The following is a 72089-nucleotide window of genomic DNA, read 5'->3' as shown; positions in this document are numbered from 1 at the left end:
AATTATCTTAGTTGCAGCAGAAGCCAAAATGAATAGCAAGTTATCCCTGTAACTGCAGTTTGCAGAACCAGTTCAAAGCTATGCCCAGGAAATGGCCCAGGGATGCCAGGTAGGCAAAAATATCAACCTAAGCCATAGAATTTAATAATAAATTCACCACCAGCTAATCCATTCCACTGGGCTTACACCAGTGCTCCATGGTCTATTGGGAAATCCTGCTTTCCCTTAGCTTCCTGAGGCAGGGTGAACCCAAGCCTTGCTGCCTGCCAGGACCCCTTGTAAGCTGCCAGCAGTTACATTCCCACCTCCCTCCAGCTTCCTAACCGGATTTACTCTCGTCCTGTAGGGGCTGAGGCTCCACCTAGACTGGAGAGTGAGGGCCCTTTCCCTTCTCCCTCTCCATCTCTCTGGCACCTTTTCCTGCCCCTGGCACTTGATCAAGTTCATCCCAGTTTTCTTTTCCCTGTGCTCACTTGGCGGGGACTGGAGCTTGGAGCTCAGCCTTTACTGCTTTTGCCTGAGAAGAGGTCACCCCAAGGTTATTGTGGTCTTACACAGATCTTATTTTCTTTAAATCATGTCATTTACTAAGAACAATATTTCTCCTAACTGCAGGGTTTGGACAGGGGCCTGAGAGAGGCCAATAGAAGGGTCATGGAGAACATCAAATCAGGACTTGTCCTTAAGAAATATGGACTGTGAAAGGGGGGCTTGGAAAATCACAAGTGATCACCTTCTTCCAACTGGGGATTGGAAGGCCATGAGGGCCTGACTAGAGGGGACTTTGGCTTTGTTTGCTAGACAGTGAAGAAAAGGGAAAAGATCTAACTGTATGTTGTTATTATAGCTTAGCATGCTGCGAAGATGCCCTAGTCCCTACCCCAGTAGGTAGTATTGGGACAAAGCAGCAGTGCATGAAAAATAAGTTGAGAGAGAGAGAAAGAGGTGGAGAAAGAGAGAGAGAGAGAGAGAGAGAGAGAGAGAGAGAGAGAGAGATCGGGTTTAAACAGTTTTAAGCCTGCAATCTAGAGGTGAGTTGGGCATGCCATGGAGTCCTGCCCAACTGGATGTGGCATCCACCCAAAAGTTATCCCTAAAAGTGCCAGGCAGCCCACTTATCATGTGTGACTTCAGGTGCTCGAAACTGGGGCATCTTGGAGAGAAGAGAGCCTCCAACACGGCAATGCGAAAATTGATTTCACTTTGGAGCCAGCTGTAGTGCTGGGTCAGAGTATCCTTTTGGTCCATCCCTGCCGACCTGGGAGAAGAGCGCCCAAACCAAACTTGGGCCACCCAAGAGCCAGAAGTAGAAGGGCAAATCCACTGTCTTGAACAAGTGACAATGTTGTCACCCACAAATTTCTCAGATCAGGAAGTACAGTGAAAAAAAAAAGCAGGAAAGAGCGGAGGCAGAAGAAGCAACACTAGTAGTGTGGGCAGTAGGAAGGTGAGGAAAGTGGCCCTGTGTATGGAGGGACCTAGCAGCCAGGCTCAGGGTCCACCACCATTCATCACAGGAGAGCATGCTGGAAAACCCCAGGTGCAATGCAGGAGAGCAGTCCATCTGAAAGGGCAGCAGAGTCAGCACCCTGACCAGCAACCTTAGGGAGTTAAAGGGGCGTGGCTAGGTTTCCTGCACGAGCTACCAGAAAGCTACATGAGATGGTGTTGCCTAGGCTGGTGATGGCGGTGGTAAAAGAATTTACCAAGACCAGAGTAAGGAAAGAGAAGATTTGTTGAATATTATAAAAGGAGGAGATCTCTAGAGGCACAGTAATGAAAGGGAAAAGTGTGGGCTGGAAAAAGGGAATGGTTCACTCTTACACATGCCTCATAAAAGCAAGGGTCTCTTCTAAGAGCAGTTTGACAACTGGTGGTCAGCTCGTAACCCCCAGCGGAGCTGAAGCAGCATGGTGCTGAGTGTGGAGGGCCCACTTGGGGGTGTTGCCAACAGCATGAACAGGAGAAATGGAAAGGAAGAAAGGTGTTGTTTTTCTGGTGCTGTTGGATCTCCTGGAGGAGCTTGTGGAGCTTCTTTCCTGAAGTGAACTTGACTGTTCTCATCATCAGAGGAGCTCAGGACCTTGGACATTTGTGCAGTTATCTTCCTTGTGACAAGGTTTGGTGTCAGAGGCCCAAGGAAAGGAGTGTTAATGATTGTTTGTGTAGGTCACTGAAATAGCTCATTTTGAACCAAGATACACCCCCGAATGTCCTCTTTCTGATTCTGTAGCACTTACAGTTTGACAACAGACACAGCAGCCTTAGAAAATTAAGAGGCACAGGGCAGTCATCTACTACATGGAGCCCAGGCTACAAGCACACTTCAGGTGACAGACAACAGTGCTGGTGACCCCATGACAGTTTACTGCTGATCTTAATGTGGAGTTGGGTTAAGAACTCACACAGAGCCATCGCCCCTCCTTGGGTGATATTATGGTTTGTGTATAGATGTCACCCCAAAGCCTCAGGTACTCATAGTGGGAGAAGGGTTTTTGGAAGAGGCTGAATCTAGAATTTGTGATTGGTGATGGTCTAATGGTGAGATTGGGAGTGTGAATGCTGCACCCCCTAGGGTAGGCAGCCTACATACACTATAAGGGGTGGAAAGGGGCTCCCTCTCCCTTTTGCTCTTGTTGCTTTGGTATCTTCCACCTCCATGAACAGTTGCCCCTCTACGTTGGAGCCTACTGATAATGGACCAAAGCCTCTAGAAAAATGTGAGCTAAATAAACTTTTCACCCTTGAACCTTGTATGTTGGGTATGTTGGTATGTTGCAGCAACAGGAAAAATGACTTGTTAAGCCCGTGGGTTGGCCCTTCTCTGTTTTCACCTGCAACAAAAGAACACAGTGCAGGTATTGCTGCCTTGCCATCCCCGACACTTATGGGGAAGACCTAGATTAAAATGTGATGAATACAGACAACTTCCTGTCTGCAGAACTGGAGTCTGGCAACCTGAGAGACAGGGTGTCTCAAACATGGGCAGAGTCTTTTCCATCTTCCTGTATGGTCAGTGTGACTTTGCTGATGCACTGGGACAGGAAGCTTTTACCATAAATTCCTGCATCCAATTTTCTATCTAATATTTTCAATAAAAGCTGCAGTGTCCCACAAGCTGACGAGTTAGGATGAAGCAAGGGAACAGACCTCACCGGAGCATCTGTCAGCCTGGCTTGCAGCTTTCTTTTTCCTTTTTTTATTTTTTAGGATATAAAACTTTTATGATTGTCTTGTGTTCATTTCATTCTCAAGTGGGTAAATCTGAACAAATTCAGATTAGGACTGCTGACGGACGACAGTGCCACTGTGAACTCCTAGGAAGTACTGTCTCCTTTTATTCTGATGGAGACATTAAAAACAGTGTGAAACTTACACAACTCCCAAGCAAAATCTATTTTATTTCAGTTCTGTCTCTTGGACATGATTTTGCTGTGCAGTACAAGTTGGCCTTGAACTCACTTTATATCCCAACTCATTCCTGGCACCTCCGAAGCGCTGGGGTCATAGGTGGTTTGCAGCTTTCACACAAGCATCTCGTTGGTCGCTCCTGTCAATATCCTGTGGATGAAGAGGAAGCCAAACTCATCTTCCTGTCTGCTCTCTGTACAGGCTTTAACTCTGTGATTCTCCAACTACCTGGTCCCAGTGACAGGACATTCTTATTACCCCCGGTCCTGTACATCAGATTTCAAAATCTGACAGCCACTTCCTGCACTTTGTCTTCTCTGGAAGGCAAATAATTTTCTGTGGAATTTTGAACATTTGCCTGTATCACTGTGGGCATAAGAACCTCAGTCAGCACAGAGGCCTCTGAGAGTCCACGGCAAGAGGTTAAACACCCTGCTTTGACTTAAAATACAGGGGATCCAGGGAGCAATTTAAATGGGGTGCACTCTATAAAGACCTTGGATCGAGCTTTTCACAGCACTTTTAAAAGCAGTTCACATCAATTTCCCGGACTCAGAGTATTCCAAGATCTTACAACTCAAAGTTCTTCTTTTCTTTATTCACTATGACACCGAAATCCCAACCTCAGGTAAGTATTCTCTGAGTTGAATGCTGTCCATATCCAAGGTTTATTTGAGATATAAGAAGTAACACTAGGTCTGAAGCAGTAAGAACAACACAGGTGTCACTGGTCGGTAGATATTACCCTTTCCATGGAACCACATCAACCCTTTGTTAATGTCTGAAATGGCTCCTTTTATAAATTGGAGTAACTTGTTCTGTTTAACCATCCAGTGACTAACAGATCCCAAACAGGGTCAGTAATGGAATGAGGAGTAACAGTAGAAATCAGTTCCGCGACTTGAGACAGTGCTCACATGAAAAGGACTAGTTAACTGCTCCAACCAGAGAAGAGTGAAGACACAGAAGCATGTATGCTAAAGTTAAAAATACATCCCCAGACTGTCCTTCCTTTTTCTTGACTTGACTTAGTTTCTTGAGCCAGTTCAAGAAGAATTATAATGTGAGTTAAACATGTTTTTGGAGTCCAATACATGACTCAAACGACAAATTTTTCACTTTCAAGGTATGTGACTTTGGAAAAATTACTTAATCTGGCTGAAAGCTCTGGGTCATTGTGTATAAAATAGAGGCTTCTCTGAGAATAAAATGATTGGAGAAAGACCAATAAGATGAGCATAAACATTTTATTTGGAGCACTTGGAGAAACTAGAAACTAATATCATAGTACTAAGCTGCCTCGGTTCCCGAGCTCAATTCTTTCCACAATCCTGGTTATGAATTGCATCCAAATTCCACATAAGGTCAACACTGAAACCTAAGCATTGAAGTTGATTCTGTTCACGACCAATTTGCTTTGTGTCCAGAACTGTGGGAGGAATTTAAATTTCTGAACCGAGATAACAAGGTAATTGTAACCAACAGTAATCTCAGCAGTAATGAAAGAAGCCCTCAGAAAAAAGCTGTCTCCCAGCTCTTCCCTGTCCCAATAGATTTACAGAACATGACCCGAGGACCCGACATCACATGAAGACACTGATAATCATCCTAAGTTTCGGATTTGTCTGCATTCTCTGTTTTATAGACATTTCACAGGATACAATCTGAAGGGATGTCAGGACTCACGCAGTCTTTGTCATTAGAAGACTGACCCCTCTGCATCCTGATCAAAGAGCTAGGTCCTGCATCCCAGCTGGGTCCCATCTGCCACCTCGGATCGCTAACAGCTGCACTATGTGCCCCCGACAGAAACTTGGCCCCGACAGCTAGTGCCACTATTTGCTGACCCAGCAGTGATTTGGTGACAAGCATCCCTTGTGCCTGGGGACTCTCGAGTTAGGGTCTGGATCACAAGATCTTCAGGGGTCCATGATGAGTCTTTCCTTGGAGAGCTTCTGGGCACCCAGCAGATCATGACAAGGAGCAGGACACAGCAGAGTAAATGCTGGTTCCAGAAACTGGGAAAGAGCAAGAGAAGGATGAGGTGGAGATGAACCCTAATCCTGTACCTGGCTGAATGTGCAGAAGAAGCTCGGCGGGAGATGTCTGCACACGTCTGTGGGGCATGGCGAGGTGGGCGCAGGGCTCTGGGCACAGTGAGAAAGCAGGCAGGTTTCACCAGGTGTCCCACCTCGAGGGCCAGGGCTCTTCTGGCCTTCCTGGATCTTTGTCTCCCCCTCTGCCCCTCAGGCTCTCTCGACCTTCAATGCTTCAATCTGTCTCCCCTGGCCAGGGCGTCCACAATGTGCCGCCCTTTTCCTACGTGAGATAGCATTGCCTTTCTCCTACCTAACAGAAAGAAAGGGCTCCTGGCTATTGTTGCAGTTTAGATTTCTTGTGAGACATGTAAGAACTTCACAGCCTAGAAGTCACCCGACTGGCAGCACTACCCTGTCATCCCCTTCGGCCCGGTCATACAGAAACACAGGCCTCCCTGGGGAAAGGCAGAGGACCATACCATTGTTAAGCAGTCTGCTCTCCCCACTGAACTAAAAATGCCATATTTACCTAATATCACACGTCCTGGATACTGGGCACTAGCTCAGGATTTCACTTTGTTAGATTTAATTGGTTTACTATTTGGTCAAACTAATCTGTTTATCCACCCTCGTGCCAATGCCATTTTGAGGGAACTCCAGTGGCTTTTTAGTATTTGCTGACATCTGCTAAGTGGGTTTTAAAAAGTGTTCTTGGCTTTTCCAAAATTTTGCATTTTATATAAATTGGAAAATGCATCCAATTTTGTCAGAATTTTAATTAAGAAAGAAGCAACTGTTGAGGTATAAATAATGCTTCTCATTGTAATTGGCCTTTTGAAAATGCCAGATGCATATGAATTGTATTATTAAAGACCTCAGTAATTCTTCCCCACTAAGGACATGTTAAATCATAGTAGCCATTTTGAATATTCCATGCTGTTTCTTTTTCTATATGTTTGGAGATTAAGAAAGGAAAGCTGAATGTTAAAAAGAAATACTGATGGGGAATTTCTGGGGAGCAGAGGTAAGTAAGACCTGAATCTAAATCACTTCATATATCCCCCAAAACACTGTAGACACCAGGAGGAAGGATGAATAAAACCTCACATTATGCATCAATACCATGATAGTGGGAATGGGTTCCCAAGGATGGGTCCTCGGTACAAGGGTGAGTGTAACCTCTTCCTTCTGTCGCACTGGAGCCCCCATCTTATGATGCTTTTCAGCAGATGAGGACCCAAAAAGAAGGTCCTGCCACACGCGCCCTTTGATCTTGGTTTTCCAGTATCCATAACCATGAGCAAATAAGCACCTATTCACTATAAGTTACTCGGCCTGTGGTATTTTGTCACAGCCATACAAAGCAGAGTAAGCCTCATGGAATCCTAGAGGGATCCTGGCACCAAAGAGGCATTGTCCCCTGTCAATCTAGAACTATTCTTAAAAACAAGTCTACCCAGAAGTGATTTGGAACACTCAAGTGTTCAGATTCCAACGCGTTATTCCCCAGTTCCCGCTAAGGTATTTTTTCAGATTTGTTGCTAAGTGTGCTTGGGTTTTTCGCTCCAGAAAATTTTTTGCTTTTGTTCATTAATGAAGGGGCAGGTGGTATTTTTCAAAACAAATGAAGTGTTTTCACTTATTCAGTAAGGCTGGCCTCATGTGAGATCATATCCTAAATAAAAGTTTGTTACTGTTGGTATATGGAGACTTTGATTACTGATAGCCACTGGGTAACTTGGGGATTTAAAATAAAAATAAATAGCTGGATGGAAAGTCAGTTTTGTTAGCATCTCATCCTTGATCAGGCGGCCAAGCGCCATCCCCCTGACTCATCTATGAAGAGCAGTTCAATGGATGGAATGTAGAGACACGCTCTCAGGCTGCCTCCATCCTCTCCACCTTCCCTGGTGGGTGGGCTCACTGGACCCAGGGAAAGCTCTCTACCTCCCCTTCCTCATCTTCCACACCGCCACCATCCAGTTCTCCTTGAGGGTTAAATTGGCTCTCACCGAGGCATCACGACCTGCTCATAGCTGATGCATGCCAGGAATATTTGTGCTCCTCTTAATCACTCTCCATAGCTCCTGTTTGTACGTCTGAAAAACCACCAAGAAATGGCCAGGCTCTAAAGTGACCACTGGGATGTGGAGGAAGGTTTCTTCCACTGTGCTCACCGTGGAACCAGTGGAGAAGCCGTGTAAGGGCAGAAACAAGGCCAGGGTTTAAGGAGGACAGGGCGCTGCTGCTGCTGCCCCAGCCCCCATGAGGAGCCACCCCTTAAACCGCCCACTTTGCCTTCTAGTACACACTACGGGGAGGAAAGGCACGGTAGGTCTCCATCTGTGCTGTCCTCCTGCGGCTGCTGCTCTGGAGCCCGACAGCCTGTGCCTGATCCAAGTTCAAAGTAGAAGGTCCCTGACCTTGACTGAGGCTCCTGTTTCCCCTCTCACACAGGGAACCACCTCCTGTGGTGATGCCTGTGTAATCTACCAGTAAAACCAATAATATCACATTCTTCAAAATAAATCATCGTTTGATTTCCATTGCCCCCAAGAGGAGGGCTACACTCCTTCACATATTACAGCAGAAGTGTCTTTATCATCTCCAGGCAGATGTGAAGCTCCTTTTGCTTTATGCCTTGCCTCTTCCCATCTCAACACTTAATCCCTTTTAAGGTCTCACTGCATTGGACAATAAATCTCCTTCATGAGGAATTTGAAAACTCCACAAGTTAGGGGCTGAAGTGGGTGTTAAGAGTGGTCATTTAAACTTATGCAAAGAAAGGTTGGCCATGCTAATCTGTGAGCACTTGAAAAACTTTAGAAATGTACATACCATAGGAAGAGAATGACCTCAGCAGAGATATGTAACAAACTCTAAGTGTGTATGGTCTGTTGTGGTGCTCACTGGGATGAGAGTCTTTAAAACTGTTAGACCTCCGCTCTTATGGAGCTCGCAGGAGTCTCACTGGGCAGACTGTTACATAAGTAATTTCACATCAAAATGAAGTAAATAACCACATAATGCAGATATCTAAAACTATCAGAGCCTTGGTGATGGTCCAATATGAAAGCATTTTATAGATTTTATTTCATTTAATCTTCACTATTATTAAAGATATCTGTTGTTATTTACCCAGTGTTAAGACATGTGAGCCAATTTTGAGACTCTAAGTAAATTTTCAAGGTCATAAGCTACAACATTCAGGACCAGGGTCATCCCAAAACCGATTGATTACAAAGAATTGATTGATTGATTATGAAAAAAGAATATGCAGCACACTTTGAACTTGACTCTATAGGCTTTGTAAACACTGCCAGAAGCACATAAGAAGGAAGGGCATGTAGCATCTGTGCATTGTTATGGCTTAGATCTGAAACATCCCCTCAAAGTTTAACATGATTGGAAGGTGATGGATCACAGCAGTGGGCTGGTCCATAGATGAACTCATGGATGAGCATGTTGTCAGAAGGTGGAACCTGGTTGGAGACGATCACTGGAACCATGACATGGGATGAAATCTTCTTGCCCCCAGCTCTTTCCTTCTCTCTCTACTTCCTAGCAGTGATGAGCTGAACTGTGTCCACCAGTTCTTCCACCAAGGATTCTGCTTTGTAGCCAGCTGACCATGGTCTGGAACCATGTAAATCTCTGAGCCAAATAAACCCTTCTTCAAGTTGTGGGTGTCAAGTGTTTTGTCCTAGGGATGGGAAAGTCAGGAACACAGGCATGAATGTAGAATACATGCTGTTCGATTACGGTGGGTGTCAACAAAGGGGGTCATGTAAGATTATCTGTTTCCATCACAGAACATTCTTAGCCACTTCCGTCTTGTTCCTTATATTATAGTATCAGTCTACAATGTGTCCCAGAAGTTTTATGTGTTCAGAGGTAGAGGTTGGCCGGAAGCAGTATGTTACCAAGGCTGTGACCTATGTCCCTGGACCCTCCCTTCTCTCTTTACTTCTTGGCTTCCAGGGGGGTGAGCAGATTTTGTCAGCCATGCCCTCTCACTGTGCCATTTCTCTCTTGGAGCCAGCCAACCTGGACTGACCCATTGAAAATGTGACCTAAAATAAACCCTTCTTACTGGAAATTGTTGGCAATCAGAAAGTAACTAATATACCTTGTATTTAGAGGGGCTGGTAGTCTGAAAGGTACATTTCCTGGATTTTCAGTGGGGTTCTAACCTAGAACTTCTCACTGGGAGGCCACTCACAGGAATACTGGAAGCTAAGAGCTAAGTAGTGGCTCGGTGGCTCCACCAACAGCCAGTGGACTTGTGAGCCTCACCAGGAAGCTGTAGCTTTCAAAACCTGTTTTTGGCAGTTCTATGAGTTGGTCCTCTGGGTAACAGAACAAAAGCCAAGTTTGATGACAATTATTATGTTCTTGGGGGAGACAAAATTCAACCCATAAATGACTCCAAATAATAGTGACTTGTAGAAGACAGAAATTGGTTCTTTCTCTTATAATCCAGAAATAAAATGCCACACCCACTTCACTGCTGAGCAGTATGGTCAGGGAACCAAGCTTTTGCTTTTCAAGTGGGCATAATTGTTGTCCATCCAAATTCACCTTCTGGATCAAAACTGACCCCAGCCAGAGCTGTGTGGGAGCTGAAAAAGAGGAGGTTTGGGCAAAGCAGACAGGAGACAGGAGTGGAAGCTTTCACCTCCCCTACACATGTCCTTCACACTTTTCATGGGGCTTCTGCTTCCTGTGTAGCCGAAATTATGCCAGGTAACAACACTGACTTATTGGGCTGGGGGCTAAGTGATGTGCTCTTCACTCAGAGAAGAAATGAGCTGAGCAAGAACTTCTGCCAATACAAAAGAAAACCAGAACATCTGGTTTGGGATGGGAGGGGACCCTCCCATCTGGGATGGGAGGGGACCCGGCAGAATGTGCCACCCTGAAAACTTTACAGAACTAAGGGCTGTGGTTTCCATGACTTGTTTGGAGATAATTATGAAAAGACTCAGAAGAGACGTTGCTTTAAAAGGCCAATGGGAAAACTGTCACCTATGGATTAGGTAGCCAGCCAAGTGCTATTTTTGAAGCAAGACTGCTTCTCTTATCAAACATCTTTGTAGCCCTTGGTTGATAATGTTGTCAAAGAAGACCTGGAACAGGCAGCTGGCCACTGGCCACCCAGAAACACAGAGCAGCAAAGCAGGAGATGAGTGCTGAAATGACCATTTTTCTCCTTTTAAAGAGGCGGTTTATAATGAGAAGAGTGTTTGAGATCACAGTCTTGGATGTCCCTGAGAAGAAAAGCATTCTATTCTCAGCAGCTGAGCAAGCAGGAAGCCGGTGTTTCCTTGTCCCCATCTAGTGGTCACCATGATAAAGAAACAGCAGTGTTTTGTATTCCAGAATCTGGAGGGGATTGAAGCCAAATTGACTAGGGGTCTTTAGGTGTTATAAATTAATCCACCTAAAAATTACAGGAATTTTTAAACAATGAGAAAATGAGGCTTTAATTCATGTTTAAGGAAGAAAAGTTATTTCTCATATTAACATTAGACAAAAGATCATTTTTAAAGCTCATGTAGTTCACAATTAGGTTAAATAAACATTCACCTTGTTTTCATCAAGCTCTTTCTCAGAAGAAGTAATTTCCTAATGCTGGAGGTTAGGTTCTTGGCCAGTAATCTTGAACCATCCCAGGTGTTTGTAAGTCTCTGTTGTTGGTTTAGAAACTGCTCAAGACTGAGTATTTTAAAACAGGCAGCAGAATTAGCGAGTGGTGTGTGTTTGAAACTGTTTTCCAATCCCAATTGCTTTTTCTTACAAAACTCTAAGCAAATGATGGATTGATTCCTAAAGACAATTTCTCTAATGAGAAAGTACCCTGTGAGATTACTTCAATTAATTGGTGGTAGTTACATGGGGCACCATGTTAAGAAATAGCATGTGATGAGGCTGAAAGCAATTTACCCGAAGTAATGTGGCCTCCTGCAATTGAACTGGAAGGAAGCTGCTTGGCATAAAAGCCTAATTGGAAATGAATATTCTTCAAATGGTTTTGTTAAGTACAGTGCTTCTCATATGATTTCTTAAAGTATATAAGTGCCATTAAGGATATAGCGGAGATATTTCTATTCTACTCCTTAATTTTTTAAGGCAATTATATCTATTCATAATTGTTTTCTCCTCTTTGTAACAACAAGCATGTGAGAAGTTTTGTGGGTGTTCTTTTGAGAGAAAATAATTTTACTTTTCTACACACTCCATTAAAAATAGACTTAAACAAATAGGGGAAAGCATAGAAAACAACTTGCAAATGTCAATAAAGATCTGAAATTTTAATGCAAATATTCAAAGACAGTTACAAACTCCACTAATACACCAAAATAATCACTATTTAAAGAAGAGACGTGTGCGTTATTATTTTGATTAAATTGTCCCAGGACCCTGTTTATACATGGCTAAACAGTATCAGTCCAATCAGCCGAGGTGAACCTGAGGCCTGAGGATAGGGCTGGAGAGAATGAGAAGGCTGATCGGAGAAAACATCAGTTACATAGGAATCGCTTTCCATAGGTGAGAAGATTGACTTGTTCATGCATTAGAAAATAAACTGTATTTCTATAAACAGAAAATATTCTAGGAGCAATTCTGTCCTCTTCATGCTACAGTAAAAATAAGAAAGAAAGAATTCATAAAGATTCCCCCGCCAAGTTTTAGTCTTTCCTGGGGAAACAAGTTAGGACAAAATTTCTGTATGACCCAGAAATCCTCCCTACTCAGTGTGTAGAGAAACTGCTGTTGTGAAATAAACATTAAACCAGATTTCGTTGCTCACAACAGGAGATCAGCTAGGAGATTCTAGAAAGAAACGAAGCATAGCTTTTTGTCTAGCAGAAGAGAAAGCCCCTTAGTTAACTGGGCTCATATACGGGAAAAAGTGACTTTTTCCATCCTCAGGACCAGAAGCTTGGAGCGAGACGCGGCTGGCTTTAGGGTCTCCTCCCCAGCACCCTGGCGGAGGAGGGCAGCTCGTCTCCTGGCTGATGATGTCTCCAAGCCATGGCTCTCAGGTCCTGGACACAGAGAGAGAGATAGCCCTAAGAAGCAAAGCAGGCGAGTGAAGCCTTTCCAGGGATCCACGGACACTTCAGCACAACGAAGAAAACGGTTTTCTAAAGAAAATTGAAGCTTCTCATTTTCACTCTTCATTCTCCCTTGCACCTTCTGCTTTGCTGTCCTCACTGCGGGATGCCACTGCCTCCTGCCCCCTGGGGACCACAGTCACCTCCCATGGCCCTTACACCCCCCCCCCCGTGCCCACTGCCAGCCCTCCTCTGCTGCCTCAGTGGCTCTGAGGCCAACTTGCCAGCCCTCTGCAGGTCGGAAGTGCAATGCAGTGGCTGCCCACATACAGCTCCACTGACAGCACTGCGGGTGGGCAGAAGCTCCCTCTGCACCCTGGGGAGTAGACAGAGTGCAGCTCCCACGTGCACAATTCACCTTTCATGCATGACCCCCGGTGCAGGAGTCAGCACTGGGGGAAATTGAGGAGGGACCACAGAAGAACCTGAGGTTCCCTACTCCGGTGGGTTAAGGCAAGCCACTTGCACAACCCAATCTGCATCTGCCCTGGAAGGTTATTACTTAGGATAAGAGATGGTACAAAGGAAGTTGAAGCAATAGTTCACTGGCAAAATGGTGTTCAAGATAACGGCTGCTGAGATAGCTATGCATCTCCACTAGCAAGGGTACACAGCCTGGTGAGTGAGTAGGTTCACTCTGAAAAGGCTGCTGATGGGCTAAACCTCCAGCTCATGCTCTGGCCCCAAACTTCAAAATATTTGATACCTTCAGAACATTCTCAATTTGTGCTTGCAAACCTTCTATGCCAATTACCTCTGGAAGCCCCTACCGGCTCTCCTCCTGCATGGGGGACTGCTAGCACTTTTTCCTTGCAGCAGACCTTGAGGTAGATGGCTCGCTGGGGCCCAGGCATAGCGCCTAAGTGTAAGAAACTACTTCCATGTGCCAAAAGTGTGAGAGCCATGAGTCCTCAGGTTGATTATGCCAGTCCCCAGAAGATGTGTATCTGTCTCATAAAAAGTTCAATGTGTGGAGCAGCGAGGTAAATGTTTGGCTATGCTGTAACCTACTTAAGGGAACACCTAAATCTAAGCAGATGAGCAAAGCGTAAGGGTGTTGCAGGAGAATTATGCTAATCAGATATAAATAAAATATATCCACATGTAGGGAGATACAGATGGTTTCATAAATTTTAAATCCTCTGACAGCCTGCAATGAAAATCTAAGAAGACAACTGGGGGAAATTTTCCTTGGAAGATGTTTCATAATAAAATTATTATAAAGAGGTTAAATTACTTTAAAACCCTCAAAGCAGACAATTATCAATTATACTTAAATTAGACTTGTCTGACTCTAGTTTGTCCCCATTCCTCTTATGAAAATATTTACATGCAGTAGTATTTCTGGTTCAGGTGCATAGGCTGGCGAACTTCAGTAAGGGTCTGAAGTGCTATTGGCTGGGTTTCAGCTGTGAACTGTTTCTAGGGCAGCAGCTCTGGTCTTGGCTCAGTGTATTTGGTCTTTAGCTTCAGGCTCTGAGTCTGCTCTTCACAGTGTGTCTCAGGGCTTCATCAAAGAGGTGGGGATGCATTGGTGTTGGTGTGCGTGTCTATAATCCCAGCACTTCAGAGGCTAAGGCAAGAGGATTATGAGTTTAAGGAGAGCCTGGACAACACAGCAAGACTCTACCTCAAAAAAAGAAAGAAAAAGAAAACAAAGTTTCATGTCAATAGGTAGAGTAAGAAATCTATTTCCCGTTCTTAGACCATTTCCTTTGAGGATTTCTTACTTTCCTTCATGGTCTTGTTTTCTAGCTCTTTCCTAGTTTTCTAGAGAAAGAAGAGGTGATTTTGCGACACACACACCACGTCACTCCAAAGATAATGCAGAGTTTCTCCACTGTGTTCCCCATGCCAATGTGCATACCCTGGACATGAGCTGCGTGTGGCGCTCCAGGCCCCCGGGTAGTGTCTTTGTGAAAGTCCCAGTTTTGTAGTCATCTTCTCTTGGAGCTTTGTTTTAGCCAGGACTTAGTGGGCTTTTCTGCAAGCAGAAATTCTCTGCCATGGCTATCATTCTAACAGTCCACTCTGTCCTCACCACAAATATCCAGAGAGACAATGCTCACACTGTGGGTCATGGAGGAGCCCAGAGTATTCACCCTGAGTCGCCTTGGTACCAGAGCACACAGCTGGCTTCTTTTATCATGCAGCCCTGATCCATGATGGTGAAAGCCAAGAACAGAGGCAGTGGAAATAACTGTCATTATTACATTTTTAAGGACGCAAGACTAGAAAGCAAAGAATTCACTTTTAAATACAAATCAAAACTTCTCATGAAGTTGTTTACTCATGAGGAATGAAAAGCATCCTACCTTTACAGCTGGCTGGGGCTCTGAATTATGATTTGCATGGAGTCACTGTCAGCTGCTAAGCATGTGGAAAGCAAATCCCACTGAAGGCTGGGCACAGGGATGCGGATGTGGTGCAGGAGGTGGATAGTTCAGGCCATCAGTTCCATCTCTTTACTTGAGATGCAAAAAAGGTGTTTCTCTTTCTACTGCACATGAAGAAGGCGCCATCAATTATGAATTGGCATCACAGACAGGAAGGCATTGGCACAGCTGCCCAGGTTTCCTGTTTGAGCAGGTGAAGGCAATGTGTTCTTTAGTAACTGCCTTTTAAAGCAGAAAATGTGAGGTGATAGCAACACTGATCAGTGAGAGAAAAAAGGGACTGAGACAAATAGAAATAGCCTCTGCCCTCATTAGTACCAGTCTGGTGAGGAAGGTGGACAGGGTGGTACGGATGTCTGTTTCGGGAACTCCAAGATGGCCTTTGCTGACTTACCTGTCACTCCTACTGGCTCAGCTGTAGGTGGATGTCCCTGCCTCATAGCCTGGGATACCGAATTTGGTGCTTGAGGTGCATCTCTAACATGAATGCAGCTGGGACTCCAGCAAGTTCCCTGATCTGGATTCATGCTAAGGACATGAAAAAGACACAGAAAAGTGTGAAGTGATGCAGTCTTTCAGAAGAAGGCTTAGGGGATCCAAACGGAGCCGAAAACTAGAGGTGTTCCTAACGTACTCACTCACTTAGGAGGTACAAGGTAGGCTTACAAGGGCTGCCTGCAAACGGACCATCTGCACAAGGGTCAGTGGAGGACACAGTTGAAAGTCAAAGGACTGGAAGCTCACTGTGGAGTCCCTGCAGGTCCCCATGAGGAAGCCGAAGGGCCTGCACTGGAAGGCTGAATGGTCTGTGATATGAAGGCTCGAGCTCCTTTCAGCAGAAGGCGAGGCTTCCTCCTTCTTTCCCTTTTCATACCATCCAGGCTGCAAGCCTTTTGGTTGGCATCACCAGCATCCCTGCCTCCTCAGTAAATCTGCCAGCCAGACACACCCAGCACTCTGCTAATCTGACCTTCGAGGCATCTCTCATGGGCACTGCAATCCACCGGCACAGGCAGAGATCTCCCCAGTCTCCACGGTTCAGCAAATGACTTTCTATAGGAGCAGAAACATGGGTATCCAGTTGCAACAACTCAGTGCAGTTGGAGCCATTCCACCCTGGCTGCCATTAGAAGTATGTCACCCTTTTTTGCAGTGATCAATCCCAGCTCCTAAAGGCAAATTGAAGTGTGTGGGAAAAGATTCATTCCTACTGAAAAATGTAAATGTGCATGAAATATCAAATAATCCTTGGAATATCACGTTGCTTTGGTCTGGTGCATTAATTGAAAAGGAAATTAATGATTAGCAACTCTGAGATACATGTGACTAGCACATTCATTATAGTTACATTTCTTGATATGAAGGATGTTATCCTTAAAATTCCACTATTTCTTTGCACACCACTGATATGGTTCACAATGCAGATGAATCTTTTACTCCTAGTGATGCCTGGCTGCTCCACTACCAATGGAAATCTGTGAAATTCAATTGGGCTGCCCAGAGGGCTCCAGGCCTTTGAAACTTAATTCACTATTAATCTCAAAAGCTAATTAAAGATGAAGAGAAAGAGCAATGTAGATGCATTCTTTGCCATGCATTAAAGCAGTTGTGATTAGGAGACCATGTGAAGGTCATGATCATTTAAGCTCAGAGTTTCCCATCCAAACACTGCAGTGAGACTGGTAAGCATTCAATTCAAAGAAAATCTTTTGTTACTTTTCAAAAGGCAGAAAAATGAAGCTCTGAGAAGTCGATTGTCCCCATGGTATGTGGATGGACGGACAGTGGGATGGGGCCAGCCTGCCATCTTGCAGTATCTATGGCTCCTTTGTTTTAAACTGACATGTACATTTTGTGCATATTTTGGGAGCATGGTCTAAAATGTTCACATGTGTACTTAGTCACAGTTATAATAAATGAGGGTAAAACAGCATTCTGACATCTCCGCAGTTAACCATTTCTGGGCCCAGAAGCATTCAAAATCCCTTTTCCTAGCTACAGTTTATTTTTTCAGGGCCAGAAATGGTTTGCTTAAGTTGTGTATTAAAAGCCATCGCATTCATGGTGGATTTATTACACTGACAATTAGAACCACAAAGATGGGCCCAGAAGACCATTCCTAGGCCTCTGATATTCACATTGATGGGAAGTGAAGAGGGTGCAGAAAAGGCCCAGGGACCTCCTGCTGCTCACACAGAAGCTGACACCAAGCCGTGGGTGTTGGCCTCCCAGTCTGTCCAGGCAGCAGAGCTGGCCTGGTGGCCACACAGTCACAAGGGGCACCTGGCTGCTCCATGAAGCTCAGCATGCTGCTTCTCCTGAGAACCACTAGAGGAGTGGGTGCAGGTAGCCGTGAGGAGGGGGCTCAAAAATAGCCCTGGGCCTGGACGCAGCACACTGTGGGCAGCCTGCAGACCCCTCACTGGTGGTCAGCTCAGTTTCCAGCCTTTTCTGTTTCCCTGCCCATTGCTACCTCTGCACCCACGCAGGGAGCCCGAGGCTCTGCCTCCCTTCTGCTTCCAGCCCTCCCTTTGGGTTCTGAGTTCAGCCTGGGTCCCTGCTGTAGAAGCCCCTAGCTACTGCCCCTCTCATGTCCTGTCACCCTGGCTGGCCCACATCCCAAGTTCCAGCTGCTGCAAGAAGAACCTTCTGATTGCGTGATGCACTTCTCATGGCGCTCAGATCCCTATAACCCGGCTGCCCTGCAGAGCCCCCACTTTCCCTCCCATTCTCTGTAACTGTTATTCTACATTTCTCTGAGGCCAGTTCTTTTTCCTGCAGTGCTGAGGACTGAACCCAGGGTATTCACACTGAGCTGAATCCCCAGCCTCAGCCCTCTCCCCCACTTTGAGACAGTTTCACTAAGCAGCTAAGCTGTCCAGGCTGGGCTGCAATTTGCAGTCCTCCTGCCTCTGCATCCCAGATTACTGGGATTTCAGGCATGGACCACCATGCTCAAGGAGATCAAATTTTTTAACACCCTACATATGAGCAAGAATGTGTGGCCTTAGTTTTCTTTTACCTGGCTCATTTCACTTAACATAATGTCTTCCAGTTCTATGTATTTACTGCAAATTGCAGCTTGTTATTTTTTTGTATGAATGAAAGACTGAATAGCATTCATGTGTATGTAGCCCACATTTTTTAAAATCTATTTATCTGTCAACAAACACTACAGTTGATTCCATGTCTTGTCTGTTGCAATAAACGTGGAAGTGCTGGTATCTATTTGATAATTTTATCTCTTTTGGATATTATACCTATGAGTGGGATTTCTGATCATGTGAGGGTTCCATTTGTAGAATTTTGAGAAATCTCTGTACTGCTCTCATAGTGTACTAGTTTACATTCCTACCAAAGCTTATAAAGATTCTTTCTCTTTACCCTCCCCAAAATTTGTTACCTATTTTCTCTTTTGCTAACTCATAGCCATTCTGATTGGAGGAGCATGGTACCTCCTCATTCTGATTTACATGTAGTGATGTTGAATGTTTTATCGTAAACCTCCTGACCTCTGTATGTCTTCCTCTAAGAAATGTCACTTCAGATCACTTGTGCATTTTCAAATCAGACTGTTGTTTCTGCTATTCTCAGTGGGTTGCCTGAGTTCCTTGTATATTCTAGATGTTAATTCCTTGTCACAGTTCGGTATATTTCCTCCCATTCTCTAGGTTCTCTAGAGGTTTCCCTGCTGTTTTCTTTGATGTGCAGATGCCTTTTAGTTTGACACAATCCCATTTGGTTATTTTTGCCTTTATTGCCTGTGCTTTGGGATCTTTTCCAACAACAACAAAACCCCAACTCATTGCTTGTGCCAATATATTGAAGTACTTCCCCTATTTTTCTTATTTTTCTTCTAATATTCTCATAGCTTCCAGTCTTACATTTAGGTTTTGCTCCAACTTGAGTTTAGTTTTGTGCAATGTGAGAGACAGAAGCCAAAGTGCACTTTCTTCATGTCAGTATCTGGGTTTCCCAGCAGCATCTATTGAGGAGATTTCCCTTCCCTCACAGCATGTTTTTGGCAACTTTCTCCAATATCTGTTGGTTGTAAATGCACAGAGTTATTTTGGGATGCTCTACTCAGCTGCATTGGTGTGTGTTTTGGCCTTAATCCTAGTAACATGCTATCTTGGTTATTACAGCCCTGAAGTATGTCTTGCAATTAGGTATTGTCATACTTTTAGCTTTGTTCTTTTTGCTCCAGATAGTTTTGGGGTCCTTTGTGCTTGCTATCATTGGGATCTAGAGTGCCCCTCAATGTCCTCATGTGTTTGGAGTAAGACTCTTGGAAGGGATTGAGTCATAGTGGTGCTGTACTCATCTGGACCGATCTGCTGAGGAGCTGTTGGGAGGTAGATGTGTGCGGAAGAGGTGCATCCCTTGGAGGGGGGTGTTTTCTGAGCGCCTGTTTCCTTCCTCACACCCTTGTGCTCTCTCAGTGTTTCCTGGGTGTCATGAGGAAGTAGGCAGCAGCTTCCCTCTGCCAGGGCCTTGCACCCCATTGCTCCTGCCTTTCAGTCAGTTGACCATGGGCTGAGTCTCTGAGTACCATGAGCCTCGTTAAGCTTCTCTTCATTTAAATTGTGGGTACTGGATATTGCATCACACCAGCAGGAAATCTGATAACCTCCGTGCTTCCATATGAATTTTGGGGGATTTTTTTCTAGTTCTGTAAAAAATGCCATTGATGTTTGAATGGATGTTGTGTATTAATCCATAAAACACTTTGGGTAGCATGGACGTTTTGACAGTCGTAGTTCTTCCACTCCATGAACATGGGAAGTCTTTCATTCTATTTTTTTATGTCTCTATCCCTTTCATCACTGTTTTGCAATTCTCACCATAAAGATCTTTTACTACGATGGGTAAGTAGGTTTCAGGTGATTTATTTTTGTGCCTATTGTAAATTGAATTGCTTTCTTGATTTTTTTTTTCTCAGCAATATCATTGTTGGAGTTTAAAAGGCTACTGATTTTTGTATGTGGGTTTTGTATCTTTCAACTTTACTGGTTTTATTTATTGGTTTCAGTCATCCTTTGATAGAATCTTTAGATTTTTCTGTATTTAGAATCTAAACTACAAACAGATAACTTTTCCTCCTTTGTTCATATTTCTATGCCTTTTATTTACTTCCCTTGGTTAATTTCTCTGCCTTAAATTTCTAGTTCTATGTTGAATAAGAGTGGTGGAAGGAGACATCCCTATCCAGTTTTTGATCCTAGAAAAAAGTGTCTTCAGGTTTGGCTTCACTTTCCCTGACTGGTGGAAATAAAAGCAAAAGCACCACAGAGAGCGGCCTGCGGGAGGAGACGGCAGGAAGGGAGGCAGCTGGAGGAGCCGAGTGGGAAGACCCCACTCAGCCTCCTAGAGTCTGGCCTGCCTCCACCCTCTGTCCCTGGCACCACTGTGGCGCCCAGCACAAGTGTGATGACAATGCCATGATGAAGACTGAGGGTTCTGCAGAACCAGCTGTGAGACTCAGCAGAGTGATGGGCAAATGGCAGGAGCCACCTTCCAGGTTTACCCGAACCCAAAGTCTCTGCTCCGTTGTTTGCTTTCCTTACTGTAGTGCAGCTATAAACATTCATTAGACAAATAGAATAGCTCTTCAGCAAAGAGCCCTCTACCCTTCCCTATTTGCTTCCCTTTATTCATTCTAATTGATATATAGAAGTTGAACACACAGTGGACCAAGGACCTCTTTCAATATATGTGTGCATTGTGCATGTTCCGCTCAGGATATGCATATTAACCTGATCATGGATCATTCTTTTTAGCAAAGACATCTTTCCTCTAGGATTTTGAGGTGTGCAGGATGTTGTATTACATACAGGCACATTTCCAAAATACCACCCAGAACATTTCACTCCTATTGGTAACATGGGGCACACCACCAACCTCTCTCCATTCCCACTACTCCATTCTCCCTGCACATTCTGGTCACCCCTGTTGCATTTTCAGCTTCTTTTAGATTCCCTAAAGGAGTATGATTGTGAGAACAAATACATTCTGATTTAAGTAACTCATAGTCAGAGGCACACAAAAGTTTTAAACCATTCTCCCTAGGAGTTCCCTAAAGTGTTTTGCATGAGATAAAAATGAAAAGAAAAATTTCAAAGTACCTTTAGGATTGGAAGCTGTTTGCTGCATGTGAATGGGTCATGTGACATGTGTGTCCTATATTTAATTTATTTCAGAGAACAGAAGTAACAAAGATTTATAGTTGTCTAGGCTTTGAGAGTTTTAAAATCCATAGACATTGTTTGGACCTCCATATCATTATGTAAGTATTAAGGACAGGAATTGCAAGGAGATTTTTTGGAAAAGGAGACACAATAAGCAATGACTATCCTAGTCACAAGGTGAGCCCTGCATTGAGAGCTCAGACACAGACCTCTGGACAAGACTGGTAATATAAGGACAGTACAGCTTGCCTGGGTCTTCATTTACATTGTACCTGTTATTTTTCTGTAACAATGATTAACGGTTATCAGGACATATAGTTGCTCTCTCAAGACAAAGCAAAACTATAAATGTTGTGCTCTCTTATATATCAGATTCACTGTGGAAATGACAGCCGCACCTCTCTAAAAGTGCGTGAATACAATCCCACTGGAGAATATATACGTGTGTGTGTGTGTGTGTGTGTGTGTGTGCGTGCGCGCGCATATTTTGCTTTAAGAATTACTGCTGGAAGGTGAAACTCTGTTGGTGGAAAAAATGTTGATGAGTGCTTAATAGTGAGACTCAGAAAGGCTGAGCTGCTCTGTGAAGAGAAAGCAGAACAGTGTCCTGTCCTCGGGGCCTTAGATACCAGGGAGTCGACTAGAAAAGGAGAGTGTGAAAGGAAAAGCCAGGGAGGTGTGAGCCACTGCCCACAGACCCACAATCTGTGATACCACCAATCCTCCTGAACTCCAGACTCTCTGAAAGAAAAAAAAAAAAAAAAAAAACTACCAAAAGTCACAGAATGCTTAAGAAGAGTGGATTTTGAGAAAATAATCTACAGGACTAAACTCGGCTTCCAAAGTGCCGAAGGCAATATCACAGTGCCTCATGACAAAGTGTAGACAGAAGAAGCAGAAGTGGGTGGGAGATCCACATCACAGATCATGGAATGAGTTTAGGGGAAGCCAGACCATTCCGGAAAGGCAGGGAGCTCGGGCTGGCGCTGAGCTGATGGAGCGGTGGGGGATGGGTGGGCAATGTGTCCATCTTCTCTGCCCAGCACAGGTGAACAGGAATGTTTACATGCCCATCTCTGTTAGGCATGAGGTAAGTAAGCCTATGTAACTATGTTAAGAGTTTCATAATTTAAGCTGGAAGAGACCTGAAGGAAGTCACCGGATTTGACAGTTGTAAGAAGTTATTCATCTTACCAAGAGCATTCTGAGAAACTTTGGTGATTCTGCATCCCCAAGACCACCTATCCAGTTTTTCAGCAGATGTCTTTCAACTAAGAGAGCATCATAGCTCTTCCCCTTGGGATATTTCCAGGGCAAGTGATAGGTGAGATCTAAATGAGGATAGTGCTACGCTTTTAATGTCTTCCATAAATCTCATATACCTGGAAGGCGACTGGATCATGAAGGCACTGCACTATGCGGATAAATCCTCTGATGAGCTTATTGCCCCATATTTTTAGGAGGCAAATGGGTCCGAGGATCATGACCAGGAAGGGTGTATTCTGCTTCCTGACCGCAACAAGGTAAGTGTGTTTCCTCTGCCATGACCTTGAACCATGCTGCTTCTGGACTGGAGCCAGCCAGCCACAGGACTGAACTTATGGAAACCATGAGCCAAAATCAGCCTCTCCTTTAAGTTGTGGGTGTCAGATACTTTGTCACAGCAACAAGAAAGATAATTTTGATAGCTAACCCTATTATCTCACTTCCTAAGGGCATCCTTTCCTTTCCATGAAGAAGGAGGCTGACATCTGCTAATCTTTGGAAGAAGCTACACATTTTTGTTTGCTCCCTCCAGAAGCAGTGTCATGCTGATGAGGATGCTGAGCTCCTAAGCTGTCATTCACCATGGGTGGTGCAGCCACCTTGGAAGACAGCAATCCTGCAGTTGTTACAAATCTAAGCACAGTCTGACAATATGACCCAGCAGCTGTGCTAGGAGCTATTTCTCCGACTTAAAAACTCACATCAACACAAAAACCTTCATATGAATGTTTACAACAGCTCTCTTTGTAATTAGGATGTCATTCACAAGGTGGATGGAGGCACACACTTCAGATCATCCACACAATGCAACATCATCACGTAGCATTGAAAGAAATGAGGTGTTAACCTCTGGAAACACAGGAATATTAAACACAAATCTCTAAGTGAAAGCAGCTGGTCTGAGAAGCTTGCATGCTAAACAATTCCTTGTATGGAACATTCTGGAAAAGGCAAATCATAAAGAAGGGAGTATATGTGTAACAGAAAATGCCATACCCCCTTTCCAGCAAGTGTACTTCAATTTCTCAGTTGCCCAGGTGATAGTTCCTGTTCCAGCTCTGGTTGCTTCTGTCTGTTAGACACAGCTGGGCACTGGGATGCACACTGTATAAGCCAATCCCTAGTTGACAAGCCACTCTGCCTCTCTGCTTCCTGCTTGCTCATCCCATGTAGGCCCCAGATCACCAGAGATCAGGGCCTCATGTTCTGGGAATGATCTGGCTCGTGCCTGTTGATGTAAATAAATCTTCCCCCAAATCCTGGGTGTCATTTAGGTGTGTCTGCTTGCCGCTGTACATTGAACTCTGCTTTGTGCTCAAGATTTCCGTAAATTCTAAAGTTCTCTTGCAACAATCAAGTCATTAAATTTTTTAAAAGTTAGATTGTAGATGAAATTGCTTTACTGTATGATTGACAGGTAAATAGTTTAAAACATGTAGACAAATATGCACTACATAGAGTCATCAGGCCATATTACTAATATATTTAATGACACCTGGCGTGGTGTGTGTGTCTCACTTTACCTCAGTCAAGGCTGTGCATGTTTGGCTGAAGATAAAAAAGAGATTTTGAAGACAAGATGCTGAAGAATCAGGAAACAACACATTTCTGACTGAGGAGAAGTCCTGCTCATCCTTAGCTGGTAAATGCAGCAAGGAGCTACTTAGAATAAGAACAGAGCAGAGACCCCTACAGAGCCCAGGGGAGGTGGGTGGGGGCCATCTTCTGCCCCCTGCAGTGCTCTGAGCCACCATCCCTCACCCTGGCCTGTGGATACCTGCAGCCACACCTGATACAGCTAAGGTTCCCATCAGAGACAGAGGTTGGGGCATATCTCAGACTCCCGTTAGGTCTGGACTGCAGAGAGGGAACACTTAAAGTGTGTGTGTGGTCTTTTACCACTCTGAAAAAGTTCACGGTGTTATTCAAGTTCTCTCTTCGTTTAATTACTAGTTGAGAGTAACAGGAGTCACCCTGTACTTGTTCAGGTGCTGCCCTCTAGTGGCACCGTGTGTGTACAAAGCCAAGAAGAGAAATTCAACCTGGATGTTATGTGGACTTGTTTCCAAATGGACTTAGCACGTGCGGTTAAGACAGTCTCATGACTAGAGAAAGTATATCTGAATTAAAAGTCATCTCTTGCAAAGCTGGAAAACCCTGCCTGGCCAGGTGATGAGGAAGAGACGGGAAGGACCCTTCACCTGTATTGTGTTCTTTCTCCAAGGATGGAACCACACTATAGCCCTGAGAAACATGTGAGCATGTGGCAAGCTCCGAGGTAGGAGCACAGTAGACAATAGCTGGCCAGTGCTCCTGCAGGTGGCCACGGGCCCAGAGAACAAGGAGACACAGGAGCTTTGTTTGTGAGTACAGGGAAATACGCAGGGCTGGGTTCTGGGAGACAACACAAAACAAAAGCCCAGGCCAGTGTGGAGCTCAGTTCTCCCCATGTCACAGCATCCACCTCTCGCTTGTGACAGACATGATGGCCACGTACTAACAGGAGCACAAGGCTGGGTGTGGTGGGGTCTCCATCCTTCCTGTAACTGTGCATCCAAATCTGCCTGAAAGTGAGAAGTGTAAGATCACCCTCTCAGACAATGCTTCAAGGGTTTTCTTTACAAAGTCTTTCTCTTTCTTCTTCTTCTAAGTCCCTTTCCTGGAGTCTAATTTTAAGTTCCACACTATAAATGCATTAAAATCTTGAATTTTACTTAAAATAGGTAAATTTTATAGTGTGCATATCATAAGAAATCCTTTTTAGGAATCTATAATTCCATCCATTGACCTCAGTCACCCTCTGTCATATTAGCTCTTTAGATCTTGGAAGTCTTCGTGTCCCTACTTTCTTTCCTCCCATCCTTCTGTTTTCCTCTCCTTTGTTCCCTTCCTCTTTCTCTTCCCCTGACTCCTTCATTTGCCGGGGAGGATGTCTTTTTTTTCTTTTGTACAGACATCTCGAGGTCTTTATACTCGCTTTCTCAGATACGCCCCGGAGACTGACAGCACTCCTCCTCGTGAGCAGGCCGTGGTAGACAGAACACACTGATGGGCTCTAAGCTCAGAGCCCTGCTCTGTGTTCCTGGAACAGCTGGTAATGTGAAAGAGAGCTGTCATCACTTCCCGATAACACAGTGCTAGAAACTGAAGCAAACAGTGTGATAGAATGGAGTGATCCTGACCTTAGGCTCAGAACCAAAACATTTACTAGCTACATAATTCCAAACACAACAAGCATCTAAACTACATGTGCTTGTGTTCTGGGCTGGGGATGGAACTCAGTATAGAGTTAAGCTCAGGGGTACGTGGCCTTGGGTTCAATCCCCAGCCTCCCTCCACATCACAGATACTGTGCACCTGCCACTGCCCATCAGGGCTTTGACTCCGTCATCTGGTGTCTTGCTGTCCAGACCCTAGGCCTTGTCAGCAGTGACCACTGGATCTGCTCACCTGCTGCCGCATGAGTGAGGCACGTTGCAAAACTTTTAGATTTGAATAATAATCCTCCAACTCATGCTGTACACATGCACACCCACATGCAGAGAGGCTCCATTAGACCCACTGAGTCCCCTTCTAGGTATCTTCCTAAAAGAGTTACAGACACCAAATCACAGTGATCCATGACTGCCACCGGAACAGAGCTCAGCTCAGCATAGCTGGATCTTGCAAGCAGCTTCCATCCTATCAACAGAAGAAAGTGTGGTATGTGCACCTGGTGGAGTACTACTGTGCTACAAAGGAGAATGCATCTGAGTCATTGGTAGGAAAAATAAACGCACCCTGGGACCGCAGTGTTAAGTCAAGGTAACCAGACACCCAAGCTTAACCATCACAACGTATTTATCGCATGCGGCACCGTGGCCTAGTGACAGGCACCCCACTGCAGAATCAGAGCAGGAGGCCTGAGGACAGTGAGGACATGGAGCCCTGGAGGTGTGCATCAGGGGCCCCTTTCTTCCTGGAGATGCAGGTTTGCACCCCGCAGACTCCACTGCCATCTGCACCGAGCCCTTCCCAGGCCAACACCAGGGGACTCCCCGTGAGGCAGCCTGTCCCTCTGGAAATGTCTTGCTCATGTCCACTGCGACATCTGGACTCTGGCTGGAAGTCCTGTCCATGCTGAGGTTTACACTTGAAAAAAAAGTATCCAACTTGTCTTCATCCCCAAGAGGCCGCCGGCCCATGTTACATAACTGTCTTACCAGAAATGCAAACCACAGGAGGCTGTCTCTCCCCCAAGGTGCCCTGGCTCCGGCCCACAGTACTGCCGACTCTTGACAGTACCGGGGACCACACAGCTTATCTCTGGGGAACCCTCAGTCTCCCCTCATCTGGAGGGAGGCCGTGGCTAAGGTGAGGCCCAGGGCTGTGGACAGTGCAGCCCTGTCCACCTTGCCCCCACCTCAAGGTGAACCCTGCTGACACTCCCTGCCCCACAAAGAGCCTGGATGTTGATTCTGCTCCATTTGCACCACTGGAGAGAGAAGCAGAACACAGCTGTGACCCTGCGAAGGCCAGAGTCACTGCCAGACTCCAGGCGTGGCTTCCTCCTTCCCTCCCTCCCATCTTTCCTTCCTTTGTTTCCCCCTCCTTTCCCTTTCCTTCCTCTTCTTTCTTTCTCCCTTCCCACTCTCTCTCTCTCTCTCTCTCTCTCTCTCTCTCTCTGTTCCTCTCTTTTTTTGTGATACACTCAGAACATCTCAACAACACCAAACATTCTTACCATTTCCTGCCACTTTAGCATCTCACTCTCTTGCTAAAACAAAACCAGACAGAACTCTTCACTTCCCCTTCTTGAACAGCAGCTCTGGCTCCTCCTCCCACGCATGTTTCTTCAGCAAAACCCTTTAGCCAGTGTAATACGCAAGAACTATTTCAAGTGTGCTCCATGTTTAGTTCCCCCACAGTGCTGCAGTGCTGTGGTACTTATCTCCCAATACTCCCAGTTATAAAACCAGCTCAGGAAAAACCCGGGTTTGAATCTGAGGACTTCAACTAGAGGCAGGATGCCCCTTAATCTTTCCCTCCCTTCCCCACTGGTGCCTTCAAAGAGGCCCCAGCATCAGGGCAGGACCCAGTGGGAAGGGAAACACAGAGGCCTGGGCTCCTGCACTCCAAGGAGCACAGAGGCCCGGTACACACCTGCTCACTCACCCCCTTCAGATTCCTCCTGGAACCCCCATGCCTGAAACACCCCAAGGCTTTGTTTCCCTTTGTTCTCAGGGATTCTGTCCAAAGCCTTTGCTTGGCCCCTCCACCCTTCCACAGTGAAGTCTTCTGAAGGGGAGGCTGTGGGGAGCAGGGCTGGGGTGGAGGACCCCGATTGACAGCACAGGGGGCCTTTACCTCTCTGTCTCCTCATCTGTAAAATGCAGCTTTGATGGTGGCTTACACTGATGTGGTTCCCAAAGAGCTGAAGTCATTTAGTGCATGCAAGAGACACTTTACTTCCTTTCCTGCTGGAACAAAGTAGCTGAAACCCAAAATCTAAGGAATGCCAGGCTCCTGATCTGTGGTGGTTTTGATCCAGAGTGGGCTTGCCTCGAGGTAGAGCACCAGGGCAGAGGGGCCTGGTGGAAGAGAACTGCTCACAGTGTGGAGCACAGGAAGCAGAGAGCAAAGGGAGGAGCTAGGCTTAACCAGGAATGCTCCCGGGATGGACACTTCCAACCAGACTCTACGTCCTACCTGCAAGTTGGCTTGAACCCCCACCAATCAGTCACCTTCCCAAAGCCCTGTCTGGGAGCTCAAGGGATTTGGGGCACATCCAGCTATAAACCATAACCTGAGTATTTACTAAATACCACTGACCCACCCTGCTCCAGCAACTTCCTAGATTCCTTTGCTACTTCACTGGACTCCATAATACTTGTCTTAGCCTAACATATCCTATTTTACCAAGAATCCTGTCTGGTACACAATAGACACTCAATAGATGTGTTTGTTTTATTTCTTTTTGGGTTTTTCGTTTGTTTGTTGTTTGCTTGTTTTTGAGACAGGTTCTCTCTGTGCAGTTCAAATTGGCCTTGAACTCACTTTGTAGCCCAGACTGTTCCCGAACTCACAAAGATCCTCCTGCCTCAACCTCCTGAGTGCTGGAGTTACAGGCATGGGCCACCATGTCCAACTAATAGATTTGTTTGAATTGGTGAAATGTTAGATCCCTTCCATCCAACGTGGAAGTGGTGAAAACTGCCAGTGATAATTGTATCCTGAGGAATTTTGATTTATTAAGGAAATTTTATTTCCTGTTTGCTGAAAGTATTCACCATAAATAAATAATACACTGTACAGTTTTATCAGATTTACTGAGGTAATCATTGATTTTTTTCTTTTAATATTTTCTTATGGCCAATTATATATGTTAACAATATAGCTATGAGCTTACAGATCTATTTAAATTCAGTTGGTTTATCAAGCATTTTTTTTTTGTTTTGTTTTGATACCAAGAATTGAACTCAAGACCTTGTACTTGTGAAGCAGGCACTTCTGCTGCTGAGCTACATCCCTGGCTTCAAGAATTATTCTTGTGCATCGCTGTAATCAACTTGCTCATGTGTCATGAATGATCTTTGCACCTAAATTTTCCAGTACAATTGGCCTATCATGTTGATTTCTAAGTCTGATTTCAAATGTTTCAGTATCAGGTTATAGACAGAAGCATAAGTTGACCTGGTGCAGTCTCTGGTTTTGTTTCTCTAAAATCATTTATATAAAATTGAATAAATCTGTCCTGTGAATATTTGGGAGAATTTGCCCCTCTTGGGCTGATCGTTTCACTTGTGTAGATCAGAAATGCCTGGTGGAGTGTCCTTAGCCTGTGAGACCGGTGCCAGCAGTGTTTGGGTTTCAGATCTTTGTGGGTATTTTGGTATATTTTCATGTATGCAAAATGAGATACTGAGGATGGGACCCAAATGTACACACAGCTGACTTACGTTTCATGTACACACAGCTGACTTACGTTTCATGTACACATCGCCTGAAGGCAATTTTACATATTTTTAGCATTCTTGTTTTTTGATTGCTGTTCCCTATATAAGACCACGTGTGGAATTTTCACCTTGTGGTATCATATTTGCAACTCACAAAATTTTGCATTTTGGAGTATATTGTAGATTTTGGATTTTCAGAGAAAAGAGGCTCAACCTGTACTACTAGATATTTTAAAACATTGATTCTAGTCTGTTTGTTTCAGATAATGTTTAACAATTTTCATTTTTCTAAGAGTATATCTTTCATCTACTGTTTTATGGTTTGTAAAAAAAAATCTTTGTTCATAATATTTCCCTGGGTCATTTTATCTCTGTTTTTGTCCCCACTTAAAAATTAATATTGTTTAAATTGGTGTAATTTTGTTTGACCACGGTTTGGTCATGTTTATTTGTCTGTGAAAAATGAATGGGGAACATGCCAACCATCTATCTTTCCTTCACTCTCTGTTATCTGAGTTTCTAGTTTTTAATTTCCGTCCTTTACTTTCTTTGCCTTAGGCATTCTTGCTTGCTTTATTTTGCCTTCTTTGATTTTGTTTTTCTTGCTTTGGAGCCAGAGCTAGTCATTTCTAGACATCATTTTTCTGTAATAGAAACATTTTACTTCATAAAATTCCACAGAAGTACTAACTTTACAATACTCTAATGTCTTTGTGGAAGTGTTTTATTATCATCTAGCTTTAAATAATTTCTAATTTCTATATTTTTCTTTAAAATTTAAATTATGTAGAAGTCATTTTGGCTTTAATTTCTAAATTCATATTTATTTGTTTTCCGTTATTAAAGATTGCTATGAAAAATCACAATTGGAACAAAACCAGTTATTTGATATGTGTTAAATCTTGCTTTGTGAGCAGCATGCATGAATTTCTATAAGATCTGAAATTTATTTCAGACTTGTATTAATATTACTGCCCTAAGTATGATCTTTGTACTGTGAGATGTTAATAGTTGAAGAAAATACTTGGAAGGGAAAAATCTAAGAGGTTTCTGTGTATCATTTGCATTTTGCCATATTCCTAAGATCTAAAAACTATTTCAAAATGAAAAGCCAGAAGTTTAAAATCATGGAACCTGTTACCTCGGTGAAAAATTCCTGCTTCCTTTTGAACCCAAACCTCTCTCATGGTTTGTCTTTTCATTACTATCACATAATTTCAGATGAGGAGGCTTAATAATGAACCGAGCTGCCCTTTACACCTTGCTGTGGGTAGAAGACAGGGTCAGGTCCTCGGGGTAGGAGGAGAATGCTGAGGAGGTGCCCTGTGGCCCCTCTGTGGCTGCTGCCGAGCCCTCTGCTATGGGAATCTTCCATGCCACTACCAGCTCAAGACAAAGGGAAGGCCTTTGTCTTGCTATGTCATACAGGGTATGTGAGTTTATACATCTCCACGAAAAGCACATAAAATATATTCTACTCTTGTAAATATAATCCTCTGTTGTGACAGATCCACCTTCCCAAATAGTCTAACGTGGATTTTGAGACATGATTCATTTACTTGTGAAAGATTATACTGCAGTGTTTATATTAAAGATGAAAGCAGGAGCCGGAGAGAAACAACTCACCGGGTGCTCCCAGTGCGCTGTTGTCTTTGCGTGGTTAATCCTGCTTGTTCAGGCCTCCGACATAACTCATTGGTCACGGAGCTCTACGCGAACAATGTGGCAAGCAGAGGCGCCCCTCAGGTCCCTCACACGGCTCCACATCCTCTCCGCCCATCAGCTCTGCTCTTTGTGATTAGTTTTTAAACACATTACATGACCAGGTAGAGCTGCAAAAAGATAAGAATTAAGATTAAGTAAACAAAACAAATTTATTTTCATGTGTACACGGTTGTGCAGAGAATAGGTCACAAATTCAAACAGTGTTCTCGGTGTTTGTAAAAACCGTGGGAGTGTCAGTGTGTGAAAGACATTTAAAGTAAGCAACGAATCTATGCTCTTGTTCGATTGCTACTATAGCTCTATATTTTATTCTATCATTTTAGTTTAAAGTAATTCTGAATTCTGAATTCAGCTTCATTAACTTCTAAGTAACACTAGGCAGTCCACTTCTGGTGGTGACAGTGAAAGTAATGAAATGGAAAGTAACCTCTCACTGGCTCCAGGAGTGCTGCTCAGACTTCTCGGGGACCAGGGAGGGACAGACCGGGATTTCCAGGCGACTGTGCCAGCCCCACACCCCTGTTGCCGCAAGCACAGAGGAAGAACCCAAAAAGGGAAGCAGCTCCAAGAGCCCCAGGCCCCTTTTAATCATGAACACTATATAAAGTTGACCAAGTTTACAAAAGATTACAAAATTAATGGAAAGACACATGTGCCTGCAGCTAATGAGGGAGAAGCACAGTTTGTGGTATGCAAAGGGCCTGCTGGTGAGCAGGAGTTGCTGAGGTCAGTGCAGAGAGAGAAGGAGCTGCTGTCCACAGCAGGTGGACAGTGACCACCTAGTCCAGGATTGCTAGTCATTTCGGGCAGTATCGGCTAAAGCCAGGCACACGCATTTTCTATGTGGCACTGTTCTCCTTCCAGGTCTATATCTGAGTGAAACACGTACACACTATAAGTTCCCCTAAACACTCCCTGAGAGGTCCTCAGGGATCTGCTCACCATAACCCAGACTGGAAATACTCCCGAGGCCCTTCCACTGTAAAACAGATGGCGGCATCGTGGTGCCTCCTGGAGTGAAGGTCTGCTCTGCTGTGGGTGGGAAGGAACAGCAGCTACCTGCAGTAGCCCGGGAAGCTTCTGAGCACCCTGGCGGGGGCACACAGATAAACTGTGTGAAGAGGCTCTGGGAAACGGCTCCCAAAAGTGTTGCCCTCATTGTGGTGCCCTTGGTAGGTGCTGCAACCTTTAAGAGACAGGGCTTGGGGACCGGAAGTGGGATCCTAGGGACAGATGTGTCCTTGAGGGAGAGTTTCTGTCTCTGCTTCTGGCCACTATGAGATGGGCAGTTTCCCTGGCCCTATGCTCCCACCGTGATATTCTGCATCACCCCAGGCCCAAAGCAACAGAGCCCATGGTCCATGGACTGAGCTCTAGGAACCACTGAGGAGAAATGAACTTCCTCCTTCCAAGGCACTTACATTACAGGAGCGGAAAATCAGTGCACGCCAAGCTGAAAGGAACAAAGTCACTGACTGCTAGCTGATTGCCTTCCAAGACCTACAGGGATGTAAAAGACGGCAAGATGCTGGCAGTGTTCCTGTCCAGTTCTGCAGGACAGGTACACGCACTTGCTGTCCACTAGAATGCAGTCCTTACATACTGCACACGTAGTGGATGGAAAAATCAAAAAGAAATCTGCCAATGGTTAGGGGAGTGCAGCCATGTGGTAGAAACGTATCCCGTGCACTTAACTGAGATTACCAAAGGATTCGCGTCGGCCTCTATCACTAACTGTTCTATCCACAACACAGCACACCGGAGAGGGCCTTCCTTTCCACAGTGACTCCAAGGTATTGCTCCAAGCACCGCTTGGAGCTGCCAGCTGGTTTATCTGGGACCTTCGGGTGATTCACCCAGTTCCTGCACCCACGCACAGTGCCTCCGTGGCTCACACTGATGACTTGGCATCGAAGGTAACAAGTATCTGGACCAGGTCCATATGCTTAACCGTAAAATGTTTCATTATAGGAAAACCCAAAATGACATCTTCTTTTTCCTAAAATAAACTGAAAAAACAGTGGAGAGGAACAAACTCAGACAGCAGCTAAGTGTAGGGAGATTCCCGCCCAGGGTCACCAGTTACCTAATCCTAAGTCTATTTTTTGGTATTTAAATTACTTAATTACAGAATACTTTCCTCACAGTTTCATATGTGAGAAAAGCAATCTTCACTTTTTAACACTGCTTTAAACCAAAGGTTGAGTAACAGTTAAGAGGATCTCACATGATTCAACTCTACATCAGCTAGCAAAATGTGTTAAACTGTTTAAAAACAACAGTAGCAGGAGTGATCGATGACGATAGTGTACTAAGCCTACTGTAATCCATTATACTTTAAATTTATGTCTTAAAAAATAATAATTACATACAAATGAAGACATGAGCAGATCTCTTTCCAAATATAGGAAACACTCAGGTTTCAAATACTTTATTGTCATAAACCAACACATATTACTTTACAATATCTCACAATTTCTCACCTCGTTTTTAGGGTGACAGTCATACAGAGAGAAACCAAAAGATGGGTGTTGCCGGGCAGAGCCAGTGAGACAGTGAGGCCAAGGCACCTCGTCTTTCTCTTTGGCAACCTCAGTTAGCAGCAGTTCTAGGAAATTACCAGCCACCCCTCCAATATCAAAACACCTTCTCCTCCTATCACTTCTTCTTTGTTAATTGCATTACAAAACAAAACCAATAGCTAAATACATTCTTGTTGATCCAAAATGCAAAAATTACAGAAACCAGACATTTGAACAGTTTGATATTAGATGCAAAGTTTAGATGAAAAGCTTTTCTTTCTATGGAAAGAAGCATCTTTAAAATCCTTTCAATGTGGAGGGAGAGCATCTCAGTTTAGGTCTGCTGTTTCATCTACTGTTCACACTAATGAAGTCAATTGTTTAATGAAATTAAAATGTAATGACATAAAAACAAGATAGAATGTTATAAAAGATGAGTATTACAACATTCTCAAGTATGACTGTTTACAAAACAAAAATGCGGAGATGTCTTCCAAGACATTACAATCTTTAAAAGGAGGTCACACTCTTTCCACACTTTGGGACGTGAAAGGCTTCCACAAAACTTCAACTTCTGTAAAGCAAATAACTTGACTGCTTTTGTTGCCTCGGATACACAAGCTACAATAGCAGCTGTTTGAAACAGAAGAACTAAAAATAAAAGGAAATTATATTACTTTATCATAAACATACCCATTAACTTCAGTAGTGATTTTATATAAGTACAATTTTAGTTATTTTTCATTACCGATTCATGTGCATAAGTTGGAATTATTCTACATTGAAAATTCCTGAAGCAACTGAAGCTATAGAAAACTGCACATACAAATGAGGAAATTCTTTCCTTACTGTGAAAAATATCTAGCAATAATATTAGAGATAAAAAGTGCCAACTTGAACTAAACCCAAGACTTAAATAGTTTTATTTTGAGTCCACTTGTATATTTAAATTTAAACTTTTAAAATTAATTTTTAACCAATACATAAATTTGTAATTATTATTTGCATGTACCTAATGTACCAGATTTTCGATTTTTAAAAAGTATTAGCTGGAAAAGAGAGGAGCATAGTCAGCATAAAAAGGGAAGACAGGTTCTGAGATTTCTCACAAATGTCTCAAAGTCCTGCAGACATGGGCACACGTTTCCTAGTACGCTGACGAATACCATTTTTGCAAATGTCGTTCCTGCCCGCTGCAGAAACACACTGGCATCACTTGACACAGCGTCCTCATGAAAAGCCTTTCTAATTCTCTCTCTCTCTCGATGTGGGCTCTGATTCTTGTAACTCACGTGACATGCTTTGATTGTGGTTGTCTGTTAGATTTCCTGTTTGGACCAGATTCTGCAAACCAAAACAAACAGCTCAAGACAAGCCTATGGTGAGTGACTACTGTTTTCCTCTTTGGCATTTCCAGTGAAAGGGTTTCCTTTTAGAGGTACAGGGAAAGAGAGGGCAAGAGACACAAATGGGGAGCTCATGGGTCACAGCAGTTTCAGGGCTCCAAAAAAGGTGCCGTCGCCATCACGAGAGATCTGTGCGTTTTCCCTCGGGATTGCCAGTTGGAGTTCGTCTCCCTCTTCCAGTTTCGCGATGCCTGGCAAAGAAGGATTCATGAGAGCTTTAAGGGGTTGCTGGTGGAAAAAAGAAGATAGTAATAATCTTAAAGCAATAGTTTTGCTTTGCAAAAAAAGGTTAATAGAGACATTCAGACTTTAGGGTACATCTGTAGATGTCTATGCCAGCCCCAAATCTGTTAGCCTTGAACATGACAGGACATGACATGAAGTAAAATTAAAATTAAATAATCAGGAAAAGACACCACAGATACAATGGAGTCAGCATCGCTGCTCATAAACTATGGACTGTCACAGACCCAATCAATCATAGCATGTTCCCTGATACTTTATCATTTAGTTCAAGCGGGGGGTGATTAATTTTATTAACCAAGGATACTTTTATAATGATGCTCAATAAAAATACAGAAAACCACATACAATTTATGAATACTGAACTATCCAGGTTATTCTTTAAATATGAAAATTAAAAAGACAAAAATTAGAGAAAAAAACCAAAACTCTTACTAACAAAGTACATTTTAGAATCTTTTTTTCTTTAAACTACCAACTATGAGTTTAAGGGTTATTTAGATCCCTTTTGACAACTATTTATACTTTAGGTTTTCTTAAATGACCATGTTTGTCTTTATAATCAAAAGCAGCAGGGCTGGGGATTTAGCTCAGTGGCATGAGCGCCTGCCTGGCAAGCGAGAGGTCGTGAGTTCGATCCCTGGTACCGCCAAAAAAAAAAAAAAAAAAAAAAAAAAGAAAGAAAGAAAGCAGCAAAGCAGTTAGTCCCTTACAAATGACCCACAGCTCTGTGGTGCCTGCGGTACAGTGATGGATCCTGAGAATGAAGGAAACAAAGCATAGTCCACAAAAGACTTTTACTATGTTGGTAATTATTGGCCACACTCCAAAAGAAAAATATGAAGGAGAAAAAGAGGAAGAGAAAGAGGTAGAGAAGAAATGAAGAAGCTAATGAACAAAATGAGTAATATTTAAATTGTCGAGACTTACAACTAGCGGTTTAAACAGCAGTCACGTTGTTTTGTTAGCAGACAGTAAAAACGTCTGCTTATACCACGGTGTCAGTGTCTGCGAGGTCCTGACGCTCACTGCACCTGGCAGGTCGCTTTTTATTTACTGAATATTATGTTGCAGTGCTACCGAGGCAGGCATACAAAATTGTTGCCCTAACACTGTGCTTTTTACAATGGGCGAGGAAAGACAACAAAAACTTCCTTTTTGGTATCGGTTAGAATCATGAATGTTTTTTGTAGAGGCAGCAAACGCTTGAAGGTTGACAGCCTTATGTAGTTCAGTAAAAGAAAATGATTTTTGTGAAAAGATCAGGATCTATTTATTGAATAGAATTGCAATTATCAGAGAAATTAAAAGGGGTTTAGTAGTTTGGAGAAAAAGCATTTAGAAATATTAAAAGGCTTTGGGTCACAGAGCACTGAAAAATCTTAACTCTGAAGAATAAGTGGGTGTGAACAGCACTAATTTCAATGTAAAACCCTGAGCCGTGGCCTATTTCAGTTACAGCAGCCTGCAGTGTCAGCTGTGACTTCTCTTCACAATAGGCATATTCAATTTATTAATGGGGAATGAGTAATAATTAACTATGTATAAAAGTGTGTTTCTTCAATTGACTATTAAAAATGTATAAGGCCACTAAAGAAATACTTTTTGCACTTATGCACCAGCAGGTAGTTTTTAGTGGCTTTAAAGAAATTTGTCCTGGAATAGTTTAAAAACTGCAAGCCTGAAACTTCTATGAAATCAAGGTAACTATTCTTAAAAATAAGTTGCTTAACAGCTTTAGCCGAGTTCTCTCATAGGAAGCAAATGGTCAAGGAGCAAAGGACTAGGAAAAAGTTTTTTAAGTCAGTCATAAACACAAGTACTAACGCATAATGAACGACAGAGTGGCATGGCCTCACAATTTACAAATATTGTGCAATATCAAACTGCTGGTCAGCACTGGCCACAGCGAAAGTTTCTTTATGAAAATAAGGGAATTCCACTGTGATAGACTTCCTCCTACTCGAGCGAAGTTCGTTAGGGTTTCAGATCCAGACTATCATCACCTCTGTTTGTACTCACTGTTTTCCTTGGTTTCTAACTGATTTACTGGGTGTTTGTTTGTAAACTCCGGGATACTTAAAATGTTTCCCAATCCTGCATTCTGCATTGCCACTTGCTGTAACTAAGTAAGGCCTCAAGGGAGCCCTAAAACTTCTAAAGATTTGTCACAATCACCAGGGACAAGAACATGCTCAAAATAAAAGGTACATTCACCTGGAACGTTTGCGTTACTCTATTTTCCAAGACCACCTTTGGTTACCTGGAAATTACTCCCTTCTCCCCACCCCTCAGGCAGGAAACACCAGCAGCCACAGACCCCAGCAGACTGGGAACAGACAGATACTTCAGTCCTTCTCTGCCTCAGGGTCCGAAGGCAGGGCTGAGCTAAGCATGCAGCCCTAAGTCACTTGTCCCATGCTGACACGCACCAGCTGTTAGCTGTGTGACACCCCCAGCTTCCAGACATGCTGGGATGGGGAGTCTGGGTGACTCCCCCACGGAACCAGACTAACCAGTTTAAACCTGATGACTGTGAACTTGGGACAATGGTGTCACCTGCCAGAGTCCACCTCCCTGAATGGCAAGATTAGAGTAGGCCTGGTAAACAGCAGTGGCTGCAAAGACCCAGGGAAAAGCATCAGAGAAGGCTTCCCAGCGAGGCATTCAGGAAGCCACAGCCTTTTCTAGGTGGACATCAGTATGGTTAACAGCATGTCTGCTGTCTCCTCAGACCCTGGTCTGTTCAAGAGGAGCACAGCCTATATCCACCCCCAGAAAGCAGATCTGAGAAGGGTTATTTACCGGCTGAGTAGCAGGAATTATTGGGTAGTGTTTCAGGCATATTCTGAATGCAACGGAACAGAGTCACCAGACTCAGCTCGTCCCCAAAGACGTGGACTTTTTTCCTCTGTATTAGGTGTCCCATGGCAAAAGTGTTATCAGTGTACAAAACCTGGGAAACAAAGCAAAGGGCACGGTCAGGAGGAGGCGGGGAGGCCTGTGGGCAGGAAAGGGAGTGGCAGGGTTCATGCCTACCTGGCCGTAGATGAAGAAGTAACCGGGTTCCTTCACCACTATCTTATTCTCTTTCTCCTCCAAGGCTCTTCCTCTTTTAAAGCTGAGCAGCCACGGTACAAATGTGTATGATCCTACAAAGAAGAGAATTGCTTGTAAGGAAAGAAACTCGGACGGGCACTTTTCAGCTTTTCTTCATTGCAAACCCAAATCTGTAACTTCAGGAAACTTCCATCTATTTACTAAAAATAAGGAAGAGGATGAAAGAAAAATCAGAGTTCCAGTGATCACGTGTATGTTGACCTGCGCAGCCGTGATGCTCCGTGTGAGTGTCTGGGTTTTATTCATTCATTTACTGTCTTCAGTTCATTGATCTCACAGTGAGGGGTGGGGGCTGGGTTCAGATGGGTAAGGCTTCTGTAATGCACTAGTGAAGGGTTTTCACTGGTTCTTCTCGAGGAGGAACTGATCACGCGAAAAAGTCACCAATGGAGTCAGGAAGAAGCCAGCCCCATCCCACAGCCTGGGGATGAGCAGGGAGCAGGAGAAGGAGGACCCTGCTGAGAGGTGTGTGTGACCTCCCTCCATCTCAGCCCCTCCCCCCCCCCCATAACTACCACTCTCTACTTGTCCTCCTCAGCTCTGCTCTCTGTTCCTCCGAGCTCAGTGAGTTTAGGTTCACACAGGCCAAGGGAAGTGGCCATGCAAAGCCTTTAATATAAGGCCTTCCAGGTTCGTCCACCTTGTGACAAAGGAGATTTCATTCTCTTGGGTGACTGGCAAGTGTTCCTCAGTGCAATCAGCCTGAGGTTTTTAGGCACTTGTCTGTTGACGGACACCGAGGCTGGTTCTGTATCTTGGCCACTGTAAATCATGCTGCAGTTACAGCAAGGCTGTGAGTGTCTGCTCGGTATGATGACTTCATTCCTCTGCATAACCCAGAGGCTGAGGGGACTGCGGATGCCATGCACGGACAGTCCACTTCTTCAATGGGGCTCTGCTCCGTGCAGAGAGTCCCTGATTGGGCAGGTCTGGACACCCTACTCCACTTTTACCCCAAAGGAGGGTTCTAGGCCACTGGTCCTGAAGTGCAGATTCCCCCAGGGTCCTGCTGAGTGATAACAATCAGGGAGCAAAACACATTACCGACCCTTACAAAAACAAAGGCAAACTGTCTTCACTTGTCAGCTGGCACAGTAACCTCAGTAAAAGGACTGCAGTAGGAGTCTTTAATTCTATTTAAATGCAATGGTGTCCCCAAACCAGATTTAAATGTTGTGTGCTAAAAATGCAGAGGAAGAATGGGCCTCATAATTAAAGGGACTGGTGTGAGGGTTAGCAGCAGGACTCCCTGCATCAAGGAGGCTTTTTCCCTTCCAAACCAGGCAAACCTCGGATTCTCACTTCCCTGAGCAGCACAAGGACTGCTTATTTTTGACTTCCTGCTATTTCCCCAGGGCTTAAAATGAAGACTAGCTCACAGTAGATGCACAACATGTATTTACTAGTTAACTGACTCAACTGTAAACATAAATAATTCAAAACGGTATGTGCTGTGACAATCAGTCACAAGCATTTGGCTGTGCTTTTAAAAAAACATTGTTGCCAATAGCTTACTGAAATTTTGGAAACTCAAACACAATCACTGAAGCTCAAACTAGTACATACTCTTAAAGTGAAGAAAAACATGTATTTCCATAAGTTTTTGTTTATATCCTGTCTGGAGCTAGCTATTTACTAAGATTTCTTTTGCAATAATTTACATTTATTTCCTAATTCTTTGTTCCATATTCATTTTCTTTTGACATTTCATCATCTCTTTCTGGCAAGAAAATAGAGTATATGCCTATTTGTTTTTATTTACTGTCTGTATTCTACTTCCTCTCTGTACCCACATCCGTCATTGAAATAAACACACACACACACACACACACACACACACACACACACACACACACACAGGATTATACTCCACAAGTTCCGAGAGTGCTACAGTCATAGGTGTGTTTGACAATGCCAATAACAGGGTCTAACACTAAATAGAAACGTGCTAATGAGCAGATTCTAAATCTTTTCAGAAAATACACTAAACAAAATATTAAAACCAATGTATTTATAAACTTAAGCATAAATATTGTAATGTGTGTCTATGTCTTAAAATGCTCCTAGGCTTTTAGCATCTTAGATAATAGAGAAGTATAAATAATAAAACATGCCTCAATGCCTGCACTAAAGAGAGGAACCTGTAAAATAACAGACATCTTTCCTCCTAGAAAATATTTAAGAATCTGGAGCTAAACGCCCAAACTGCAAATACTTACTGCTAGTAAACAGGTAAGAAAGATGCTAATGCATCTTTATATAAAGTGCTTGGAATATCTAGCTGCACTCAGATTTAAATCCTTGAAAAATTGCAATGTTTTCAAAATTTTTAAGACAGTAAACTAATACAACATGTGAAATTAATTTAAAAGTGTTTATGTTCATCTGTGAATAAAATACATATTTATAAACATGTCTTGCCTTGAAGGGCATTATTTTTCTTCTTCCAAGCTATATTGAAGAATTATAAATATTACATTTTGGGATGCAGGTTTCTACAGAAAATAATGTATATTTAACATTTGTTTTTTATCCTAGTTGCTGGATGGGAAGCTCCCTCCCACACATTTATCCTCTCAGCAGACAGCCGTGGTCACTCAGGGCTATTTACCTCCCTGATTTGCTTCTCTGGGTTTCCGTTTTAGTATCTTAACAGTACCTGCAATAGTTTTAAGACAGAAAATACCTAATACTGATAATACTTTTTTCAAGGTAGATTAGGTAAATCAGTCCAAGTACCAGACTTTTTGCTTTGTGGAACAAATGCCGTGCGGCATCGTAATCATATTCACTGCAGTCAGCAATCCCAGGCCTGTGGACCAGGTAGGGCAGGAACCTAGCAGAAGACAGGGCTGAGGCCAGGTCCACCTGAGGACATGAAGAGCCACAGTGGCCGCTGTGGGCTTGGGTCGAGGAGAAGTGAGCACATCTGTATTTCAGAAGGATGACTCAGCCTGCCTGGAGAGCAGGTTTACACCAGAGGCAGAGCTGCCATGCAAGGGGAGAGGAGATGGACGGGAACTCTGAGGCAGAAGAACTGCCAATCCTGAGATCAGTGTGCTTGGGCTGGGGGAACTGTGAAGAACAGTACCCAGAGTTCTGAAATAAACCCCAATGCTGGCCGTGGTAGTCCCACAACAGGGCACGCTGGAGGGCAGACAGAACGAGGGCCAAGAGCAGGAGCTTGGGCTGGGACACCCCAAGATATTCAAGGTGAGATGCTCAGGAAACAGAGCTTGACACGCACAGGCTCAGGAGGAATGGTGGTAAACGTGAACCACCAGCCGGCAGAGGTCAGGAGACACCAAGGAAGGACCACAGAGTGCAGAAACATGAGGACCAGCGCTATGGTTGGGGTATGGAAATCAATATTCAGAAAACATAGTTAGGAGTCATTTGCAAGTCTAGCTAGCAGTACTGGAAAATGGGCCAGAGAAGCAACCAATGGAAAGAGGCAACTCTGAGAGGAGATCATTAAATATCAAGTTCTGAGGCATTAAAAGTAAAGGTCTCAGCAGTCTCCATTAATTAACTACGCTGAAAAGACAAACAAGAGACATTAACATGACTGTGGAAATTACCTCTCTCCTTCTCTGCCTCCTGGAAGTGATTTCATGGAAAGAGGCACATTATCCAAGATATCTCTGTGGTTGTGAGAGTAGCTGGAAACACACTGTTATGGATTAAAACCTGGTGATCAACTTAACACTGATTTAAATCAGCATGGTACTGAGCATAGATTGTCCACCTGAGGACAGTTGCCAGCATAAATAGAGACATAGAAAAGGAAAAATTGAGGTGTTGTGGGTTTCTTTAAGTGTTGTTGTTTGAGCCGTTGGTCTTGGAGGAGCTCATCATAACTAGCTTCCCCAGTGTAAGTTTAACCATTATCATCAGAGGAGCTGGGGACCTTGGTGGTGAGAGTGGCAATGGTTCACTTTGGGGGAGCTCTGGTCCTTACATCGAGCATCACTTCTTGGCTCCAGAGGGGAAGATGTGTGGCGTTTCATCTCCAGGAGATGCTTGTCATGCTGGCTTCCTGGCATGTTCTCAATTGTTCTTACTGTCAGAGGAACTCGGGACCTCCATGTTGCTGAGGATGGCTGTGGTACTTTTCAGGACAGCCTTGGTCTTTGTTTTGAGAGTGAATTCTTGGCTCCAATGTAGAACCCTCAATCTAACCAGCACAGCTCCTTCACCCCACTGACATAGAATTTTTAGCTTCCACCACTAACCTTTGGGCCTTCCTAGTACAGATCTGTAAAACAAGCTGGCATGAGTCCTTCTCTTTGGCTCTAGACCTCCAGTTGGACTCGTAGGAGGCACTGTCATGGGCTCTGGGTCTTCATCTGGACTTATGCAGGACATTGCTGTGAGATCCAGGCCCTTGGCTGTGTCTAAGTGTTCTGAACAGATTTCCTGAACTTTCCTGTATTTAACTCTGGGTGACCATCATAAATAATATTATAAATTCTGTGTCCTGATTCTAATTATTCTCCTCATAACCCCTGACTACAACACACACTAAACTGAGAGAAGTGTAAAAGCATAAAAATGTGAGGGGCTCACCAGTGACAAACCTTACAACTGTTGGATAAAAACCAGCTCCTAATGATGAAGAAACCATCAAAGGCCCTGCCCCTAAAGACTCTCACAGACTCACATACACACAATCCAGGAATTTTCAGAAGCAGCTAGGGGAATGTGGGACATTGTTAAGATTAGAATTAAGAGAAGAAAATCTCTAACAGCCTAACCACAGAGATAATAGAACTAAGACTTCGGGGGCTACACAGGGAAGGCAGTCTGTACAAAACATATCAAGTCAATCCAACAGAAAGTTCTGGAGATACAGGTAAATCTGATTTTAAGAATTAATACACTGTATCCAGACATGGTAGCTCACACCTATAATCCCAGCATTCAGGAGGCTGAGACAGTAGGACTGTTGAAAGTTCGAGACCAGCCTGGACTACAGTTAGTTCAAGGCCAGCCTGAACTGCATAGTGAGAAACCTGTCTCAAAAAGACAAAAAAAGAAAAAAATTAATACATTGTTATATTCAAATTGTCCAACTTTCAAAAGAATTGTAAGGCACAGAGAGAAAGGAAAATTACAAAAACTCACTGAGGAGAATATTAACAGAAGCCATCCTTGAGAAAATATACACACTAAATTTAGTGTGCAGATGTTTTAAACATGCCTAAGTGGTTAAAAGAAAGTACAGATAAAAACATGAAAAGTAAGCCAATGGTATAAAAAATAGGTAATTTCAATAAAAAATAAAAATATTGAAAGGAACCAAACAAATTTTGGAGCCTAATTTAAAGTAGTTTAAATGAAAAAAAAAAAATTAGCAAAGAAGTTAACAGACTTGAACAGGTAAATAGAATCAGCAAATTTAGTGATAAGAGAATTGAAATTAGTCTGAGAAACAGAAAGGAAAAGAGTTAAGATTAGTGATTATGCAAAAGATGCAAAAAAGTCACTTATTTTCCTTTCTACCAGTAACAAACAAGTGGAATTTGAATTGAAAAATACTATTTAAGGTAAAATTTCCCTAAATTAAAATACTCATGTATAATCTAACAAAACATGCCTAAGAACTACAAAAGAAAGTCTGCAAAACTTTGATGAAAGAACTTTAAAATAATTACATGAAGAGATATGTATATCCATTGAAAAGAAGACTATATTGTCAAGATGTCAATTCTTCATAATTGATCCCGAGACTCAATACAATCCCAATTAAAATCTCACTAAGAGTTTTTTAGATATTAACACACTGAATTAAAGCGTATATGTACCTGTACCTCCAGCATTCAGGAGGCTGAGGCAGGAGAAGTGCTACAAGTTTGAGGCCAGCCTGGGCCACAAAGTGAGCTGAAGGCCAGCCTAAACTGCAGAGTGAGACACTGTGTCAAAAAGAGAGAAAAAGGAGTATATGTAGAAGCCAAAGATTCAGAAAAAAAAAAACAACATAAAAAAATAAAGTTAGAGAATCAGTACTACCTGACTTCAAGAATTACTATAAAGGTTCAGTAATTGAGACCAAAACAAGGGCAAAAGCAAAAAATGGAGAAAAGATACACTTTTTAAAAATTAGTCCTGGAACACTAGGCTTTCATATGCAAAAAAATCCAGACTCAAATCTTAGATCATCACAAAAATTAGTTCAAAATGGATCTCAGACTAAAGAGTGAAATGTAAAAGTATAAGAACTCCTAGCATATATGATGTATGAAAACCCAGATGACCTTGCAATTGGTGATGACTTTTTAGATGTGACACAAAAGGCACAATCAGAAAATGAGAGAAGTGATAAGCTGAATTTCATTTAAATTAAATATTACTAATCTGTGTAAGAAGATAAAAACATGAACCTCATCCTGCCAGAAAATATTTTGAAAAGATACATCTGATAAGAGACTATCTTCAAAAAATAATGTAAAGAACTTTAAAATTCAATAATTAGCCATGTGTGGTGATGCGTGGTGGTCATATGCTCTTTTGGGAGGCGGAGGCAGAAGGATTGTGAGTTTGAGAACAGCATGGGCTATCGAGTGAATTCAAGAGCAACCTGAACTAAGGGTGAGACCCTGCCTCCTGAAATCATTTATTACCAGGAGAATTAAAATTTTAAAATAAGGAAATACTACTATTTGTCTATTAGAATGGCCAAGATCCAGAAGGCCAGCAACAAACTGTGGCAAAGAAGAGAAGCAGAAAGCAGTACCTCATTTCTGGTGGTAAAGAAAAATGGTCCAGTGGCTCTGGCAGACAGTTTGAAAATTAGTCACCAGACACTCTTATCATCTGCTCTCACATCACTTCCTGGTATGGCTGTTACTAAGTTTGAGAAAAGAACGTTCACACAAAGACCTGCATGCGAATGTTTATAGGAACTTTATCTATCATTTCCAAACCTTGGCACCCAGCAAGATGGCTTCCAGGATGGAAAGGGGTAATCTGTTGCACAATGGAATATTTTTAGGGCCAAGTTTTCAGGGTTTCAGAGAATGGCATGGACAGAACAGAGAGGATTTCTTAAGCAGGAAAAAACTCAGTGTGATACGTTAATGCTAAATAAATGCCATTGTATATTTAGTAAAAATCTGAACGTGAACTCCAGTACATTGGACTCTGGAGGATAAGGCTCTAACACCAGTTCTAACACATGTACCACTCTCATGGGGGCTTGATAATAGATTGGATAATATGTGGAAGGTAGGGGCCATATCTTCATGGTTTTTGCTTTCTTTTGTTTTTTGGGTACTGGAGATCAAACTCATGGTCTTACACTTGCCAAGCAGGCATTTACACCATTTACATCTCCGGCCTTCATATTATTTTTTATTGACCTAACAATGTTCCCACAATAAAGCTTTAAAAGAGTAAAGAAAAGTTACTGTATTTTAAGGAATCACTAGCATACCATGAAGCAGACCAACATTTTTATTGTGGTAGACACAGAAGGAAAAGAGATATAAATTTGCTAAAATAACATTTGGAGAAATAATGATTGAGTTATCCCCAACTTTTAAGTCATAAATCTACGCATCTACAAGCTCAATGAATTCTAAACAGGTGAAACAGGAAGGGGAGGACATGAAGATTTACTGTAATCAAGCTTTTAGAAATCAGAGGCAAGAGTATACTTTGAGTATCCTTAGAGAAGTAAGACAGAAGCGATTGGTCCAACTCAAAGTGCATTCCATCAGATTAACCGCTAAGGTCTCATAAAAACATGAGAACCAAAGGCAATGGGGTGACACATTTAACATGTAGGAAAAAGCTGCCAAAAACTTTCAAATATGGAAAATAAAATATTACTAAATAAACCAAACTGAGGTAGCTCATCGACTGTACATCTACCATTCAAGAATTGCCAGAGTCCTTCAGACTAAAATAAAAGGACTCTAGATGGTACCTGGAAGACACATGAAGAATAAAAAACACAGATAAAGATACTTGTATAGATAAATATTATTGTATTTCTAGTTTGTAACTCTTCTTTTTGTTTTCTATATGGCTTAAAAGGCAAATGCATAAAAATTATCAATCTACTTAATAGGTGTACAACATGTAAAGATATATTTCTTTTTTTATTTTATGAGACAATAGAAGTTTTATGATCAAATAAAAAGAGAGTAATAATAGTTATTACATTGTGCATTATCTTCAAAGTCCTTACTCAGTGGAAGTCATATATTCTGACAGTGGCAACATAAAGGATGAATTAGAATCAATTCAAACCACAGTATTATAAATTCAAGATATTTATTATAATCCTCAGGGTAAGAATTAAAATGATAACTGAAAATAAATGGAGAAGGCAATTAGGGGGAAAACAAACAGAATACATGTAAATTTATAGTATGCAAAATAAAAGAATAAAGAAATCAAAGGATCAAAATAACAGAAGAATTCTTTCCGCATCAATAATCACTTTAAATTAAATGGGTCAGATTTGCCAATTAAAATACACAGACTGACAAAACAAATTAAATTTTTAAAAAAGAACTTCTGACATATGAGTAAGAGATATATTTTAGATCCATGAACAAAATAGGCTGGTTGCGACATAATGGAAACTACTGGAAAAATACGCATCTTTGCATATCAATCAAAAAATTATTACAGAAGGTAAAAGGAATATTCTATGTTCATTAAAGGATTTCTTAAGAAGACTAACAATTACAAACATAAGTACACATTGAACAGAATCTCAAACTATAAGTAGATACTGACTGAATTTAAAGGAGAAAAAGACCTAGCTACAGTAAAAATGAAGACTTCAATGTCTCCTTCAATGGTAGCTAGACAATCTAGATAAAGGAGCTTTAAATTAGTAGAGCACAGGCGCACCCATCACGGGCAGAGAGAACCAGAAGAGGATCCACCTTTGCCTGCTGGGCGTGGTCACTGGAAGGCCCTTCCCTCTGTCCACCCAGTGCAGACAGAGAGGACCAGAAGACCCACCTCTGCCTGCAGGGTGCCGCCACCCAAAGGCCCTCTCATCTGCATGCCCAGCCAGCACTGGCTGAAGGAGACAGATAGATCCACCTCTGCCTGCTGTGTGCCACCACCAAAAGGCCACATCCTACAGGCAGCCAGTTTGGGCAGAGAGAACCAGAAGATTCACCTCCACCGCCAGGGAGCTGCCAACAGAAGGCTCCTTCCTGCAGGCAGCCAGCAGGAGCAGGGACACACAGCCAGGTAAGCCTTATGCATCTGTAGGCCACCATTGGAGGCCCTTGGTTCCCTCAGACAGCCATCATCCACTAGCAGAATCAGACAAACACACCACTGTGTGGCTGCCACCATTGTTGGAGTCCCAGTGTAGACACAGAGGCTGAGAGAAGCAGCGCCACCTCCAGGAACCCCTGATCATCAGCAAGGCCCCAGTGTAGCTGCAAAGCTCTGGAGAACCCTGCTCCATTCCCTGCTACCTCCCTGTAAATCTGGAATTAGAGGAATCCAGGTGCCTGTCCCATCCCCCTATGTTGACTAGGGGCACCCAATGTGAGAAGGGCCTGGGGCTCTGCAACCAGCTTGTCGGGAGGAACCCAGGAGAAGGAGCAAACAGGAAACTGAGACCTCTAGCCCACACACAATAAGTCTGGGAGCTACATCCATGGAAGGAAAAGAAATCTCTGAGAGGATAGCAACTGAGTAAGGAAACAACTCCATGAGATTGCAAAGGCAATCAAATCAGAAATAATGTCTCAGGTAAAAGAAGAAATCACAAACATAATGAAAGAATTGTTCAGCAGGTCTATAAAAGACAGAGACAATAAAGAGAAGCATAGGAAAATGATGGGAACCTTGAATGAGTGTAGAAAGGAATTACAATGCATAAGACAGATTCAAAGAGAGATCCAGGAAATTAAAAATTCAATTGAAAGCTAGCAAAATCGCTTGAAAGAGACTGAAGATAGACTTTCAAACCTTGAAGACAGGACTGCAGCTAGTGATTGTGAAAGGAAAGATCTCTTAAAAATAACATGGATTTCTTACTGTTTTTTTTTGTAGTTCTGTATTACTTGTACCCTTACACCACTTTGTTTTGTTTTGTTTTTTCTCTTTTTCCTTTTAAATAAAATTAAAAAAAAATAACATGGAATCAGGAAATTACAACTCAATGGCTGCAAGATGATGCAAAGAAGCATAATTTAAGAGAGATAGGTATCAATGAAGAAGCAGGGGTCAACACAAATGAAATTAAAAGGATATTCACATAAGTAATAGAAGAAAACTTTCTAAACATGGGAAATGGATCTGGCAAGCGGATAAGTGAGGCATGCAGGACTCCAACTAGCCATAACCAAAGTAAATCTACACCCACACATATAATAATCAAGATCCCAGAAGTTCAGCCCAAGAACAGAACATTAAAAGCTCTTAGAGAAAAGAGACAGATCATCTATAAAGGAAAACCAACCAGAATCACAGCAGACTTGTCAACACAAACCATAAAATCAAGAAGAGTTTGGAGTGAAGTGTTTCAAACCTTAAAAGAAAACAACTTCCAACCCAGATTGATCTACCCAGAAAAACTAACTTTCAAAATTGATGGAAAAATAAGATACTTTCATGATAAAGAACAACTGAAGGAATTCATGACTACCAAAGCAACCTTACAGGAGTGCTAAAGAATATTCTAGAGAGAGATAAAGATAAGCATGGTTCCAGGAACAGCAGCAGAGGAAGATCTGCAGAGTAGCCAAACAATACAGGCAATTGAATGAAGGGGAAAAGTGGAGGGCCAACAACAGGAGGATAGCAGGGCAGAGACAACCAATGTATGCTGGTTGTAACCATTACTGTAGATGGCCTCAGGTCAGCAATAAAAAGAAACAGAGAGAGAGTGGACCAAGAAACAAGATCCATACAGTGTACACAAGAAACACAATTAACTGGAAAGGAAATTCATAGATTGAAAAATCAAAGGAGAGAAAACAATTGTTTCATGTGACAGGAGACAACAACAACAACAACAACAACAAAAGCAAGAGTAACTTGCCCATCAACTGCAGAATGGATAAGAAGGATATGGAATTTTCATGCAGTGGAAAGCTACCCAGCTACAAAGTTGCACAATCTCAAGGCTCCTGTAGGTAAATGGACACAACTGGAGATTACATCCATAGCCAAAACAGTTTGAACTCATACACATGAAACCTAGTATAAGAAACAGAAGGAGTTAATGGGATCCAAAAGCAAAATAGTTCATGTAAAAGCAAAGGAAAGGAAATACCTGGAGGGAAAGGTGGAAACTATTGTCAATTTCTTATTGTCTTATCTTGAACCCTTGCATTGTTTACACAATTTTGTTAGGTTTGGCTTTGTTCTGTCTTGTTTTGTTAGATTCTATTCTATCAGATGGTAGGTACAGCTATTTTGAATATAATGAGATATATTTTATGGTAATCATGGTTTCCCATTATACTGCTTTGAAGTCTTATAATGCTTTTATTCATTGGCTTCATTGGTTTTATTTGTATTTATGTTTTGTTTGATTTTATTATGTGTGATGGTATGAAGTTATTTTAAAGAAACAAGACATTATAGTAGCTATTGCTGATTTACTATCATCTTGCTTTGAAGTCCTTTTGAACCGTACTTTTGTTCTTCGTGTTGATTTTTTACATCCTGTTGTGTCTTATTTGATTTTATTATGCGTGATGGTATGAACAAATTTTTTTAACAAAATGAGATATTATAGCAGCCATTGTTCATTTCCTGTTGTTTGGTTTTGAAGTCATGTAATGCTTTCATTCTTTTGAATGGTTTTATATTATTTTGTTATGTTTGATATTAATGTGTGTGAAGGTATGCTCAACTATTTCGAAGAAAAGAGACATTATGGTAGCTACTGTTGATATCCAGTTGTCTTGTTGTAAAGTGCTATGTTGCTTGCCATTGTTCTGTTCTGATTTGATTTGTTCTGTTCTTTGTTTTATTTCTCTTTAAAATAAAAAAAAATTAAAAAGTTACTAGAGCCCTTGAGCAGCACTACAATGTAAATAAAGCTAGAAGACAAACAGAAAGCACTCTACATCAAAGGCAGAATACATTCTCCTCAGATGCACACAGAACATTCTCTAAGCTAGATCATGTTAAAGGGAACAAAATAATGCTTAAGAAATTTTAAAAGATTAGGTTAAAACATTTTCTCCAAGCATATCACAATCAATACTAAGAAGAAAATTCCAAGAAATATGAAAACTTGAATAACATATTTTTAAGCAGTCATGGATATATGAATTAATAACAAGAGGAAACTGAAAATACAATGTAGCAAAACTCATGAGAAGTAGAGAAAGGGGGTTCAGGGGAGAATTTCACAGCTGAGGAGGCTTCATGGAAAAAGATCTCAACTCAATAATCCACTTTTACAATTTAAGGAAATAGCACAAGAACAAACTAAACCTGAAGCCAACACAGTGGAGGGAATGGCAAACTAGAGGAAAGGTAAATGAAACGGGGAATAGAAAATGAATACATACGATCAATACCACTAAAGTTGATTTTTTAAAAACATTGGCAAAAAATGAGAAATGTTTAACTATACTACCAAAAGGGAGAGAAGACTCCAATTATAAAAGTTAGGAAAAATGGTTATATTTTTATTAGTTTATTGGCAGTTATATTGTTTATTGATTATAATAATTGCACTCCATTAAGTTGGATAATCTAGATGAAATAGGCAAAGCACCACAAATACACAAACTACCAAAACTACTCAAGTAAACAGAAGTTCTGAACAGGCATATGAGAAGTGCCAAATTTTATTTAATCAAAATCTACATTGGAAGAAAATTCCCTAAATATCTTCACTGAGAAATTCTATTTAACACTTAAATAAATGTTAAGCCAATCCTTCTTAACAATTTCCAAAAGTAGAAAAGTGGGAAATGAGTCTTAGCTCATTCTAGGAAATCACAATCGTCCTGATTCCAAAGCCAGACACCACAAGCACACTACAGAGAGACCACAGCCATCAGACCATGGCGCGATTCCCTCCAGACCACGAGAAGCTCAGGGAAGCCAGCACCTACCTTTAACCGCTGCTCTCAGCCCTGCACTGAAAGCCCAAGCAACTGCCAAAAGACAAGAAGAAGGAAGCAGGGGCACCCATTGGCGGGATCCAGTTAGAAGTATTTGCAGACAACATGACCTCATGCATAGAAAATCTTAATCCACCCAAACCACAAGAACTAAAAAGTGATTTCAACTAAATCACACAGTTCAAAATCAACACTCAAAAACCATTTGCATCTCAATATACCAGGATAAGTAATCTGAAAATGAAATGAGGATACCACTTCTTTTTAAATATCAATTGCTATAGTTTCTATACATATGTCTCCCCAAACTTCATATGTTGAGATTTTATCTCCCAGAGTAAGAGCTTAGAGTGGGGCCTTTAGCAGGTTATCAGTGCCCTTAGAAGGAGAGTTATAGTTTTGCCCTGTCTCTGCTCTTCACTACATGAAGCCATAATGAAAAAACTGAAACCACTATGATATATTTTTCCACCACTCAGAGCTGTGAGAAATGGATTTCTCTTGTTTAAATTGTCTAGTCTAATTTGTTACAGGAATTTGAACAAAAATAGCATCCAAACTAAGAAAATACCTAGCAATGAATTTACCTAAGGTAATAAAAATCTGATATACTGAAAACTACAAAAAAAATTGTTGAAACAAATGATAAGAGACACAAATGGGAAGATACTTCTCACTCATGGATTGATAGATTTAATATTGCTCAGATGACAATACTAGCCAATGTTATCTACATATTCAGTACAACCCCTACACAGATTTCAATGGCTGCCTTTTCTGAATGAAAAAAATCAAATCTTAAAATTCATTTATTCTGGGAAGGGCTCCTAAATTGCCAAAACAATTGTGAAAATGAAAAAGAAAGTTGGAAAATTCACTCTTGCATATTTCAAAACTTACTATACAAAAGCTATGGAAATAAAAACATGGTAGCACATCAGAGGGACAGGCATATAAACCAACAATATAATTATGATTGCAGAAACAAATATATACATTTATGACCAATTAATGTGATGCGCATGAAAAGACTGTTCAATAGGGAAGACATAGTTTTTGTGGCAAACAGTACTGTGACATCTTAGTTACTTTTCTCTTATTGCTGAGACAAAATACCTGACACCCAAAATTAAAGGAGAAAAGGTTTATTTAGCTCACAGTGTGTAGAGGTTTCAGTCCACAGTCAGCTGGCTCCAAGCCAGAGGGGCAGCATGCTGTTCACAGTGGCAGAAAACAGCAAAAGCAGCAAGTAAGGAGGAGGATAAAGCTTCTTTTCCTCCCTTATATTGTATGCAGGCAACCTGCCCTAGGGCAGGTGTAGCACTCACACTCCCCATCTAAGCAGCAGATGTCACCTCTAAAAAGCCTGGCCCCATGACCACATGGGCTTTGGAAGGGGCATGCAGACACAAACCATAACATATGAGAAATGAATATTCATATGCTAAAGGATGATACTGGACCTTGTCACACACCATATACAAAACTAAATGTAATAAGTGCAATAACTTAAACATAAAACATAAACCCCTAAGCATCTTAGAAGAAAGCACATGGGTAAATTAGCATGCTGGATTTAATACTGTATTCTTCAATACTGACACCCAAAGAATAGGAAACAAAAGTAAAAGTAGATAAAACAGACCTCAACAAATTCAACTGCTTTTGTACTACACAGGGCACTGTCAAAGAAATTCAAGAAATAATGTCTCAAATAAGAGAAAATATTTTCAACCAGGCAATCTGTAAGAATCTGGCCCGCAATATATAAAGTCATTTCATCACTCAACCATGAAAAGACAAATGACCCAAACAGAATACAGTCACAGGATTAGAATAGGCATTTTTCCAAATAAGATAACAAACAACTCCACCGAGCACATGCTAGCCACTGGGGTATGCAAATCAACACCATTGTGAAGCGTTACCTCACATCCAATAAGAAAATGACAGTAAGGAAAATAGTAAGGAAATGAGGTGAGGCTTCGGTGAATTACAGTAGTCATTTTCGCTGGAAATGTAAAATGATTCAGCCACTATTGATAACACTTTGCATTTCACAACAACTCTCATCCTGTATTCTCTCCAAATAACTGTACTTTCTCAAATAAATACCTCACACAATAAATACCAAACACAATAAATATCTTACACATAGGATCGCTGTTCACAATTATCCAAATGGGGAGATACCCCAAGTGCGTGATAATGGGTAACAGGGTTGGGAAGTCGCGGTTTACATCTAATGGAATATTACTCACTTGTATGGAACCACATAGCGCTAATGCTCAGATAGTACAGTATAGATGAACCTCGAAACATGGCTCTCAGTGAAAGGAGCAAGACACTACTACAGTCACACACTGTATGAATACATTTGTGTGAATTATCCAGATTAGGTGAGTCCACAGAATCAGAAAGAAGAGGCATAGTTACTGGAGGCTGGGGTAACGGAGAACTGCCAAATAATGGCTCCATGGGGTAAGGGTTCTCTCTTTTTTTTTTTTTTTTTTTTTTGTCTTTTTCCTTTTTATTGGTACCAGGGATCGATCTCACGCCTGCCTGCTTGCAAGGCAGATGCTTATGCTGCTGAGCTAAATCTCCAGCCCTGTTAAGGGTTCTCTTTTGGGCTGTTCAAAGTGTTTTGATGCAAGAAAGTTGATGGCTGCACAGTATTGTGAAGGTGTGAAAGGTCAGAGACTTGTGTGATTTGATTTTATACTGTGTGAATCAGATCTTAATAAAAATATACAATTGTACAGATGACTACTAGACCTCTACACACACCAAGAGCAAAACAATCTTTAGTAATACAAAGGAGGAATTCTTTTGTGGGCCAAGGATTTAGCTCAGAGGCCTAAGTGCCTGCCTGGCAAGCACAAGGTTGTGGGTTTGATCCCCAGTAGCAAAAAGAAAAAGAAAATTATTTTGTTAAAATGTAAGAAAATATGCAATATATCATGATGTGATGGGTAAAAGCCAATCATTACTGAAATAAGTAAATTTAAGTGAAAATGACCTGATATATGAACATTATTTTAAGATGGGATTAAAAACGAACCAAGTTTGTTCTGTATACATATAAAACAATTTCTTTCAAAAAAGTTAAAAATGAATTTTGAGATAAATGCCTACTAAGGAATCATAAATGAAGAAATAAAATACTTCCATCTGAATACAGAAATGACATACTGTGGAAATATCTGCAGCACACACTGTGAAGTAAAGACATCCCCTCAAGACCTTTACACACAAAAGGAAGAATCACCAGAAAATACAACAAAAGGAAATGTGGCCATTTATAGAAGCAACTGAATGCAAAGAAGATGAGCTAGCAGCTCGGAGAAAGGAACTAGAAATACAAATTAAAAAATCACAAGAACAGGAGCACAGAAACTCAGATGGTTCTTAAAATATACAGAGAGGCGACCCACATGTTTTGTAATCCAAGAAAACAAATTCCCTGATCCCGTCCTGCGCCAGCAGCTCCTCCCCGCCAATCGCAGCACAGCCTCTAATCAGCCTCTGGAACCACTGGCAACAGCTGTGCAAACTCAAACCGCACGCTACCCACAGGTGACAGGGGCAAAGTTCCGAACATGCAGTTACGCTTCAAAGCATCATCCTTGCAAAAAGAGCATCACGCATCATTTGGTAAGAAACTGATTAAACAAGTAATATCCACCCAGGGAATACTGTGATTCTCAACTTAAATTCCTATTTACAGACATCGAAATACCTGTAATGTGTGTCAAGTAAAAAGCAAACAAATAAACAACAACAAAAAAAACAGGTTATAAGCTTGCTTCCAGTAACACACATTGCAAGTATGATACATTGTGTTTAGTGTAGGAATGAGGTAAAGCAGAACTCTGTTCTAATTGCTTTGAGAGCTATAAAATCTGCAGTGAGAAGCAGGAAAGCAGTAAGCCATGAGGCAGAGAGGGCTAGGGACAGATTGGGAGAGAAGCAGGCATGTTCAGTCCACACTTACGCTTTAAATTTTTTCCAATACATGAATGTACTACTTATTTTAAAAAATAAATTTAAATCCCACAGATAGACATGGGAAGGGTGTGGGCGTACTCCCTGAGATCCCTCTTATCCATCTCTGTTCCGAGCAGCCTCCCTTCTCTGTGCCCACCTGAGCAAAAGTATGGAACATAACAAAGACAGCGATTCAAAGTCTCATCAGAAAAGAGGCCTTCTCCTCGGAGCTCCTCTGCCTCCGCAACAGGGACCCCGACTGCAGCCCAGGACTGGGGTTCTGTGTACTCGGGCCTAGGATTACATGAAATGCAGTAAGGTGAAGTGTGTCATCACTTACAAAAACAGGGATGGGTTCTGGCCCGTGAAAATGTTCCACTGGGTACCGCCTTCTTCACAACCTGCCATCTTCCCCGGTTTCCCTGCCAGCACGTTCACGCACACCAGCAGGTGAGTATCGTTCACAGGCTTTGCTGGCATTGCAAGGCCTGCTCTTGCGTCCCAGGGGTTGAGCACTCCAGGTCCACACCCCAGGGCAGCGCCCCTGCCTCTGCCGGCCTGTGCTCAGCACCCCAGGACAGCCCCGACACTTGGTATGCCTCATGTTCAGCTTGGGGGTAAGAGCTACTTCACTTTGCATTTCTGAAGAAAGTTTTTATCTCCAGTTTTTTTTTTTTTTTTTTTTTTTTTAATTTTATCTTGGTCCTTAGGGTATTCTTCTGGCTCTATTTTAATTCTTGGGAAATAGTTGTAAAAGTTGCAAATGGAATTTTGGAAAACATAGAGCAACACTAAGTTTTTAAAGAGTTTATTTCTTGCTTGATGCTTCTGGTAGTCAAAGTTACAGAGAAAAAGGCAGCTGCAGGACAGTGTCTGGGAACTCGGGAGGAAAGAAAATCCACACTCCTTCCGGGGGAGCTCGATTGCCCTCTCCTACTCCCTTAATTTCCTGATAACCCAGAACCCATATTGCAAGTCCCAGAACCCACACTGCCTCTGTCTGCCTGATTGCCCCTCAGCAATCAGCGCATCACTCCATATTTCACTTGCTCATTTGCAGGATTTTTCCCGTTTCTCTTTATCAAGAAGCCAGCTCCATCAAAGCACAAAAGCCAGCACCCTGCAGCCACCTTGGGCTGCCCCACAGGCAGGGGACGGTCAAATGTCCCCAATCACACATGAGATGAACAGCTCTGCCTTCCTGAAGCAACCAGCCAGTTGCTCCTAATACAGCTTTGTTCAGTGACTATTTTGCATGAACAGAAGGGGTTATTCTACAGCAATTCCCCAAAAGGTTTGCTTTCAAGGAGACTTTGGTGCAGGTTAGAGTAAAAGGATTTTTTTAAAAGCAAAGAAGTTTTTTGTTTTTGTTTTTGTTTTTTTTTCCGGAGTAAACCCTCACAGATTCAATAATCTATTGATGTGCCTTGTGACTGTCAAAGAAAACTACACAGGATGCTATGTTTTAAACTTATTTGACAATAAAACCCTTATTTCCAGAGCCATTTCTCTAGATTAATATTTTGGGCAATAACTCTAGAAATGATATTAAAAGCTTATTCTCAGTATTATTATTATTTTCATACTAGAGAGACAATGTGATATTTACAAATATGAGCCTGATTTATTTCACTCCTGAGGATAGTCTCAAGCTGCCTCCATTTACATATAAAAGCCTCAAGATCGTCCTTTTTACAGCTAAGTAATATTCCATTGTATAAAAATACCACATCTTTTCATTCACTCTGTGGTTGATGGGCATTTTGGTTGTTTCTAAGATTTAACTATTACAAATTGTGCTAGTAATAAGATCGAAATGTATAGTAGATATTGTAATAATGTAAGGGGGAAAATAAAGGATATAACTGTATATATAAGTCACAAGATAGATAACCATACTACTAATTTTTTGTTAGTTATCAAGCAGAATTGTTTGTACTGTTATTGTCTGTCCACTTTTTATGCTTTGATTTTGTAATTTGAGCAACTATTTCTAAGATAACAATATGCAATTTATCAACTAGTAATTTCTCACTGTTTTTTTCTTTGAAATTCTATATTACTTCTACCCTTTTTTCTGTTTTGCTGTTTTTCTCTAAATCAATAAAAAAACAAATAAAAGTTTATTCTCCATGAACATTATTTCTGGCTATTATCACAGAAAATACATAGTTGTGCAGAGTTAAAGCTAACAAAAACTTCCAACAACAAACCCAGCTTCACACTGTATGTCTGTGGGAAAATGACAAGTTATCCTGTATTAACTGACCTGGGAGAACTGTCATAAAAATCTAGTTTATAGGCTAAGTTCATTTTTATTTTCATCCCATTATGATTTCTACAACGATATAGAAGAATTAAGATCTGTGAAGAGGCTCTTATATCATTGTGGAAGCCAAAATGATTTCTCAATAAGTTAAATTTGATTTAGCATTTGATTTAATTTAATTTATTGTAATCTAATTACTTACAGCCTCTAAGCAGTTCCTCTAAGGTAATTCTGCTGACCAGATTATTATGCTAGGGTCGGGGTTTATTCCCCAGTCATTTGGAACGCATTTTGCTTTGTTGCATTTGATATCAAGAAGAGTTAGGATGCCGATCTGAGAGGCAGCTCCAACACAAGCTTCAGACCTCAGACTTACAAGTCTATGGGCCATGGGCGGAAAGCATTGGAGCGATTTCATTACCTTTGCGTATGGTCGGCGTGTCGCTGTCTGCAATCAGCTGCAAGCAGTCTTGAGTGACTGAAAACCAAAAATACATTATTGTAACTTCCAGAGTAGAAATAAAGGGGGCGAAGGAGGCTGCTCCTACAGAGCTGCAAACTTATTCTCCCAGAAACACTAAGTCAAATATACTTTTTACATAGCTTTGCAAGATACTACTCTATAAGTTCCTTTACAAAGTGCGCCCATTTATTTCAATGTGTTTGAAAGTCAGGGTACTTTAGAAAGCATTGTAAGCTCTCTGCATACAGCAAGCACGTCATCTGTTCAGGTGAATTTAGTTTGCTCTGAAACATTACTGCTACACAGAAAGGAGGTGTATTCATTTTTTCCCATCTACCAAATACATGAAATAGTTAAACTTACCAAATCATTCCAAAATAATGGTTTTTTAAAGTCTAACATTAAACACGGACTTACTGGTACTGAAAACAGGACTTCTACTAGCACAGAGCATAAAAATTCTCACATTTATGGAGCAGATGTGACTGCTGGCTGGCAGAAACTCAGCCTTAGTGTTAGAGTATCTTGCTTCCTTAGGATACCCTACGCTTAGGATATCTTTGGCCTAGGATACCTTAGACTTAGGATACCTTAGGCCTAGGATACTTTGCCTCCTTTCATGCTCAAAAGAGTCCTACAATTTAGGCAATGGAAACTGAGGCTTAGGAAATGTAAGCAATTCGTTTAAGGCCTCAGGGATAGAAAGTAATTACATCAGAACTTAAGTCCATTTGCTTTTGCTTGGGAATCAATGTCAACCTTTCTGGTGAAGTATTTTGGGTGAAAGAGAGAAAGAAAGAACATCTTTTAAAAATAAAAAGTCCTATTTGTGTTAGGCTTCATCTTCAGGAAAACTGCTACATAGAGCATGTGAAATATTTCAAAACATATTCAGAGGAATAAAAAGTGATAGTGTTTGATAAAGAAATATCTCAGACAATAAAGCAAACTAAGTACACTATCTGTTGTGTATGTAGGGAAAAGAAAAGAAAACTAGCAAATATCTGAGTGACCTATGCTTGCATGTTTTCATTAGTTTTAAACCCAGGGAGGGTTCCCCTTTGTTTTAAAATTCTGCATCATCATTTCTTTTGAGGGTTTTTGTTTTGTTTTGTTTAGATTTTTCAATAGCAAGTGTTCTACTCAGAGTAAAAAAAAATACTTGAAACACATGCTTCTCAATGCATGTGTTTTAAGAAGTGGGCACGGGGTAGCTTCTACACTAGTATTTAGTCTAAATGTTTCTAACAGTTAAAACTCGAATAACAAAGTAATACTCATGCAGTAGTCTGAAGCTGTTGAGTGCAAACTAGTGAAGGCTGATTGCATACGAAAGCCTTCAATTTTTTTCCTTGGCCTTTAGAGATGAAAATATAACAAAACCTGGAATTTATTTGTAATCACAGAACCTGTCTAACTTCTGTCGAGGTCTCTGTTAGTTTCAGCAGTGCATTTGTAGCCACTCTGGGGATTACTTTACCGATTTTGTGAACCAAATGTTGTGCCATAGGGAAAGTGGAGTCTCACAGGACGGTGCCTATGGAGAATGCTCTTGCAGTGAAAATCCGTGAAACCCCATGACACACAATGTGGCAGAATGGCTATGAGTGAGGTCACCTCGAGAGATGGGAGGACCAAAGCCACTGAACACAAAGCATGTAGTATCTGGAGCAGCAGGAATGAACCTATTTCAAACATACTATTTTTCCAACGAATTCTGCTTGGCTGTTATCTACAAGGCACCATGGTGCATTTTGTGATGCCTGCGAAGGCAGACAGAGCACGCAGGACTCTCATCTTTCTCCCACACCAAAAAGTCACAAGGATATTTACCAATTTCCCACCTTCTGTCACTGTGCGTATGTGGGGTGGTCACACTATACTGTGAATGTGTATTTTTAAAATTATTGCAGTAAAAGACATCGAAACTGATCCCCTTTGACATCCCCCCCTTGTTTCAAACATGCTCATCTCGCCGTTCTTGCAGATTTCTGAAGCAGTTCCTCAAGTCTCCTGTCATGTGTGTCTTTACAAGGTGTGATCAGAAATGGAGTGGATGCTGCTCTTCAGTGCCCTCTACAGAAAGGCAGGCTCTAGAACACAGGGCTGTGTCCACATCCACCTTATTCTCTGGATCTGGCACCGTGCAATTTCAGTTCTTCTCCAGAGTGAAAATGACCATGGTGAGTCAGTATCTAGAATCGATTCAGGACACTGAGGCAGCCACAAAGACACTTAGGGAAGGGGACTTCCAGAACCACTGCAGAAGGTTAGCAAGATCATGGGGAGAGATCCATGCTGTTAGGAGATACCAGTAACAAACACACAGAGCGGAATGGTAGCAATAATTTGCCAGGAAAGAGCAGAAGTTTGACAATTCCTCCTACAAACCAACCTGGGGTCTAGGAAGTTAAAGCCAAAACTAGACACACACTTTGGTGTCTATGGAAGTACTAATAAGTTGCACCATCAGCTATTAGATCCTAAACTTCCCCTCGGACATTTCGTCTGGGCATTGTAATGGTGCCCAGTTCCAGCATGCCCAGATCTACAGCACCACTCACCACAGGCACGCCCCTTGTCTGCCCTGTCTATTTGCCCCCTTAGTGAATGTATAATAAGCCTCTGAGCAGTGCAAGTCAGAAACTGAGAAATGTGCCTTTTTCCTTCCTCCTCGGCCTTGAAAGCCCACTAATAATCATGTGCAATTGTTTTAAACCTCAAATTTTGTCGAGTTTAGATCCCATCTCTCCTTCAGCTCCTTCACTGAACTTACTGAGCAATTAGTTTATGGCAGGTGCTGTGCTCAGGTCAACAAACCAAAAGAGACAGAATCTGTGTTCCCCTAGTTTATGGCATCCGGTAGGAGGAACTGACAATTGCATTTGACTAGATGAAGGATGAATTTGCAAAAGCACTTCACCAGATCACTAACTGGAAAAAAATCCAAAAGTTCAGAGGAGCAAAAGAAAACTGTAAGAGGTGCCTGAATGTGCCATTGCCACTATGCATGATAAAAGAAGCCCTCTTCTTAATTTTTTTCTCTGTTTCTTTACAGGTTTCAACCTGTGGTATTCTCCCTCTTACCAAAGTCTATTCAATCTGCAAGCCCACTTTTGCTCCTCTTGACTATCTTCCTGTGAGCCCAACTAACAGCATCCTGTTATTTCCTCACTTGCTGCACCTCTGATCCACTACAATAGAAATAACATTTCCACCCTCTGCAGGACCCACTAATTTTTCTCAGGTCTGGTGCTTACTCCAAAAGCAGGCATAGGCATCTTCTATGATTGAGAAGAGTTAAGAGTTCAGTAAACAGCAACGAACACACACCTGAGTTCTCCTATTAATTAGCTGTATGACCATCAGCTTCATACTTAATTTTGAAATATTTGTGTATTTATAATGCAAATAATAATATACACTTCATAGTCTTATCAAAATCAGTGGATACCAGGCTGAGGCTGTAGCTCAGGGTAGAGCTTTTGCCAAGGATGCACGCAGCTTAAGGTTGGATCGCTGCCATTGAAAACAAACTGTGGATGCCATAATTTAGATGTGCTTTGTAGAAAACTGCAAGAAATTTATTTACTTCATTGTTACTTTAGGGTGGCTTTAAAATTTATGTTAACTTTGTTTAATTTCCCCGCCTACCCATTTAGCTTGCTGAGAGAGGAAACTGTCTGTGGCTCAATTTTTCTCATTTAAAACGGAGATAACACCGTCGTTTAGGAAATCTGATTAGCCAGGGGAGAATGACACACTCAGCCAAGCATCTGACTCAGGGCTGCAGGCAGGAAAGCCAGCCGTTGAAGCCTCTCTCTTCTCTGTGTTTTCTGTATCAGCCATTTGCCCAAACAGTGGTGATCCACCTGTTTTAAAAAGACCTCTTTCTTCTCTTTAATGAGAATGGCCTTTAAATGAAAACACCTCCACAACAAATGTACAGCTGTCCCATGCACTCTTTGAAACAGGAGCTGACTTATGAAAACAGTGAGTGAATAGCACAATAAATATTATCGATTCATACAGAGTTATTCATAAGAACAATACACCCCTCAATGTCACTATGCATTTGTCATAAAACACCAACTCATGCCTAAGTAATAAAAAAGCTGCAAGGATGAAAAAATACTGATCTTTCCAGAAGGTGGAAAGATTGCTCCTGGCCTCTCAGTGTAGAACATAAACAGCCTCTTTCCCTTTCCTTGTCCTCCGCACTCCTAATACACATGCATCTACTTTTCCACATGTTGTAATTTACACATTCCCTGTTTTCTCCACCTCTCTCTCCAGTTCACTGCACAGGAAGAATTTGTGGACACAGCATCATCCTGGGCTGCAAGGACTGACTGGTTTCCTGGTTCTACTGTTTCCCAAAACTTCAGGCTTAACAAGAACAGGGTTCAAAGATTTTGTTTTCAGGTCATTACTGTCAATTTAATTTTTTTTTTTAAATTGAGCAGAAGCCAGCTCTTGCAACACTGAAAACAAAAAGCCTCACTACTGAAACAGATTGAAGCAGGAAGAAGAGAGACAGCGGCTGGGGAAGGCTCTGGTCAGAGAGCACCTGGCAGCAGCCAGCGGTTCCAGGAAGGAGCTCGACCTCCTTAGGTCAGAGGCTCAGTGGACTGGGGGTGCCAGGCTAGCGATCAAGTTCCGCTTTGCAAGCTTTCAGCGCTCACAATCCAGCCTTGCACATCAGAGCCAAGTTAGAAAGCAAGGATCAGAGAACAGCTTGGTGTTAGAAACCTGTGTGTCCTTTTCCCTTGCCAAAGAGCTGGACTACAAATTTCAAGAAAGGACGCTTCAAAAAGTAACACCGGAGCCTAATCTTTCCTAATCAAATTTAGGGGTCTTCTAGAGGGACCCTGAAACACCCACACCAAGTGGAGAATAGGGATTGAGCTAGTCATAGAGCCACAGGATCCGTTTCTTCTTTGTAACCTGGTCCCAAGATCCTGGAAGAACTTAACATCAGGGGGAGCAGATGGAGGAGTTCCTCACAACCCTCTGTGCTGGCTTTACAACTTCCCTGTAACTCTAGAACTACACTAAAAATTGATGCAAAGTGGAGAAAAATAATCTACATTAGACTACCCAAAGTCTTATGATAATCATATGAAAGACAAAATATGGACAGTCTGTCCACTCTTGATTATCTTTGAATTGTTCATATTCTCACCATTATTTTGCTACAGCGATTGAGATGACTATAATAAACATTATCACTAGAATGATGAGCAAAAGTTAGCAAAATAATTTTTGTCTTTTTGTAATCTAACACACACATTTGTAATCACATTTAAATATTTTTATTTACTAACAAAGTAGAGAACAGGAAGGGTAACGATTTTTACCCATAAACTATCCTAGTTGCAACCCATTTAAAAGAATTCACTTTCTTGATGGACCCTGGGGAAGCAATCTTTAGGGTCTGTTTATTTTGCAATGAATGAAAGTGTAGTTAGGTGACTGTTTAAGTCACAATCCATCGTGAATCCACATGCAAAGACATTGCACTGTGTGATAGTCTCAAAGCCATATTGCTTCAGTTACTTTTTACAGTTGAGACACTTAAGGTCTTAGAAGTGAATGCTTGGCTGTGATGATCCATTTGGCAACTCTTTACCCTGGATTTCCCCGCATTTCTGTTTATTATACTGTAATCACAGATGAGCTTTTGAAATACATTAAACTTATTAAAACTTTAATTTGAAACACAAAATAATTAAGAAATGAAATTTGAGCCAAAGTACTTAGCTTCAACATTCAATAAAAGCAATGCTGACCTTTAGAGAGCTGGGAGAAAGGACCTCTATCTACCCTTCCTCTATCTTGCTCCAGAATCCCAAAAGAGACACACAATTCTGGGGCACGCATAGACACTTGATCAATAAGAACATAAATGAACGCTCTGGAGGTAAAAAGGAGAAGCTAAGTTCATCTAGGTGTAAGGAAAATAAATCAGAAACAAAAATTTAAAAGGTTTAAGATGTAAGAGACTTCTTTATTCCAGATAGAAACCCTGTCATTCCAGACAGAAAAAAAAGAAATATATCACTGTGTTTCCAGAAAGTTCCCTGGGCACATAAACATTTGCCATAATGTTAAACAAAGTAAGATTTTCCTCCACGAAAGGAGAATAGCAGAACAACACTGTGGCTGATTTCACAGGCAGGCCATCGTGGCTGACCCTGTCTGGAGACCGTTATCTTCAAACCCAGGACTGTGGACCACTAAGTGTGCGAAGGTGCTATGGAAAATAATATATTTTGGCTAAATGTGACTCAAGACTCTATTTTTAACTCTATTCATCTTTTTTCTTCTTAAATCTGCTGAAATGAGTCTGTAACCATTTAAAAAATTAAGGTTTATTTTTAAAGCTCTCAGAAGTGAAAAAACAGTAGCAGAGAATATGAAAACTGAGGAATCCTGACCCTAGATAGATATTGAAGCCTATTACAGTGCAAAATTACTTAATGTAATTCAAGGAAATAAATAGAATAATAAGCTACCGACAGAAACAGGGTCTCAAATATATTGTACCATATACAATACAACAGTACCTAGGTTCACAAACATAATTCTTTTCAGGATTCTGGTCACAAACTGAATTGCATGAAAACTGAATCAAATTTCTACCTAAGATCAACCTTGAACCTAATCATGGAACTTGATTGAGTTCTCATCCAATTTGGTTTGTGAAAAAATTTGTGGAAAGAATTTAGTTCATGAACTGAGGTACCACTGTATTTTGTACATGTATATGATGCAGATATAAGTAAGTTTCCAATGCAAAAAAGCTTATCAGAAACATTTAACACACTTGGTTGAGGCGGCCCTCTGGAAGACGAAAAAATTGGAAAAGGGGAAAGCAGGAAGTTAATGGCAGCATGAGACGACTCACTGAAAAAACACGGGAAGGGTTAATGAGTTAAAACAAGTAAAACATTAAGTCATGATCAGATCAAAGCCAAAGGGAATACAGATCATGAGCAAATCTGTGTTTGGTTCTGACATGTTAGACAAAATGGAAAGATTATTTCATTAGTATTAATGCAAAATCTGTATTGGGGACCAGCCAAGAGCGGGATGGTCTGTGTTAAGGGTATAGTGAGACACAGTAACACAGGATGAGTGGCTGGGATGCGACCCTCCAAGACAGCCCTACTGATTGGCTGTACACAGTGACAATGGGGCTAGACAGATTTAAAGTCTGTGGAAGACTAAGCCCTATGACTGCAGGGGAGTACACCCTAGGATGACTCAGGAGGGCGGAGAAGTTTCTTGCCCTGGAGTGTTTTTTAAATTTAGTGCTTTTACTTTCAGTTTTAGTGGGTGGGGAGAGGATGGCCCCTCCCTAAGGGGTTAATGGGAAACCTCAAGTGGGTGGTACTGGTAACCCAAGCTTCCATTTTATCCCTCAGCGAACTGTATAAAATTAGTCATGGTCAATTTGTGGTCCCCAATAATCTGCACAAATTTTAAAAAGCAGCAAAATTCTATAAAAATATGTATATTGAAATTTTGATAAACAATATTTACTATTAGAAAGTTTTTTTCAAAACCTTTTAAAAATTAGGACAATGGGAAATCAGAAATAAAAGTGAGCAGAAGATATAGTTAGAAGCAATCAATCAAATACAAAGACGTTCATTATTATGAGTAAATAAGCAACATGTTAATATTTCGATACTATTTTTGTAGCAGCAGAACCAAAAAGATCAATTTTTCTACTAGTGTATATTTGTAAAATAAAATATCAGTACTCATGTCAGGAAACCAGTGTGTGCAGGTAACAGACCCTGACCGTTCTTAATTGTTTCCCCTTGACTCTCCCCTCCCCTCTTCCTCCTCCTCATTTCCAAAATGACTATCTTCTTGTTTCCTATCATTTCTCCTTTATTTTACTTATTACTTATTTATTTATTTATCTGTATTTTAGGTTCCCATATAAGGGAAGCTGTGTGATATTTAACTTTCTGCGTCTGATTTCTTTCACATAGGGTTATGGTCTCAAGTTGCCTGTATTTTCCTGAACATGACGTAATTTCATTCATTTTTATGGCTGAAAAATTGATGTAGAGACAGAGTTGCCAGTGAACAGAGGGATGAAGGACCCGTGTGTCTATGCAGCATCCTGCAGACACGCATTCTCCCCCTCCTCTGTTCCCCGCAGCACCCAGGCGGTGAGGACAGAGTCAGCTGCTGTGTCTCGAGCTGCCCCAGACGCAGGTGCGCAGGGAGCCCTGGAGGACGAAGCCCTTGACTCCCTGGGGCGCACACCCACCGGGCACACACCGGTGAGGCTGGGCCACGTGAAAGTGCTGCTGTTCTGAGGCCTCGCACGCTGATTCTCACAGCTACTGCGCTAGTGTGCGTTCCCACACGCAGTGCACAAGGGGCCCCTCCACGCAGCCTCCCCGGAATTCACCGCGTTTTGTGCTCCTGGTGGCCGGACATTCTGGCAGGAGCGAGTCGGAATGTCAGTTACCGCGATGTGCAGTTCCCTGGTGACCAGGTCTGCTAAGTGACCTTCTGTGTTTCTTTTGAGCGGAGTCTATCAGTTCATTTGCCCCTTTTTCACTAACTCGATTTTGCTGTGTTTTGTTTTCAAGCACTGTATTTGCACGAATTATCATATCATTTCCTTAGACCCATCTCTGGATGTGGCTCTTTTTATTGTCTTAACATTGAGTACCTGGTGGTCTATTCTAGGTAGACAGTGACCACATCCATTAGAGAGACTGCGTGCCAGTGTCCGGGATCCGTGTCCATTCTCCTTTTTCCCTCACTGCTCTCGGCTCTCCAACCCTTCTTCCCGCCGTGGTTACCAAAGCTTTGCTTCCCCGTCCATCCCTCTGTGTCCTTTTTGTCTTTCCCCTTCTTCCCTTTTCCTCTCCCCATCCCTGTCCCCGTGCCATTTCCCTTGTCTGGTACACGTTTTGGCCCTCATTTACCCTTTCCGTTTCTCACAGCGGAGGAAGCGGCGTGGCCCTGAAGCACCGTGCCTGACCTCGGACCGGTCTCCGACCCCTGCTCGCTCCCCGCACACCCTGCCCATTGGAGGACCGGGCGCCGGGCGCAGCCTATGGCATCAACCACTGCGGGGCTCCGCTCCAAAGCCTAGGGCAGCGCCCTCCTGGGCGCCAAGCTACACTACCTGCAGCTCCCGGGATGGGTGTGCACGCCCGGACCCACCTGTCTCCTCGGGACCCTCCAGGGCGCGCTTTCTCCTGACGCTCCCGCTGGAGTTGCTCTCCGCCAGGGACGCCGGCGCGAAGACCCCCTGGCAAAAGAGACAGCCGGTTACGCTGGTTGGGCGGTGGGCGCGGCGGCAGGCGCTGCAGCAGCCCAGAGCGCACTCACCTGGGGACCCGCGGCGCCCAGAGCCCTGCGAGGGGCGGCCGGGGGCGCTCTCTGCAGCTGCGCGCGGAGCCCCTCCAGGTCCGCCTGCAGCGCGGCCACCCGGCAGAAGGACACCACCGTGAGACCGCCGGACAGCAGGGCCAGCAGCAAGGTCGCGGCCAGCAGCCTCGCATCCCCGCAGAGCCGCGCGGAGGGGCTTTCCGTCCGCGCCAGGACCGGAGCGCAAGCCGCTTTCATTTCTCCTGCTCTGTGCGCAAGGGGAGAGAGGCGGGACTGCGCGGCTGCCGTCCCGTCCATTCCAGGACGCGCACTTGGAAGGTCGGGGCCTTGGAGCGAGCGACCGCAGGGCCCGGATCATTTCCTGTTATCTGTGGCCCCCGCTGGCCTGGGCCCTAACTGACTCCCCGGCAGCGCCCGGCTCGGCCCCCCCAGGGGCAGGAGCGCGCTCCCCATTTTCCTCTTTCTTCCCCCGGGCATCTCTGCCCTGCTCTGCAACCGGGTCACTGGCTGGCGGTTACCCTGTGCGGATTGCTCAATCCGGTCCGCCCGCCCCATTTCACTTTCAGTTTGTGCAAAAACTGTCATGCCAGCTAGGAAACCCAGCTGCCTGGGAAGACGCGAGGCCCTCGGGGAGGACTGATGGCCTCGGAGCGCCCAGCAGATCGCTGGAAGGAGTACTTTAAGACAGGCACCTGTCAAGGGGATCGCCCTGGAGCGATGGTCAAGGCCTGAGTGATGGGGGCAGCGGCTTTGAGGAAGGTCAGGGGAGCACGGAAAACAGCCGCGGGCGAAGGCAGAGTAATTAATGGCGAGGTCAGATGAGCCAAGTGCTTTAGCGCACGCTGTGTTTAGCTGCAGGGTGATTTATTAACAGCCCTTAAGTAAGGGAAAAAAGAAGTATCCTTTACGGGAGGCCTGGGAGTCTGCTTGGAATGAATTACTCTGATCGTCTCAGGATTCAACCAGAAGTGTAGAGACAGTTTCAGGGCAGATACAGAGAGCGCTCTCATCGTGGGGTGCGGGTCAGGGCCCCGAGGGGGGGCCCCTGTCCCTCTGAGATGCAGCTCCGAGCCACTGTTCCAGCGGGTCCTCTTCCCTTCCCTGTTCCCTGTAGAAGCTTCCACGTCCTGCTCTCTGTAAGAGATTAGGCCCTGTCTCCAGCTCCAAGCACCCCACTCCAACAGAACCGTGCTGGAGAGCAGAGCGCATCTCCCGTCCCCACGCAGACTGTGTCCCTGCTGACAAGCGGGAAGAGCAACGTCCTGAGCTAACCCAAGTCACTGGGCGTCCAGTCGGTGGCCGGGCCAGCCTTGGGGTGCAGTGCCTGGGTCTCTCAGTCTGTCCTACTGGTCTGGCTGGCGGCTCCGGGACTACAGCTGGGTCGCTTTCTGCAGTGCCCTGGGCCCTTCCCTGTCCTGGAGCTGGGGCAATAGCACCTTCCCTCTGAACTGGGCCACGAGGTTTCCATGCATCTTTAGGAAGAAAGTTGCAGAAGAATGCGGTGGGAAGGAAGGACTCCAGAGCCACAATTCCAGGTGCAAATGCTGCTTCCACCTGATGTCCTCCTGTGGGACTCAGTTTCCTTTTCTGTAAAATAGTACAGTAACAGGCACCTTCACTGGGGTTTGGAGCACAGCTCCGGGGAGCATCAGTGAACCCCATTAGGGTCGTGTTTTTCATTCACGGTGGCTCACTACCATCATAGGGCAAATGAACCATTGTCACACTATCGACAGCCCACCCAGGGAACTTTCCTGTGGGCCCCTTGTAACATCCACAGCCTTCTTCAGCCAAGGCTCTAACGTCACTGAGTGTCACCCTGCAGCCTCTCTTCTCTCTTCTCCTAACCTTGGGATGCCATCAGACTCTGTCACTGTCATCCACGGGGATTATTATGTATTCCTCTGCAAGTTAGTTCCAAAGACCTTTTAAAACAACCTGTCAGCATCCTCACTGACCCCCAGAAATCTGTTGATTGCTCAGGGAGAGTCTTCTTTGATGAACGTGTGTGTAGATTCATTTGGATCAGATGTCACTAACACAATGGTTTGCCACCGTCTTGCTGTAGCTATGCTAGGGTGAAGCATGCAGCAAGACCCCTGAAGTGGGAAACACAATTCAACCCTCACCAGAGAAGTCATTAGGACTCACTCTTACTTTGTGTGTGCACCTACGCCAGCCAGCATTACCTCCAGGCACACAGGAATCCAGTGAGCAAGATAGGCTGCCATCCCGTCCACACAGATCACTGGGGCTGCTTGGGAATGAACTCTGCCTTCCTCGCTCCACTGAACAGAGACCTCCGAGCCTGAGCACCTCCAGGCAGAGTTCCTGACCCAGCCATCTTAAAACAAGCTCTGTGGTTGGCTGGTGCAGGGGGAATCCTGAGGACAGGCAGGCCACCGCCTCTGTCTGTAAAGCTGGCCCGGTGGCCTCCCGCTGACCTGGCACAGAGGGAAGCTGGAACTCCATTTGTATGTGGTCCACAGAGTACACACCATTCCATTTCTCCACAGACAGCTGGGAACCTAAGGGCTACATGTTGTTCTTGAATTTCTTAGGTGAACAAAAGGAAGTCAGTGCTCTATAAATCAAAGACCTGTACCCACCAGAGGAAATGGTTTGATAGTAATTTTACCTGTTAGAAAAACAGCATATTCGGGTTCATTGACCAACACACCTCAGACATGTGTCCAGGGAGGAAAAGATGTGGGACCTGAAGCACAGGAATATACTCAGAAATACACATCGGTGGCTTGGTGAAGTACTCGTTCTGTCAGATAGGTGCTGGCTCTGTCACCTTTAATAAACCGAGATTCTGTGCTGTAAGGGATCGTGCAACTGTCTCGTCACCCAAGAGCAGCACATAGGATTGCAAAGATTGTAAACCATGAGTTTTCTCAAAGGACAGAACTGCAGGATGAGACAAATACTCCCTATGATTGGCTTCTTACACTGACAATTCAGAAAGTATTTAAAAAGCCTGGTCCCCAGTGTGTGGCTGACAGAATTATAAAGCACTAGCAAGTCTGGGGGTTCTTTCTCCACTCCCTTCTTTGAGAAAAGAAGAATCACTCAGGAGGATTTGGTACTCACAGCCCAGAGATAACAGCTCTTGTAAATGTGGAAATGTACCTAAAACTGGCAGCTAAATTCCTCAGGACAGAGACAGTGGTGTGCCACAAATGATTACTATGGTTCAGAATAAAGGGTCACCCTGTTTGCACACACACACATATACACACATATGTATATGTCAGCCAGTGACTATTATATCTTTAATTACAGTTTACTTGGAAGGCTAACTGCTCATCATTCCATGTAGTTTTAACCATGAAGTAATGACATGATATTTAAAATAAACAACAAGGTTCCTTCCTTACATAAAAGGAGAGTGTAGGAGACTGGTATCCTCCTATTTCCTAATAATAATACTAAAAAGAGATAAGTGAGTGCATTTATTGAGGCTGAAATTTGTCACTGCTAGGAAACTTAAACCCAAGGGTTTTATGCATCAGATCTGTTTGTGGTTATGTCCTCAATGTATTGTGCAATTGTTTTCAGAGTGAATTCTCATGAATCAGTGTTTAAACATGCGTTTTAAAGAAATTTCTGTTTACTTCAATACTATTTCCATGTAGAGTATGATTTACTGTGTTATTCTTTACTTTGACAATGCAGACAAAGATACTGCCAATATTAAAGAAAGCATGGGGCAGCCCAAATGGTCATCTGCTCCTGTAAAATCTCTGGGTGACTTTTTCTACTTTTCAAACAAAACGACTACACAGGGACCCAGGGGGACAGCTCAGTAACACCTGGTCAGAGTGGATCTCAAAAACACTGAAGAAATATGAAGTGAGTTTTACCTATCCAGGCAGTGTTACATATGCAACCTCCTCTACCTGTAAAAGGTAACAAAGTAGACTTGGACAAAGCTAGATTTATATGAAGTTTTGCCTAGCAGATGTTAGAGTAGGCCCTGAAGCTACAAATGTACTCTTAGTTTTCTTCCCCACCTCACTCGAATCGAGGAATGGACTGTGTCCAGATATTCCTTTCTGCAGGCAGACAAGATTGCACTCTTCAGAGAAAGCTTCATCTATGAAGTCCACTCACGGTGACTCCATGCACATCAGCATCCATCAATTGCAAAGCTGAACATAAATGAAGAATTGTTCCACACAAGGTATGATTGAAAAATGCATGGTGAATGTGTCCGGGACACTTCAGGTACACATGTGGTCACCTAGAAGTGCAACCTGCTGTTGCTGTGTTGGCCGGGCTGAGGGTAGAGGCTGGGCCCGGGGGACCCATAGGCCTTTAAGGACAGCACTGTCCTGCAGAATTCACAACTGGCCGTACTTACTCCGTGCTCAAGCTTTTCCTTTGCTGGTTGAGTCAATGTGAGACAAGATGCAAAAGTACCCAACAAGATTCCACTTCTGCACGTTGAGAACTGTATTTCTGTAACTAAAGTAGAGCACGTAGCTGAGTTTATATTCTTTCAGAATTTTCCAAATCTCCACAGTTTTAGAAGTACAATGTTCAGA

The 72089-nt window shown here is 42.7% G+C and overlaps 1 protein-coding gene across 2 annotated transcripts; it reads right to left on the bottom strand.

Annotated features, from left to right (window-relative positions):
• Positions 1-33476: 33476 nt before the first annotated feature.
• On the bottom strand, positions 33477-68013 carry Tnfsf13b (TNF superfamily member 13b). Of its 2 annotated transcripts, XM_013141510.3 has the most exons (6): positions 67537-68013; positions 67369-67456; positions 58123-58179; positions 38292-38404; positions 38058-38208; positions 33477-35200 (listed from the first exon to the last, which is right to left on the bottom strand). In XM_013141510.3, the coding sequence occupies exons 1-6, from the start codon at positions 67831-67833 to the stop codon at positions 35088-35090; spliced, it is 819 nt and encodes a 272-aa protein (XP_012996964.1). In that variant the 5' UTR covers positions 67834-68013; the 3' UTR covers positions 33477-35087. The 2 variants fall into 2 exon arrangements, with proteins under 2 accessions (XP_012996964.1, XP_063103090.1); XM_063247020.1 differs by lacking the exon at positions 58123-58179.
• Positions 68014-72089: the final 4076 nt, after the last annotated feature.

The sequence above is a fragment of the Cavia porcellus genome, unplaced genomic scaffold, assembly GCF_034190915.1.
Source record: "Cavia porcellus strain 051 isolate PalLab524CR breed Dunkin Hartley unplaced genomic scaffold, mCavPor4.1 scaffold_4, whole genome shotgun sequence".
Taxonomy (NCBI): Eukaryota; Metazoa; Chordata; class Mammalia; order Rodentia; family Caviidae; genus Cavia; species Cavia porcellus.
The sequence above is the reverse complement of the archived record's forward strand: the minus strand, read 5'-3'. Positions and strand labels throughout refer to the sequence as shown.

Excerpts from the sequence above, each read along its gene's own strand:
- Tnfsf13b (XM_013141510.3), bottom strand. The coding sequence starts at position 67,833 with ATGGACGGGACGGCAGCCGCGCAGTCCCGCCTCTCTCCCCTTGCGCAC. Across the intron at positions 67,457-67,536 it reads TGGGCGCCGCGGGTCCCCAG|GGGGTCTTCGCGCCGGCGTC; the intron begins GTGAGTGCGCTC and ends CTCTTTTGCCAG. Across the intron at positions 35,201-38,057 it reads TAATTCCTGCTACTCAGCCG|GCATCGCGAAACTGGAAGAG; the intron begins GTAAATAACCCT and ends CTTCTTTGCCAG.